The sequence below is a fragment of the Mobula hypostoma genome, chromosome 14 (genome assembly GCF_963921235.1).
Source record: "Mobula hypostoma chromosome 14, sMobHyp1.1, whole genome shotgun sequence".
Taxonomy (NCBI): Eukaryota; Metazoa; Chordata; class Chondrichthyes; order Myliobatiformes; family Myliobatidae; genus Mobula; species Mobula hypostoma.
The window spans coordinates 55,878,855-55,950,943 of NC_086110.1; the positions used below are offsets into that span (position 1 = coordinate 55,878,855).

The following is a 72,089-nucleotide window of genomic DNA, read 5'->3' on the forward strand; positions in this document are numbered from 1 at the left end:
TATTCATTCATCCATGTGAAGATATGGAGAATGTATGAAGATAATCTTTCTATGTGAAGATACCTTTATCTATATTAACTTGCACAAAACATTCCTCACTCAATGCTGGGCCATTGGCGGAAAACATAAAATGGAAATAGACACGAGAGCAACATTTACGAGGATTTTAGACAGACACATAAACTTGTGGGGAATGGAGGGATGCGGATTTTCTACAGGCAGACGGGGTTACTTTAAACTGGTATTGTGGTCAGCGCAACATGGGGGCTGAAGGGCTTGTTCCTGCGCTTTATTGTTCCGTGCTCTTCAAGTTTAGTTTGTGTAAGAATGGTAATTCTAGTATCTGCAGTCTCTTGTGTGTTCAGGAGGACGGTAAGTATGCTTTCAAGATACGTAGTGAAATCATTCATACTTTGCTGTTCAATAATCGGAGTGACATTAAGTCCTGACGAAGGGCCTCGGCCTGAAACGTCCACTGCGCCTCTTCCTACAGATGCTGCCTGGCCTGCTGCATTCACCAGCAACTTTGATGTATGTTGTTTTCTTGCAGTAATAGTTAGATCGAAAACAGAGTTGTAGGCAACCATCGTTTGTTACATCACAAAATTTGCCTGAATAACCATTTCCCTCGAAACCCAGGAGTCCCAAATCGACTGGGATGCGAGTTTTTGTCTCGGCACCGAAGTCGACCCGGGGACGGTGGGCTACAGACGCAGTTTGCTTTCCCTGTCCGGCGACGACACGTTTCCAAACAAAATAGCGACTGCGAGGAAAGTTTTACAGGGTCTCGTGGTCTGGATGGGACAGTTCACGGTCGGGATGTTTCCAAATTTGTTGCTGCATCAGTAAAAATCGGGTGTAAGTGCGTTGAGGGGGGAAATTCCCTCCACCCACTAAAATGATCAAATAAACTCTGGTTTGGGCTCTCGCCCTGCCTCGGGGTCGCAGCGGCCGAAACTCTGATTCTTATGGCGTCATCACGGGGTCCGGCGCCAACAAAATCACTTCGCAGGATATGACCAGCCTATCTGATCCCAGATATAAATTCCGCCGCCGACTGCCGCAGAGACGCAGAGAGCACCGTCAACCTGAGCTCCGCCAGTCAGCTGCTGAAGCGGCGTTAAGGGAGTCCGTTTGAAAGCGAGTGCGTGCGCTCCTCCAGCTCCACATCACTCCCGCTCTGCACTGAAGCCCTTCCAGCGAAGAAGTTGAGCTCTCCTTATCCTTTTGCTGCCGCTGCAAGGTGAGTGAGAAGAAACACTGGATTTTCTGCACAAGATGCATCCTCCCCCCCCCCGCCCCCCAGCAATAACAGTTTTATTTAAAGCGGGCGAACTCCTGCAGCAAGCGGATTGTAAACTGGAAGTGCGAGCTGCTAGGTTTGAGCAGAAGACTATCACAGCAGAGGTTCCAAACGAAGGTAGAAGCCCCACACACGCGTTAACCCGCCGCTGATTTGCAGCTAACCTCAAGTGGTCCCCAGGCGAGCAGACTTCTTGTCCCGCTCTTTCAGGCTGTTTCGGAGGGAGGGATTAGAGAGACATTCAGACAGATACTGAAGTAAAACGTAGAGGAATGCAGTCGTAATGCTGGCATTCGGGTTAAAGGGGAGATGCAGAGGAGCTATTGTGTGAGAGATGACACTGGTGTAAGATTAAGCGGCAAAATAAAAGTGCGCTCGAAGGAGTTCAGAGTGGCACACACTCAACGTTTTAGAAACAACTTCTTCCCCTCCGCCGTCAGATTCCTGACTACCTCTCTATGTTGCTCCTTCCTGCACTAATTATTTTATATATTTCTTATCTTTTTTTTTAATGCCTTACTGCCGCAAAACAACAACTTTCACAACGTATGTCAAGTGATAAGAAAACTGATTCTGAATCGGTGGTAATGAACCTAATTGGCTGTACTGTATTTGGAGTAGAGAGGAGATTATGTGTTATGGGCCAAGCATCTGCCCCCAATGGACACCCTTCCTATAGACGCAAGTCCAACCTACAGAGCAGATCCCATCCTGGCTTCTCCGTCTGAATGTCCAGTCAACCTTTCCACCTTAGTGCCACCAGTCATCATTATCATTATGTGCCTTGTGGCATCACATAGGTGATCCATGGTCTTTGACCGTGATTGTTCTTGGTAAATTTTTCTACAGAAGTGCTTTGCTGCTGCCTTCTTCTGGCCAGTGTCTTTACAGGATGGGCAACCCCAGTCATTTAATACTCATCTGAGTTTGTCTGCCTGGTGTCAGTACTCATATTAGCAGGCTATGTGATATGCACCACCTGCTTAAATTACAACCCCCACCTGCTCCATGGCTTTACCTGACCCTGAATGGGGGGGGGGTGTTTTCTAAGCAGGTGCTACACCTTGCTCAAGGGTGGCCTGAAGTATAGCAGAGGGAAGGAGTGCCTTACACCTCCTTTGGTAGAGAGGCATCTCCACCCCGCCACCCATTCAGTAGTGGGGCTGTAAGTCATGCAGTTGTAAGTAACCTCATTGCACATTGACATGGCTGGTCTGTCTTCCTGAGAGTGCACGGTGGCGTTATTCTAGCCCCAGGTGAGTCTGATCACTTGTTATCTCTGTTCTAGGTTGTTCACTTAAGGTTTTCACAGACCGTTTTAGTGGGTTATTGTAGGCCACATCATCTCCCAGCCATGAGCCCCGTTTACACCTGGATCTCTGTCGCTATTTTAATTGGCCTGGCTCAGGAATCGAATTGCGGGATTTTACGTAATGCCTCATACGTCGAAAGTATGTTTGGGCACGTCCCTTTGAGGAGCAAGCGAGCCATCTCCCAGATTGACAAAGAGGAGATTTTGCAGCTTCACAATCACCTGCGTGGACAAGTCTATCCGTCATCCTCCAATATGGAATACATGGTGAGTACCTGCCCAGGTTTGTATGACGTCAGGCTTTGCCTTCAGAGTGCTTGGGATTCCCATTGTACTGCATCGGACCTTGAGGTGCTTGGGAACATTCAGAGATCTGAAGAGACCAATAAAAGCTTGTGTACGCTTGTCCTGAAGAACTAAAAAGCAATCAGTTCAATGCAACTCTGCCATATCCTCCTTTTATCATTTCAGGTCCTATCATTTCATTTTTAATTAAGAATTCTTTGTGTGTTTTATGGGATGAGAGGGTAGACTTGGGACTGTAGATGCACTATATCCGAAATCAAAGCATGACAGTTGCTGGAAATTCAAGATAAGATCCAACAGGTCAGTGGAATCCATGAAGATAGAATCTAAGTTAGTATTTCTTCACTCTTATAACTCTGTATAATGTCCTCACCTCAACACTGAACTGACTCTACAACCCATAGACTCACATTCAAGGACTCTACAGCTCACGTTCTCAGTGTTATTTATTTACTTATTTGTTTTTAATATTTATTATTAGCACAATTTGTCTTCCTTTTTAGTTGGTTTGTCAGTCTTTGTTCTTGTGTACATTTTCATAAATTCTATTTTGCTTCTTTATGTTCCTGCAAATGCTTGCTTAATAAAAAGAATTGCAAGGTAGTATATGGTGACATATATATACTTAGATAATAAAGTTACTTTATTTTAGATAGATGACAATTCTTCAGATCTCCTTGTGTTTTGTATGAAGTGTCTGGCTTCCCGTTTTATCTTGGGGTGGCCCTTGCATTTCTGTATCAGAACCTGATGTACATTGCTCGGACAAATTAAAAGTTGGAAAGGTTTAGACCGGGGGTTCCCAACCTGGGGTCTATGGATCTGTCGGTTAATGGTAAGGCTGCATGGCAGAAAAATGGTTGGTAGAAAGATATGGACTAAGCTCAGGTAGCTCAGATAGGCAATTTGGTCAGCATGAACTTGTTGGCGGAAGGGCCTGTTTCTGTGCTGTATACTTTGAGTTGGTCACTTGGCCCCATAGCTAGCTTTGCCACTAAATACATCATGGCCAATTTGATTGAGACCTCCAATTCCACATTTTCGTCTGCACACTGCAACCTTTCATCCCCTTGTTAATCAAATATTTACCTGCTGTGCTTCAAAAATATTCAAAGACTTTGAGGAAGAGGGCCCGGTTCTTGAAGCTCTGCTAAGGGTGGTGTCGCCTTCTCTTCTCCCAAAAACATGTTAATGACTTCCACTCTTTTGTCAAGGTGATCAGGTCCTGGCAGATTAAGTAGAATAAACATGACAAAATGTGAAGAAACCACAGTTTTATTGCCTTCCATTATGTGCCTTTGTTTGGCACGCCTTTCCAATGTTTGCTTGTGATTCTTGTTCGGAGAACGTTCCTGTTCTCTCTGTTCTAAGTAGACAGGGGACATCTCAATAGAGATTATAACACAAAGAAATTGGGTTTTAGTGATAAACCACAGAAATGGGGAAAAAAGCTTAGGCATTTGTGTAAACAACTTTTTTACCATGTTTCAGTATAGTCATTAAAAAAACAAAACCCAGATAGTCATAATTGATGCATCTCTCTCAGTTGTCCTTTCATCCTTGAGTTAAATGTCTACAAAGGGAATTTTAGATAGATTGCATAATTAAAAGAAACAAGTTGTAGGGAACATGCAGACAGGGTGATAGACATACTGTAGACACAATCATTTCTACATGGATCGAGTGCATTTCTCGTGTAATTCACAGTATAAAATCCTTTATGGCATGAATAAGCAGTACATGGAAACATGCATAATTAAACAGATTGACAGATAAATCTGCATGATTGGGCAATTTTAAGGAATGTTGTAATTACAATAAAAACAATAAATGCTGGAAACACTCGTCTGGTCAGGCCACATCTTTGGAAAAAAAGAGCAAAACAAGATAACAAGATCATTTCAAGTTAAAGATAGAGTGGGGGAGAGACAGATATTTCAACCAGATAAGTGTGTGTGTTAGAGACAGGGAACTGGTTGAAGTTTTCTTCAAAGGAAAAGTGAGTCAGTGTGGTTTAGTTGTTAGCACAGTCTAGTGGGGATGTAAAATGTTTGTAAAAGGATTATCAGTCTATAGTGAAGATGAGCTTATTGGGAGCAGGAAATTGGAAATGTTAAAAGTGGGGGAGGGCAATAGAGGTATCTTTGACCTGAAACATTAATTCTGTTACTCTTTCCACTTTTTCCAGCATTTCCTGTTATTATTTTATATTTCCAGATTTGAGCTACAATTCCTGCTTTACTTTCACAGTGGGTTATTTTTTTATTTTATGTGTGGCACATTTTTTTTTTGTAGGAGTGGGATGATGAATTGGAACGGTCTGCTGAAAGCTGGGCCCAACAGTGTGTCTGGGATCATGGCCCTTCTCACCTAATCAAGTCAATAGGTCAGAACCTGGCAGTGCACTGGGGCAGGTGAGCTGATCACAGAATGTTTCTTTTAATGTAGAGGAAACCAAGGCTTCTGGGGATTGGACAAGACAGCAGCTATAGTCATTTTAGCCATGGTGAGCAGGTAGCATGGCCAAGTCCTGCTCCTACTTCCAAACATCTTGTGTTTATGCAAGCAATGATGGGTGGAAAAGACCCTTTATTCCACCCAACTTCTCCCACAATAAAGGACTACTTTGTTCATGCTAATATGTACTCTTTTCACCCTATCTAATATTATTATTTCCTGCTAGAGCTGATAAGCCAGATAAAGCCCGGAGCAATTTTGAGGAAAAAAATCTAGTAAATTCCTTCCTGATCTCCTTAGGCAATCAGTCTGGAAATATCCAGTAGATGATCTAAATTATTTTATAAGTCTGATGTCCATACATCCTTCCTGTCAGATTAACATATAGATACTAGTATTTATAATTTAATAACTACAACAGACATTTGTAAGTCTGCATTTGCAGCTATTCACCAGTAGGGGCAGTAGTAGCATCCGCTATATTTCTCTCCTGATCTGTGGTTGGTAGTGTTTGCCCAGTGCTCCGTTCTGCATCCCCATAAAATGTATGTATAATATTTAACTGTATTAAAACTTCTGTAGAAGTTTATTTTATGGGTATCTTTAGAAGAGGTTTTAAACAGGAGGGACTTGGACACTGGTGTGATATTTACTCCACTGTATTCATCGAGTAAAGTTAAGCATTGCAGAATTTGACTTTCATTTTCCAGACCACTACAAGTTAAATCTGCATTTATATGTGTATTCATATTTTACAAAACTTCGGTTGAAAACTGAAATAGTGACTAACTGGTGTTTCTGTGGTTTCAGATATCGTTCTCCAGCTTCACATGTGCAGGCATGGTACGATGAAGTCAAAGATTACACCTACCCATATCCACATGAGTGTAATCCGTGGTGTCCTGAACGATGTTCTGGTACAATGTGCACCCATTACACCCAAGTAAGTAAAAGATACTCTACCTTGGCTGAATGTATGCTTTGAAAAGCAAAATCTATCTATTGTGGATTTTGCCTGGGTGCAAGAATCAATCCAAGCACTTCTGACAAACATGGTCAAACTTCTGAAGGTGAGGAACTTGGCTGAGTAACGCTTTGTCTATAGCAAAAATCAAACTAAAGTTGCAGTGTTAGACTACTTCAAGTAGTTAGCTTTTGTATATTCCATCAATTCTGAAATAGTTTAAAGATTCTTAGAGAATAACATTATTAATGTAGATGCATAACCCATTATCTGATCTTCCTTTCCTTGATGATAGTTTACTCTGCTTACAAATACTACTGAATGTATGTGCTACAGTAATAGCTGTTAACTACCTTTAATAACAGTTCCTGATCTGAACATAGGACATAGAACAGTACAGCACAGTACAGGTCCTTCGGCCCACAATATTGTGCCGACCCTTAAACCGTGCCTCCCATATAACCCCCCACCTTAAATTCCTCTGTATACCTGTCTAGTAGTCTCTTAAATTTCACTAGTGTATCTGCCTCCACCACTGACTCAGGCAGTGCATTCCACGCACCAACCACTCTCTGAGTAAAAAACCTTCCTCTAATATCCCCCTTGAACTTCCCACCCCTTACCTTAAAGCCATGTCCTCTTGTATTGAGCAGTGATGCCCTGGGGAAGAGGTGCTGGCTATCCGCTCTATCTATTCCTCTTTTCTGAGATAGTTATCTTAAATAAGGTCATTTGGAAACTGCAGCAGAAAATGGAATAGAAACACAACAGACACTAAGAAGGAGGTTCTAAAGTTCAGTCCATCTGGTAACAGCTGTTCTCCCAGGAAAAATACAAGCCCATATGTTGCTACGTCCAGACTGCATTCTAGCAAGATTTCTTTCTAGGCAGTCATTTTATTGCTGGTATTCCCAACAATCTTTAGAATGTGATTAATATCTAGCTGCCATTACATCTCACTGTAAGAGGAAGCTTGGCTTGAGCTTTTTGAAGCAAACATTGCTTTGAAGCGTGTGGGTTATGAAATCGCAAGATATTTCTGATGAAGCTTACTACTTATTATCTATTAGAATTAGAGTTCCTTGGATATTCAGGAGTCTGAGAGAGAGGTGAAAGCTTGTTTTAGAGAAATTTAGAAACTAAACTTAGGCAGACCATTGAGCTACTAAAGAGTTTCTTTACACAAAGTTTGGTACAATTCTCTATGTACTTTGCAGTATTTATTTATTTAGTGATACAATGCGGAGTAGGCCCTTCTGGTTCCGTGAGCCACCGCCCCAGTAACCCCCAACAAACCTGATTAACCCCAACCTAATCATGGGACAATTTACAATGACCAATTAACTTACCCAGTTTGTCTTTGGACTGTGGGAGGAAACCGGAGGACCTGGAGAAAACCCACGCATTCCACAGGGATACTCCTTATGGGACAGTGCCGGAATTGAACTCTGAACTCTGAATGCTCTGAGTTGTAATAACCACAATACTGCTGTGGTGGCCAACGTTAGTTAGCTATCCCATAACTTACACATCAGGAAACACACCTTAAAATACATTTAAGATATATTCCAACAATCCTTTATCCTAAATATTTGAAAATATGTTTAATAATTAACTCAAATACGAGGAAATCTGCAGATGCTGGAATTCTAAGCAACACACACAAAAAATGCTGGTGGATGCAGCAGGCCAGGCAGCATATATAGGAAGAGGTACAGTCGACGTTTCGGGCCGAGACCCTTCCTACCTTTATTTTCAATTTTATGCTGCAGATTATTTTGCCATATATTAAACCAGATTTGGGCTTGAATTTGAAAAGCTAATAGTTAATTGAATTATACTTTTAAAACAAAATTAGATTACCTGTGTTGGTTAGCAGCAAGTTGTTTAAGAGCAAAGGACAAACTTGCTGATCCTTTGTTTAACAGCTTTCTCTTTGTCATTTCTTCACAGTTGGTGTGGGCAACAACGAACAGAGTTGGCTGTGCCGTCAATGTTTGCGCAAGAATGAATGTGTGGGGAGAAATCTGGGAGAACGCTGTCTATTTAGTGTGCAACTATTCACCAAAGTATGCTATTTATCCTCACCATTGCTTTTATGTATGTTTGGGTAGGGGAGAGGGTAGTTGTTGCTGGTTAATTGACAAGTGGAGCTCAGAGTGTTTGGCTCTTACTTAACTACTGTCTTTTATTTATAATGTAAAAATTGTTGATTGAAGCAAATGTAATTGCCATTGAGAGTGTTTAAAGTTGCTAAATGCTTCATTTACCTGGTCAAAGAAAAGCCGAGAGAGGGCAAGTCTGCAACTTTATTTCACTCCACATGCTGATTTACATCCACAGTGACCCTCGATCATCTTGTGCCCTTGGAACTTTGTCAGTGCTGAACTAACATATTCAGAATCTGGTTTAATATCACCAGCAAACTGTATGCTGTGATATTTGTTGACTTTGCAGCAGCAGTAGGATACAATACATAATATTAAAAAAACAACTGTGAATTACAGTAAATATATATGTATTACATAGTTAATTTGAATAAGTGGTGCAAAATAGAGATAAAAAAGGAGTGAGGTAGTGTTCATGGGTTCTGTGTCCATTCAGAAATTGAATTGCTGCGGGGAAGAAGCTGTTCCTGAATCGCTGGAGTGTGTCTGCAGGCTTTTGCACCTTCTTCCTGATGGTAGCACTTGGATGTAACTCCAATTATTGCTGAAAGATGTGTATATTCCACTTCTTTATCTTGTATGGTAGGATGCCTACCTAGCCACTACCCATTTTGACATGACTCATGATTATTTAGCTGGTATCAGAGCTATTTACTGTGGTTCAGAATCAATTGCCATCAGATAGAAGCAATTAAACTTTTGCTAAAGCATGGGTAAACATTTGTTTGGATTATTCAACCAACTTTTTGATAATGACTGGTTTGCTGCTCTCACTTTCCCACTTAAATGTGCCAGGATTCAGAGAAATGGCAGGTTCCCTTCCATTTGTTACTGATTTGTTGGCTGCTGCATTGTACTTCATGCTGGTACCAGTACTGGCCAGACTTTGGAGCTTTTGTACTCTGTCCTTCATTTTAGAGATAAAGGCTAATAGAATCAAAGCTCAAAATGAGATTAGTTCCTGTACACTGACTTTACTTTGATATTCTTTGCTGTTTAATCAACCAGGGGGAACTGGATTGGAGAAGCTCCATATAAATATGGCCGTCCATGTTCAGAGTGCCCACCCAGCTATGGTGGAGGCTGCAAGAACAACCTCTGCTACAAAGGTATGGAGGACACACAGTGCACGTCCTTATTTATAGAAAACAAAACTTAAACATTTACACCCCATCCCCCCCAAACTTCCAAAAGTAACCTACAGCTGTGCTTAATAAGCCGTAGGGGTTATTTGGGGTATTTACTTATCTTGAGACACAGCATGGTAACAGGCCCTTCTGGCCCAAGGAGGCTGTGCCACCTAATTACACCCACATGACCAATTAACCTACCCATCCATACATCTTTGGAATGTGGGCGGCATGTTGAGCACCCGGATGAAACCCGGATGCAGTCACAGGGAGAACATACAACCTCCTTTCAAACAGCTGCAGGAGTTGAACCTGGGTTGCTGGTGCTGAAATAGCGGTGGGTTAACTACCGGCCCTCATTTATTTCAGTGTTGTGCTGTTTGCTTAGTATTTTGTGTCAGTGGCACAAGGTGGTGCTCATTGAGTTACTGTTGAGTCAGCAAAGTAACTGCGGACGTGAATCTTGTTCGATGTAAGGTGTTGGGCAGAGGAGCTGCTTTGGATGAGAGGGTGGGCTGCTGTGATAATGCGTTGTTCCAGAGAAAAGAAGTTGGGGTTCACCGAAAACAGAGACTGAACTTGGAATTCAGGAGGTAGATAACATGACTAAACAGATGAGCTGGTAATTGATATAAAGCCTTAGTAAGAATGTGAAAATAAGAATTGAAATTTTGGAACAAGGGAAGGCCAATGGCTTATTAAACCTGCTCAGAGTTGGAGAAGATGAAGTGAAAGCTATCCCTCCCACTCCAATTCAGAGTGTTTCAAAGTAATGGAATTAAACAAAACAACAGTTATAATGAGGAACCAGGACTAGCATTGCTTTAACAAACCAGATAAGAAACATATAAAATATGACTTTTGATGGCACATTTAATACTGGTTATATAAAAAAAATGAGGCAAACAAAAAGCTCGGGCAAATATACTGTAATTCGGTGTAATGTTTACAATTAATTATCTGATTACTGGTGATTGCATTTTAATTAATTTAAGTATTTTAACAATTACTTTAACACTTTATGCAGGTCCGTCTTTTATAACATTGATACAACACAACATTTTAACATTGGTTGTATGATATTTGATTTATTGAGAGAGTTTGAAAGCAGACATAAATATGGCATTAGGGGAAAAATAGTGTGTGGTTTCCAGTATATTTTTTCTGTTTACATTTGGGAAATGATTTTAATGTTTGCTTCTTTTTCCTCAGACTAAATTAATGTAATTTTCAGTTGACCAATTTGAAAATGTTAATCCAGTTGATTTTGGCTAGCAAAAAATCTCCACTGTAATGAATAGCTGCCTGTTCCTAAACAGAGCATTCCAGTTTAAGATGCCAGTTACACTGTTAACTGTTGATATTAAATGACGTTTATGAACAGTATTGCACAGATTTATTCTAATGAATGATAATTAGCTGTCATCCAAATATAGTAGGGCAGAAGCAAACACAAATATGAGGAAAATTACCCTTAATGTCTCAGACCAGAGAAAAGGAACTGTATTGACTGAAACATTGCCTAATACCAATTTGTTTTGTTGATTTTCCTCATATACCCTAATTTATCCATTTGGACCGCAACAATGGCTTTATAAAGGGGGAAGGAAGCAGAGCAGGTTTCTTGCTCTGTCGCTATGCAATGAATGTTTTTGGAAGTGTATGGGTGTGTTGATAACAGTGCTTGGACACAGCACCGTTTAGTTAACCCGCTACCATTCAGGATGCAGTCTGAACATTGTGGACCCTAATAGAAGATGGGATATTCAATCGGCTGTAAATGCCTATTTAGCACTAGCAATTAGAGATAAATTTCTATCTTTCAATTACTTGGACTGCTCCATCGTGCTCATTCACATTTACACTCGGTAGCCATTTTATTAGGCACACCTGTACTCCTGCTCACTAATGCACATATCAAATCAGCCAATCATATGGCAGAAATTCAATGTATAAAAGCATCCAGACATTGTCAAGAGGTTCAGTTGCGGTTCAGACCAAATATCAGAATGGGGAAGAAATATGATCTAGGTGACTAAGTGGAATGACTGTTGCTGCCAGATGGGGTGGTTTGAGTATCTCAGCAACGAGTTTTAACAGTGCCACCACAGGGAGAAGTGAGGAAAGGTAGAGTTGGTAGAAGTTATTATTCAAAGAGTCTTCGTTGTCAAGGTGTTGGATATTGTCAGCATTGGAATGCAAGGTTAAAAACAAGTTTGCCATCAGCACGGCAGTAAGTATGAGAGGGGAAACAAGAAAGCAGAAAAAATAGGCAGGAAAATAACTTGAATTTCCCCTCTGAAATGGAATTCTTAACCCAGCTGCATGAAAGATTGTTTAGTTATGTTTCACTATCTTCTTACAGACAATACCATGAAAAGACCACAGCATGAACATACAAATGAAGTTGAGCCTCCACAGATCAATACAGATGTGTTGAGTCCTTGGAATGTACCAGAGATCCAACCAAAACCAAAGCCAGGACCAAATGGGGAACATAGCGGCTATGATTACATGAGTAAGGAAGCATTTAAGTTGTATATGCTGTTTACTTAAATGCTACTTAATATTTTCAAGATGTTTATGTGCTGCTGAATTAAAACAAAATGTTCGGCGCTTAGTCTCAGGAGCTCAGATGGAAAGTATGGTTCAAAATAAGATGAGAGTGTGCTAGCTAGTATTACTTCAGCAACATAGCATTAGAAAGGCTGGTCATTTGCCTTGCAAAGTGAATTCCTGAACTCTGAGAGAAGGCTGTAATTGTGCACGTGGAAATGATGATCCGCTAGGAACCTGTGTGCAAGTTGCTGGGATTGGAATCCTCTTGCTTCCAAAGCTCCCTATGTTTTAATAATTACTATGGAAATGGAATTTCACCAATGCCCAGGAAAGGGTGTTCTTAATCTTTACTTCTACCAACGTTATCCAGCTCTGGAGGCAGATTTCTCCTCTCAATTGTTGTTGATTTTTTTTTCTTTTATCCATCATTTTATTCCCTTCCTCATGTTTTAACTCTTCTCCTCTTTCCTAATTTTTAGCTTTTTTTCACCTTCATTGTAGTAGATGGTGTCTATTATTTCCCAGTTAGCCATAATTCCCTGTTATGCTCTCAAATATTACGTGCACTGTTATTGAGAACGCTGTGGAAAATATTTACATTAACAATATTTGACATTAAATCTTGAGGCATAGAGTTAAACAAATTAGAAAGTCATGCAAAACTTCTATAAATCACTGGTTAGACCCAAGCTGTTGTGTTGTATCTAATTCTGGTTATTAGATTTTAAGGATGATTTTCAAGCCTTGGAAAGGGTTCAGTAGAGATTAACCAGAACAGTCCTTGAGAATTCCTTCCCTTCAAGAGAAACCGGGATTATTATGAGAGAAGGATAACAAAACATTTAATCATGAAGGGTTCTCAGTTTTTCAGCACTAGTAGCCATGGCATGACTACTATTTCTTTTGGTCTTCATTCATCTCATCTCAACTCATCCAGGGACTTCTTACCTCAACAACCAGGTGGTTAAAATTATTATCTCCTTGTGGTGAACATTGTAGACATGATTCTGAGCCAAAGATGCTAATCCCACTTGTACAACACCACACTTTCGTACCCCCTCCCCCACCTATCCATTTCCAACTACAGGATTCATGAATCACTGTGTGCCAGCATTCACTAATGTTTCTGCAAAGTTCTGTTTCTCTCCTGAATAGATTTAAATGACTGTGAGAACAGTTCCTGTCCAAATCTACTGTAGCTCCCGCCCTGAGGATGGGCCTGACTGAATTATTTTGTTGCCTGTGCAAGTATCAATATTCAACCCCAGGTTGGAAAATTTTAAGCAAACGCTTACGACCACTGAATAACTCATTCAAATGGTGTCATCCTTGTCCTGCTCTATGCTTGAAATTGCACAGAACAGGTAGGGGACGGTGGTGAATATGCTTTATCCACATCAATGCCACAAAGTGGCAATGCAAATCATCCTATCTGAACTGTCACTGCCTGGTCTTTCCTGTGTGTCCACTGCCTTCCTACCAACATTATTGCATGCTTCCTGTATCGATCTAGAATGCTGAAGATGAAGGAACCCATAGGTTTACTGATCTCCGTCAGCATATGATAGCTACTGCTTTCAGAACTATTCTCAGGACCTCCCTGATCAAGCTACAGACTTTCTGATATTAAAGAAACTTTTCCAAGACACCATTCCATATTGAATGTTGACATGATATACTGTATCATTATAAAATTTGGAATCTAATGCTCTGTAGTTTAAAATATTTTTTAGATCTGATTTAAGTGTAATCTTCCATAAAAGCTGATTTATAGTTTTTGATATTATTTTGTAAATCAAGGTTACAGTTAACATTAATTTCACTTACTCCAAATATTCTCCAACTCGCCTTTCCTACTATTAATGAACGCCTTGCGCTCCAAGTTCCTGTTAATTATTCTCTTGTCATTTAACACGACTGCCTGGTTCCTGTTCATGTTCTTAACTATTCTCAATACCCTGTTTTTCTTTTGTAACAGCAAACACCGTGCCAATTAAGTTTAGTGCTAATAAGTGTGGGGGGGGGGGCATAACTTTAAGGTGTTTGGAGTAAAGTATGGGTTGAAGTCAGAGGTAAGTTTTTCACCACCCTGCCAGAGGTGGTGATAGAGGCAATTAGGGACATTTAAGAGACCCTTAAATAGGTACATGGCTGCTAGAAAAATGGAGGTCTAGGTAGGAGGGAAGGATTAGATTGATCTTAGTGTATATCAAAAGGTCAGCACAACTTTTGTGGGCCGAAGGACCTCGAATGCGATCTATATATTCTATGTTCTAGTTTTGTCTCTAATTATGTTGCTCATGTTTTATAGTACATGAAAAAAATGGAACAAGGTTTGAGCTTTAGTGGTCACAATGACTTTAAGTCTGTATTTTTGGCCACTTTGTATCATCCATTCATTGCCGTTCACTATCTGGTATGCTTACTGCTGATGTTCACCCAGTAGGGGATCATGTTGCGCATCTTTAACCCTTCCACTCACTCTGCAATACTTCTTCTTATGGCTTTTTTTTGTGTTATCAGTTCAATGGTTTTGAGCCACACCTGTAATCATTGCCGGATCTCCTTCTCGCACCAACATCTTTTCCGGCAAAAGAAGTACTCTTGCAGCTCCTTTGCCAATGTCACCATCGCGGTCCTGGGAACTATGATCACCTGTAATAAAGACCAGCATCTATCATGCTTCTTCTGGAGAGCTCTGGAATGTTTAATGTTGCATGGCATGCACTGTCTGGATGTTCATTTTTTTTTCTCTGATCTCTTTCCATGACTTTGTAAATGTCTGTGTTAAATCGACATGCTAGATTAACCTGAAACTTGACACTTGGTAAAGCATGATCTGTTTATGCTCAACATTGCAACTTAGTAAAGGTCGTTGCCCAGTGAATTTTCAAGTGGGGCTGAAATTATACAAAGCATTTTAAAAGGTCCCTATGGTCAGTAAATGAACTTCTGAGCTTACTTTATCATAGCATCTCAAGCAATGCACATGTCAAGTAAACTATAAAGATTCATAACTGAATTGGAAAAACATAATTCACAGATCTGAGTCATGAAAATAAGTGTACTGATCCTGTTTCAAATACCATTTGCCTGAACAGCGACAGGCAGAGAGAGAAGGAGTTGGGGGTGGAGTGGGAGAGAAGTTACCAGGAGTTGGAGAAATCAATGTTCATATCATCAGACGGAATACGAGGTGTTGTTCCTCCTACCCAAGTTTGGCCTCATTGTGGACTGACATGTCAGAATGGGAATGGGAAGACAAATTGAAATGGGTAACCAGTGGGACATCCTGCATTTTGCAACGGACAGAGCGAAGCTGCTCGACAAAGCGGTTCCTATAGTCTGCTTTGGGTCTCACTGATGTAGAGGAGGCCACACCAGGAGCACTGAGAGCATTGATTTCTCCAGTATCTGGTAATTTCTCGCCCTCTCTCCTTTTCTTTTTTTCCCATTTTCTATTCTGGTTTCCCTCTTGCCCCTTCTTTTCTCCTTACCTGCCTAACGCCTCTCTTTGGTCCCCCTCCTCCATTCCTCTCTTTCATGTTCCACTATCCTCTCCTATTAGAGTTCTTCCTTTGGCTCTTTACCTCTTTCCCTTATCCACTCCCAGCTTCTTACTTCATCTTCCCTCGCCAACCCATCCATTTTACCCCTTAACGTGTCCTACCTATCACCTGCTGGCTTGTACTCCTTCCTCTCCCCACACCTTCTTATTATTACTTCTGCCCCCTTTTCAGTTCTGATGAAGGATCACGGCCCGGAATGTTGGGACTGTTTATTCCCCTCAATAGGTGGTGCCTGACTGCTGAGCATCTCGAGCATTTTGTGTGTGTTGCTCTAGATTTCCTGGATCAGCGGACTCTCTTGTGTTTATTATGAAACAGGCAACAGTTATTTATTGACATATAATGCAGAGTTGGCTCTTCTGGCACTCCGAGCTATGCCGCCCAGCAATCCCCTAATTTAATCCTAGCTTAGTCACAGGACAATTTACAGTGGCCAATGACCAACTGGTATGTCTTTGGAAAGCGGGAAGAAACTGGAAACCGGAGCACCCAGAGGAAACCCATGTGGTTACAGGGAGAATGTACAGACTCCTTACAGGCAGTGGTGGGAATTGAACCGGGGTCTCTGATAGTCGTAGTCATAGTCATAGTCATACTTTATTGATCTCAAGGGTTTTTGTTACAGTTGCACCATAAATAATTAAATAGTAATAAAACCATAAATAATTAAATAGTAATATGTAAATTATGCCAGGAAATGTCCAGGACCAGCCTATTGGCTCAGGGTGTCTGAGGAGGGTGTCTAAGGGAGGAGTTGTAAAGTTTGATGGCCACAGGCAGGAATGACTTCCTATGACGCTCAGTGTTGCATCTCGGTGGAATGAGTCTCTGGCTGAATGTACTCCTGTGCCCAACCAGTCCATTATGTAGTGTATGGGAGACATTGTCCAAGATGGCATACTGGAGAGCGTTGTGTTAACCATTACGCTACTGTGCCTTCGCATATGGTGTTTCCAATATCAGCACTACACTTTTGTTGAATAGCTAAAAACAAGGGTTTTAAAAGCAAGGGACACCTAAAACACAGAAAACCCAAGGAAGTAGAAGCCATAGGTTGTTTAATTGCACCTTCACCTTCACTGTTTAACACCATTCTGAGCTATTTACAGAATTAGAATATTCATCACATTTATAGTGAAGCATGGTACTTCTTCCCTCCATTCTATGCACATAGAGGCCAATCAAAATCTCCCAGAAATCTGGGGCACTACATTAAATTGATTTAAGAAATGAATGGCCCTTAGAGAGTTATTCCAAGCTAGACCCCTTGCTCAGTGTTTAGTAGCCCTTGTTACCTTAAAGATGCTGAAAGGCTGCATATTTTCTGCCATAGCCCTTTATTTAATTCATGTTTATGTGTGACAGCATTAGAAACTGTTCAGTAATTTAATTACACTATTTTCCACAGAGCCCTGACTTATATTTTAATAACTTGATCAGGTACAGTCAGAGCAGCCAGGTCAATTATACAGGGTTATTTCCGACTCAGTGTACGGGCTGGTGGTCTAGTGGCATTAGCGCCGGACTTCGGAACGAAGGATCCTGAGTTCGAATCCAGCCGGCTCCCTTGCACGCTTTTCATCCGTGCTGGGTTGAGCGTCGAGCTAGCAACTTGGCCCCGTAAAAATAAGAAAGCCTGCTAAAAAAAAAAACGCTGTCACGATGGCGTCCCGATGACTCCACTCAGAGTTAAGGGCTTTCTTCTTTCTTCTATTTCTGACTCAAGTATGCAGGCGGTCTCAGATTGGCACAAGCCTGTAAATTGAGAAGAGTAGACTATCAAATTTAAAAGGTTGTCTTATGGGGTAAACAGAGATTGAAATAATAGGAAAAGCCTTACTGTACCTAAAGTAGGGGCTATGCATGGGTTAACACTGCAGACAGGAAAAGATGTGGAGCATGCCACACACATCTGTAGAAGTGCTGTAAGAGTAACAATTGCAAAAACTGATCGGTCTCAGACGGTATTATAGAGACAATTCCGTGAAAACCGCACAAATCTTATAACCTACTCTTTTAATTTTATCTCTTGTAGTATTATTATTGTTTGATTTTGGTTGTTTGTTGCACGTGTTGAGAGTAGCTGAGGTCACTTTGAATAGTCTTTGTCATTTGTGAAAGAGCTACAGTTAATCCCAATTGCTTGCCAACATTTTTTTCTTTCCTCCACATGGAGTAAAGAGGCAGGGAGCCATAGAATAAGGGTGGGTGGAAGGAGGCCTGGGCGATGTGAGTTCTGTCAAAGTCCGTCTTGTTCTCATTCACTTTATGAAAATGACACAACTACTCTTTATCCAGTAATACCTAGACCTATTTCTGAGCACCCCCGTTTCTCTTGCTAAGCTTAACTCCTTTTTTTAGTTATCACTTCCTCAAATCTCCATTTGTTCTTCTCTTTCAGTTTTGAATTCATGTCTTTATAACTCCTCAACGTATTTTTCCTGAGTTGCAAAACTGAACTTCTACCTAGAAAGTTCATAATCTTTGATCATTCTCTCTCTCTGTCTCTCTGTCTCTCTGTCTCTCTCTCTCTTCTCCCCTCCCCCCCCCCATCTATTTATTGAGATGCATCATGGAATATGCCCTTCTGGCCCTTCGAGTTGCACTGCCCAGCAACCCCAATTTAACTGTAGTCTAATCACGGGAGAATTTACAATAACCTATTTACCTACCTATGGGAGGAAGCCCATGCCGTCATGGGAAGAACATACAAATTCCTTTCAGAAAGCAGTGGTAATTGAACCTAGATTGCTGGTACGTAAAGCATTGTGCTAATCACGACGCTACTGTGCCGACCCTAAAAGCCCACACTTTCTATGGGAGGATATGCAGATTTCTCACAGATGACGTTGAAATTGAACTCTGAACTCCGATGCCCTGAGGTGTAGTAGCATTGCACTAACTACTATGCTACCCTGGAAAACATCTCTGCATGTCTCTCTTTGTCTCTCTCTCTTGCTGTCTCTCTGCCTATCTACCTTTCTCTGACTCTCTGCTGCCTCTTTGCTATTTATATGCTCTTTTCCTAGACATTAGCTGAGCAGTTGTGGATCTTGAGACTGTAAGCTCCAGTATCTGTCACCTCCTGTGGAGAGGATCTTTACTGATTCTTGTTGGGGCAAATGCATGCATGATTGATGCTGCAGAGCAGAGATGTGCATGCACCAAGACCGCATGTTTATTTACTTTCATTTAATGTAATTATATGTGGGGATGTGCTCCTGATTTTACCCCTCCAATTGCACATACACCTCTGACTGGTGATTATGTTGTTCAGAAGGGGATTCTATATCCTCAAACAATTGCTGCAGCACTGGCCTCTTTGCCTGGCTCTTCCTTGTCTTCCAGGCACTTTCCGGAGTCTGGGAATGTTACTACAGTGGGTTTCTCTTTTTGCTCAGGCACCCTTATTCAATGAACCATTGCTAGATATGGATGCAATTACCTGCTGACATAATTTTCTATATTCATTATAAAATATTCCACAAAATTACTGATAAATCTAAATATGCTGGGATCGCAGTTTATAGACAGTCCTTACTGTGGTCATAACTATTTTATGGATAACTTGTTTTTTGCTCGCAGCTTTCTCCTTGCATCTCATTGTAATTTAAGACTTGTGTGAGAAATTGTATGAATTCTCCATTCAGCTATAATGAGAAAGGTAGCTGTCCAGATTGATTCTTGCAGATGAAGTCTTGCTATTGGCGGTAACTCTGAGCAGCCTGTGGTTCTGTAGGCTTATTGTTCTTGAGTTATACGGTTCTTAAAACATAAGACATTAGGGCAGAGTTAGGCCATTTGGCCCATCAAGTCTGCTTGAACTGCAATGGTCTTGTGTAGTTTCAGTAAAGGACTAGATCACCTTAGCTGAGATCCACTGTTGTCCAAGTACAGAAGACTACATGAACCCAGAAAGAAAATGCCAAATCATATAACTTGTACAGTGTGGAACAGAGCAAAACCTGAAAGCAATTTATGGTGGTGTGGGGTAGAACTTAGTATTATTTTCCTATTATTAAAATAATATTGCTTCTTTAAGATATTGTTTAATTATAAGCATTTTTTAAAATTATAGGCATTTAAAACTGTTTTAAAATGTGCTTCAGTCTAAATATATTTATTTAACATGTACAACATGGGATTATGTGGAGTTTTTGTCTTTATTATAATATATATGACAACAAAAGCAAATATGAAAATCAGACTGGGTTTGTTTGCAGGATAAATGTGGTTTCATGAAAATTAATGGTGTGAAATAATCACATTTCTAAGGTTAAGTTAGTTGTACAAAATAAAGTATGAAAAGATCACTGCAGATGCTGGAAATCTGAAACAAAATCAGAAAATGCTAGAAAAAATGAGCAAGTCAGGCAGACAGAAGAGTTTGCAGATGTCGGAATCTGGAGCAAGATCAGGTGATGCAGGTACTCAATCCAAAATGTGGACAGTTCCTTTCCTCACACAGATACTAATTACCCTGTTGAGTTTTGCTGTAATTTTATTTGTTGCTAGCAGGGCAGCCAGCAACTGTGTAAACAAAGACAAGTTATCATTTCAGTTCAAAGACTTCTAATTGGAATTCAGGTTAACTTTTTCTCTTTTTCGAATGCTCCCTGACGTGCAAACTTTTTTTTCTAACATTTCCTGTGTATTGGTGAAATAAGCAATTTGATCACTATAAGGCAATGTTCTCTTCACCCACCATGTATGGAAATGATCTGTCCGTCCAGAAATGGACCAGAAACATACATTACAGCCTGATCTACAAATTAATGCATGTGGCCCCATTTTTAGTGTCTTGGAAACAACTGGAGGACATTCTGTGATTATTATCTCTTCGTGTGAGTAGAGCAGTAATGAAAACAATTACCTTTGGTCTTTCAGCTCTTTATAAATGCTGCCACATTCACATTAGTTTCCGCTAGTTTCCTGCAAAGGCAGAAAAATCACGTTATCAATTATTTCACATTTGCTGAAGTTTTCAGTTTTTTAAAAGTTCACTTTTTGAAGATCTGGATGTCAATTACAAGACAGATATTTGTTGTCCACCTCAACAGATGAGGTGGTGTCAGCAGCCTGCTTGAATTGCTGCAGTCCTTCTCGTAAAGGGCCTTTTTTAGGAATGTTGTGCAGGCAATTTCAGAATTTACACCACCAAACCAGTATTCTGGTTCCTGAATCCTCTAAATCTACTCAGGTAATTAGATAGCTCTCAATGAAGTGCATACTAGCAGGTCTCCTTTGCAACTGATTCTGTTCCAAGCTATGCGTCAGATTAAAATGAGCAACAGGCACAAAATGCTGGCAGAACTCAGCAAGTCGGGCAGCATCTTTGTAAAGGAGTAAAGAGTCGACGTTTGGGCTGAGACATTTCATGATGTATGGATGTTCCTTGAGCGTCTTGTGTGGATTTCCAGTATCTGCTGAACCTCTTGTGTCAGATTAAAATACCCTGAAATGATCAGCATGATCAATCTTCACTTTTTATCCTCTCGTGTTCAGTATCTTTGTGCTAGCTATATTCCCTTCTTGTGTTTTTCACCTATTAGCTTAATACTGTATTAGTAAATCGCCACTAGTCAAGTCTATAACTATGTAGCAGTGAAAAAATATTTATCTTTCTCTATCCTAGATCTTTTATTTCAACTTGCGTCTATATCGCTTTAATCTAAACTTTATGGTAACAGTTTTCTTCAAACTGCCCAGTCCTATCCATTCATCCCTTCAAATGCTTGTATCAAATCACTCTTTTGTTCAAATTAAAATATTGTTTTTAGTCCTCCTTTGTGTTTGTATGTTCTCATTCTAGGCAGCTTCCCAGTACTTAGACATTGAATTCTGAGTTCTTTCTGGAGCCCCAAAGCCACAACTGTTCACTGTACAATACCTATTGATTCACCTAGAATGTTATGGATTCTCCACTGCATCCTAAATGCTATTTGGTTGCCATTTCTTTTTCACTTTGGACTTGAATTGTCTTGCTTTCAGATCATTATATAAACTCTGATTGCCTTCCAGCTCAAGTCATCAAATGTGAAACGAAAATGAGAGACAAATGCAAAGGGACAACATGCAACAGGTATCATTACTTTCTCTGTCTGTATTATTTGTGTATTATTCCTTCATTTTCATTGTTTATAAAGTTGTACATTGACAGAAATAATAGGCATAATTATCACAGCTAGCACAAATTCAGTTGTCTGAGGCAGTTTTAGTTTATTTACAGAGGAAGTATTTTCAAAAATTGCAACAGTAGAACACTCAATATTGAAATTGACTATTACACCAAGTGTCCTCCAAAGGAGATGATGGCTTCCATCTGACCCACTTATATTTATTATTTAATTTACAGCACACACAAAACGCCAGAGGAACTCAGCAGGTCAGGTAGCATCCATGGAAATGAACAAATTGTTGATGTTTCGGGCAGTTTGTTTCTTTGTGACCTCTTGATTACTGAAGAAGGGTCTCGGTTGGAAAACGTCAACTGTTTGTTCATTTTCGTGGATGCTGCCTGATCTGCTGAGTTCCTCCAGCATTTTGTGTGTGTTGCTTTGGAGTTCCAGCAACTACAGAATTTCTTGTGTTTATTCTTTAATTTGCAGTACTAATTATACAGAAAATTTTATGCGGGAGTAGCAAGCAGAAGGCCTACGCTATCAATTAGGCAATGGGGAACACACTGTAATGACGTGCAGTATTTTAGCACTTAAAACAATTAAATGTATCTTCAAAGTGTGACCTGCGGATTTCTCACATGTTCTGCACTTTCTAAAAATGTTGTCTAATTGGGTACCTTTTTGATTAGGTACAAGTGCCCAGCCAATTGCAAATCCTCAAAGGCTAAAGTAATTGGGACACTCTACTATGAAACGGTAAGGACATTCTCTCAGTTCACTTAATGCCTCAACGTCTTTTCCCAATGCGAGCTTATGCCTATGAACCTTAGCAGGATGTATGGTGTTGTAGTTGGAGCTGGAAGAAGGAAGTCTTTGGTGGATAGAGAGATCAAGAATGTGTCTGGGATAAACTTCAACCTTCATTACTCTTTCCCTCTGCAGGAATAGGCCAAGGTGATCAGCTTTACCCACCCTAGCCCTCATAGCCATGAGGAAACAAATGCATCTTGGGCCAACTTCTTCCTTTGAAAGGAACAACAGTTAATTATTAAAAAAAATAAATTGCCCTGCCCAGTTCTAAGATCCAGAACTTAGCCCATCTCTGGAACCCCTCTGTAGGTAGCAGAGATTTGCCGACTAATACTGATGCTCAATACCAATTAAGTAAGCCCTGGGGCAGAAAATCTGCCACCTCTCTATTTAAGGCAAAGGTGGAGGCTTTTATCAAGCCCATCCTTGCATGTCTTAATTAGGTTGGAACATCTGGTTTATGGTAGGCTTACTTCAGCCTTGCAGTCACAGGTTTCTAGAACCAAAATGGAGTTTTTAAGGGATTTATCAAGCAGTGAAGGAGATTTTCAACCAATTTATTTTGCTTATTTTTTAGCAATCCAGTATTTGTCGGGCTGCAATACACCGAGGGATTATTAAGAACGAATATGGTGGTCTTGTGGATATCACTCGGAAAAAAAAAATCCCATTCTTTGTCAAGTCTACCAAAAATCATATTCAGTCCATAAGGTAAGTGCATCCTGACTTACTTAAAGTGTTGGATAATTTTCCCTGTATTTGACTTAACTGCAACAAATTCCTAATGGCTATCCATATGAATTTTCAGTTTTCCCCATACACCACCACATAATAATTTAAATTGACACCATAAAGATAAAAAGGTTAGGATTATTGGTCATCTGGAGAGAAAACATCAAAGACTGTGTAATGTTGCTGTTGGGCGTGATGAATTAATTTACTGGATATCAAAGTAGGCAGCCTAGTAAGAAAGTAAAAATTAGCATTCACGCTCCCTGATCTGATTTCCATTAGTATGAGACATGAGCTCAAAATATGGTATTGTGTGGAATATCACACACTTGGAGGGTTACGTACAGTACAAGGCCTAAAGGATGTGTCCAGTGTGGGAATTGTCCTATCTGTCTGCTGAATAAACTCTTGAAGAAGTGAAGCTGTGCCATTATTTGTAACCTCTTAAGGAGGCAGGAAATGGAAGATAAATATATGGATCAGAGCAGCTCCATCTTCCTCCCTTGTGCACTTGTGAATGTGTGCACACACTTAATAATACCCATCCAATTTGAGAGGTTTAGGATGAGGTTACCGTGCAAAATCAATCTTTTTTATTGGCTGCTTGTGGTTTTCTTGCCAATAACAGTTTCACCCAGAGACAGAATAAGAGAGTTTATGCAGGTCTATTGAGATTCAGATTTAGTTGTGTTTCCATAAGACATACGACCATACGATATAGGATAGAATTAGGCCATTCAGCACATTTAATCGGCTTCTTTTTGATTCTATTGCAGTAATATGCATAATATCATGAATTGATAAGCAGATATTGTGTATTTAATATTTAAATAATATTTGAATAATCTTGTATATATTAGTTGATTAAGCATTTTTAAATAATTCATTACAGATTATGTGTTTAAATACTGAACTGTATATGTCATCATGCTACCAGGTGATAATGTCCACCTCACTTAAAGTAAAATATAAAGTTAGATTCACATTTTGGCTTCCTTTTAATTAGTTTAATGTTTTGAAGTTACAAAACGTAACAGATATAACAACAATTTTTAAAATCGTTGTCTTCATAAACCAATGCTAACCTTCAGTTTAATCTGTGTGATATTTATTTACAGCAAGTTCAAGCAAGCCAACGGATTTACTGTTTCTAAAGTGACCAGTAAGAGAACATCTTCAAATTTTAATAAATTTCAAAAGGCATTTTTTTTACTCTGAATATTTCCAATGTACTGAATGTAATTTTATAAATTTGCTTTACCAGCCCGGTCGGTTGACTGTTACGCCACAGTGGCTCAGCTCTGTCCTTACAGAAAGCCATTTTCACATTGTCCAAGGTAAGATAGTAGAAACATTACTTATTAGTATTGACTTATTAGTCCCCGCAAAATTCATAACAACTTTATGGTTGGTTAGGAAGAACTTTACTAGTAAATTATGTATTGAACAGTTAATAAGAAGTAGGTTTTGCATGGATGAAGATGTAGTTTCAAACCCTTCTTCCACGATAAATGTGCGTCATAAACTTGTTAAACAGATCTTGTTAAACTGATTAAAGGAAGAGTGAAAATATCCTGTAAATTCAATTCACTGATGGTATAGTGAAACTTGGATTAAGATGATAAGGTAATTTATTGGGGGGGGAAAAGGAAAAAAACTATCCTTTTATAGAAAGTATTCCAGATCTCAGGACTTTTCAGATGTTTTGTGGTTAGTGATGTTGTTTTAAAATGCAGTTAACTGTAATACAGGATTCGACATGTTAGTTCCTCGTAATACACACACAAGATGCTGGAGGAACTCAGCAGGCCAGGTGGCATATATGGAATTAAGTACAGTCGACGTTACTTTACATCAACTGTACTTTTTTCAATAGATGCTGCCTGGCCTGCTGAGTTTCTCCAGCATTTTGTGTGTGTTGCTTGGATTTCCTGCATCTGCGGATTTTCTCTTGTTTAGCTCCTCATAATTATTGTTTTGGAAACGCTTTGTGTTAATATAATACTACAGTTTGGAATATTCAGTGTATTTGCCTCCTATCCAATGAAAACATCCTTCTTTTGCTCTTGCACACAGATGTTCCTATTCTTAAATAATAACACTGGATTAAGTCTGGCCAAAGCTGATGATTACTACTCCATGGTTATTGACATACAGAATTAATCCTATCCAAGGACGTTGCTTGGAATATTTTACTTGTTCCTATTTTATGCAGTATTTATTATTTTACTGTTCTTAATAGTATTTTTACTCAAGTTTGAGCGTAGAACTTTTCTCTTTTGCATCTTCTAACTACGTGGTTCCAAACAAGGTCAGTGCATCAGAACAATGACTTGTTCCATGGCTCCACCTTCATCACTTTGCTAGTCTTCTATGCATACATCCTTGGCCATTCCTCAGTTACCATTTATTTGCAGCTAGTGGCGCAGTCCCTACAACCCCTCTCATCAACATAGTATCCTTCCCAACAATAGGCTGCATGCTGCAAGTTGCCCCTTCTTCCAACTAAAGATCAGAATCATCGTCATCATTATGTGATTGTGGTATTCATCATGATTGCTCTTGGCAAATATTTCTACAGAAGTAGTTTGCCATTGCCTTCTTCTGGACAGTGTCTTTACAGGATGGGTGACCCTAGCCTTTATCAATACTCTTCGGAGATTTATAACCAGGACTTGTGATATGCACCAGCTGCTTTTTACAACCATCCACTATCTGCTTCCATGGCTTCACATGACCCTGACCCTAAGCAGGTGCTACACCTTGCCCGAAGGTGACCTGCAGGCTAGTGGAGGGAAGAAGCACCTTGCACTTCACACCGCCTCCCTGAAGCACAGAATACTCGTCCTATATTTTCCATTTACACTGGCATCAGGTGCTCCTGTTTATTTTTGGTTTCAAATCCCTTAGCTAATCTATCAGTAACACCTCTGTCTCCAGCTATTCTCCAGTCTTAATGTTGCTAAAGTCATTTGTAATGCTATGATCATTTTGCATTTGCCCTTCTTGCTGTCCATCGCTTTCATCTGTGTGAGCGACAGACATTATATTTTTCATGCTTAAATTATTTACCTACTGTATATTAGCTCTTTGTTCCCACATATATTTTAATTAAAACCCGTATCTTAATTTCATGTTGTTTTGCATATCTCCTCAGCCTCTTCCTGCAATATTAATCCCATCCTCAAGCAATCTGCAATCCTCTGATTCTTTTGTGTGTACTATCTCCCTTTGTTTCATAAGAATTAATGGTTCTCAACATCTTGGTCCTAATCTCTGGACCTCTCTTTCTGCTTTTCTCTCTCAGCTAAGGATTTCTCTACACCCATCTCCCCTATCATCCCACCAACCTTTTCCTTAAAGACTAGGTATCTGTTTTCTCAGTATATTTCCATTTATTGAACACCTTGGGACACTAAGATCAATAATGAAGCTACATCCTTGCCCATTATGTGGGTATCAATCACTGCGTCAGTCTTGGCTTTGTCATGCACTCTCTATCTAAACCACTTGATGTAAAGTGTAATTCAAAAGTCAAACCGCTCTCGCCATTTTGTGAGACCACAGAGTAATATACATTGCTTGTCTCTACGTGCCTCTTTCTGTTACTACTGTTACAGTTGATTGAGTTAATTGATCGCTTTTAAAACTTTTATGTAAGATTGTCCGTGTATTTAAGGTGAAGATTTTATTATATCAACCAGTAGATTTGCGAACTTGATCTCATTCGTGCAATTAAGTTCTATAATGGATATTTTATTGTGCAATTGTCAATTCAGAGAGTTCTTTCTTTGATTTGTAGGATTAATTGTCCATCAAACTGTTTAGAGGAGTTTCCCTTCTGGGCACGGGTCATTGGCAATAAGATTTATTCTGATGTAAGTACACTGTACTTTTCTTACATTGATTGAGATCCTGTCAGTAAGTGTAGATGTTTGCCTCAGCATCATAGGGAACTACCTCATGTTGTACAATATTGCAGTAGGAAAACTGAGATGTCACAATTTGCCCTCTTGCTTCCCCTTTTGCGGTATGGATGTCCCATGTTTACTTTCTCAATTTTTGATTTTAATCCAATGCAATATCCTATTGGGAAAGAAAATTTGCCTATCTGCATAAAACATTAATCATTATGCATCATTCTTTTATTAATATTAAAAACACATTTCTGATTGCTGGATAATTGTAATGAGGAAAATAAAAGCCAGAGCTGAAACTGCTGGGGTTACTATAGACTCATTACAGAAAATTTGAACCTCCAGGGAGATTAATCTCTTTCTGAATTTTGTTTTTATATTTGAGGGACAATTACGGTTTCAGTACTAGCTCATTCTAGATCATTCTGCTGTTCTGTGCCCCTCTCGTTTACTTATTTTGCTGCCTGTACATTTCATAAGAAAAAAGAAAAATCCAGAAGAAATTGATGTATTTCTTCAGTGACAGATGCAGCAACAGTTGACATATTATCTGGCTGATGCATTAGGCTTGATTGTACTCCCTTCCCTAGGCCTCAAGTTCTACTTAAACTGTTGCAGGATGTTGTATAATAATTGAGTGGGTTCTGCTGAGTGAGAAGCCAGCAAAACCTCTATAAGCTCACACTGTGCTCTCCTCCTCTGTCTCTGCCACTGCTCTACCGCCTCTTAGAATTTACTTTTCTTACGTTCAAACACCTCCTCAATACAAATGAGTATAAAATCCAAACCCACTTTTTTTTTAAAGAGAAGGATCTCATGATGTTACTGGGTCTGATAGTGAACCCTGATCACAATTACTTTGTCTCCATTTTATTCCATTCAAAATGATTCAAGGATCAGTGACTAGGGTAATAGAGAGGGGTGTGGACCTAACTAGAATGGCTAATGAGTTTAACTCCCTGGAAGAAGAAACTTTTAAGATGGCCTGAAGTTTTTGCTTTAATAGCCCTGTAGGGCTTTCCTTAAGGGAGATTTTGGAAAAGGCTGGGTTGGTAGCGTCTGCAATTACATTTCCTGACCACTTCCCTGTGCTGCCACATACAAGTCCTGCAGTGATGATAGACTGCAGCCACTCACCTTTTCAGCTGAGCTGATAGTTCGTATATTGTATATACTTTTGTATACTGTGAGTTACCTAGGGTTATCCATGTACCTGTCCAGGAGTCTCTTAAAAGACCCTACCGTCATTCAGTCCATTTTGTCATACAACATTTTTGCATTTCAAAGACAACGTAAATTAATTTTCTAAGTGTGTATATGTTACCGTATACTACTTTGGGGTTCATTTTCTCGCAGGCATTTACAGAAAAATAAAGAAATACAATAGAATTTATGAAAAACTGTACATAAACAATTCTTGGGAAAAGAGTCTGGAAGTTATAAATCCTCATGACTCTTCAACAAACCAAGTTCTGTTAACGTGTGGAGACACCGTGTGATTGCGATTAAAGTAAACGCATTCCTGCACATCTCCAGCGTACACTCCTATTCCCAGTGGCAGTAAATCGTGGCTGACAGGTGGAGCTTTGCCAGCAATTGAGTACGGCTTCTTCACCAGTGACCAAAATAGAAAAAAGAACAATGAGACATTACTGTCTAGCTAGAATGTAATAACATTTCTTAAGCATCTAAAACTTTGACAAACTTCTATAGATATGTGGTGGAGAGTATATTGACTGGTTGCACCACAGCCTAGTATGGAAACACCAATGCCTTTGAACAGAAAATCCTACACTAAATAGTGGATACAGTCCAGTCCATCTCAGGTAAAGCCGCCCCCATCATTGAGCACACCTACATGAAACATTATTACAGGAAAGCAGCATCCATCATCAGGGACCCCCATCTCCCAGGACGTGCTCTCTTCTCACTGCCAACATCAGAAAGAAGGTACAAGAGCCTCAGGATTCACATCACCAGGTTCAGGAATAGTCATTACCCTTAACCATTGGGATGTCCAACCAAAGAGGATAACTTCACTCAACTTCACTTTATCATTGAAAGGTTCCCTCAACCTATGGACTCACTTTCAAGGACTCCTCATCTCATGTTCTCAATATTTATTGCTTATTTATTTACTGTTATTACTTTTGTATTTACATAGTTTGTGCCTTTTGAACACTGGTTGAACACTCAAGATGGCGTGGTCTTTCAATGATTCTGTTATGGTTATTATTCTATTGTGGATTTATTGAGTATGCCTGCAAGAAAATGAATCTAAGGGTTGTATGTGGTGACATATATGTACTAAATTTACTTTGAACTTTAAGGATGCAACAGTTATTTTTTTTGCAGTACACTCAGACCTGTGTCATTCTGACCAAAAATTATGGTTGCTTTATTGTTTAACAGTTAGGGAACTTGACTATTCTGTATTTAACTAAATTTATGAACATGAGTATTTTCCCTAGGCTGAATTATTATTTTAATAATTAACAAATTTTTCTTGTTTGTGAACTGCTAGGTGTTAATGATAAAAGAAAGCCTGATTTTCTGTTTACATTGGGACAGTAGACGTGCATGTGAATACTTGAATGTAGATACGGGGTTTCAATACACCTGTGTCTTCATCAAATGTGTCCAAATTTTCTTGGCGGTTTAATGATGTATGCTGGCTCTTTAGTTTTCCTCACTGATACTGCTGCCCTTGGATGACATTGTCTCAATGTCTTGTTCAGACCTCATTTGGATCTTGTGGGTCCTTGCAGCAATCATCACCCAGCCAACGGGGGACTACAGGACTGCCTGTAGAGTATCAAATTATTGATAGATAACAACACAGCAGGACTGTTCTGCTTCCGTTAGGATATTGGCTTCCCTTCAGCTTTTTCACAGAAGGCGGCACTGTGGTGTGCACATCCTATTCGTACTGTTTGGCGCTAAGCTCAAGTCCAAAACCCACATCCCAGCTATCACCAAGATGGCTTCATTCCACTGGTCCAGTATTGCATGTCTCCACTCCCTATCTCACCCACATAGTTATTGGGTCTCTTATCCACACCTCTAGGCCCTTCTCTCACCATTGTAAATCCTCACTCAGAGTTCTTCTACTCATATGCTATCCCTAATATCTGAATTTTCTTTCACACTCATCTTTGTCTTCCGATTCCAATTCACTGAATTTTATGTTCTTACCTTTCCTAAATTCTGCAATTTTCTCCTACAACAGAACAGCCAAATTTTGCACTCAAAGCACCTTTAATGTAGTTATACATCCCAAAATGTGGTATCAAGAATGCTCTTCTAATTTCAGTCACTGTTGTATTGCCTCCATTCCTTTTCTCATATGTTTTTCCAGGCCTTCTATCTGTTTTGTCTCTGGATGAATCATTAACAATCTCTTCAAGCATCTCTACTTTGTGTCTGCTCAACTTTCCTTCAAAAGCTTCTTCAAAACTATCATCTTAGGCAGGTTTTCAGTTCCTCTCTCCAACTCGATGGTTACCATCAGGGCTCTTGTTGTGGTTGCTTTTGCCTGAAAGGTTGCTCATGGATGGAGGTTGTTTATCAAAGTCAATCTGTGGATCTCTGAGTGTTTTATTTACCTTGTGTAAGGAAGGCCCAGACACAGCTTCTTGTTTGTGAGGATTCAAGGGGAAGACCTGGGAATTGATTGCTTTTTGAGGTATAAAATATTGATGAGGTAAAAGTACCTGAGTCTTATTGACCTAATGGAAAGTTACAAAATGTCTCATCTCTGCAAGTCTAACTGTGATTGCTCAGTACAAGTGGGATTGAAGTGGGTGGGGGGTAGTTTAAGCAATTCTGATTTGACATTATAGAATGAAGATTTTATTAGACCAGTCAACAGTGAGCTAATTAATTGAGGTGAAGTTTGCATCCAAGTCTTATTGGCATTGTGGTGAAGATATTTTTGTACTTTAAAGTTTTTTTGGGGTCTTGGCCAAGAAGGGTCTGTGTTCCTGACCTATTTCGGAAGCAATTTGTACTAGGATTAATGTCTGGGTTTAGATTCTGTAGAAAACTAAATGTTAAACAAACCAGTTATTAAAATCTGAAAGGTTATCCCCCCCCCCCACCCCGCCTTCAGACTTTGGTGAACTCTATCGAGGATACTTTCTCATAATTTCACTGTAAATGGTCACATTGCTGGTATTGTGTAACACCATGAATTACAGTGCCTATTAATAGCAGCTTTAGTCATCCTTGGCCAGCCTCTTACTGTTTACCAACAGAGAAGCTGCATTAAAAGCTATATTAATGCACACAAGGTGAAACCTAAACAAATTAACTATGTCAGCAAGCATAACTTAGCATAAAAGCTATGGATTTTTTAGCTCTTGATATTGTATGGTGCACATATGATCCTTTCTGTCAACTGGAATGTACCGCAGACCTTCAGGAGGGAGAACCTGTACACTTCACGGAGTTTGTTTAAACTGCACCAAGTGCCACATTTTGAACAGAATATGAAGCTCAGTTTAATTTGATCTCTTTACTACAAGATCCATCAATGCCCAGTGAAAGTATTAGTCTATTCAAGTCAGTGACATGATGGAGCCTGAGTAGATTTCCTGTATTTTTGCTGCAGAACAGTAAAAGAAAAATAACCCTCTTCAATTCGGAATGAGGAAACATGATTAATTTCTGTCCCCTCACCTTACTTGCCACATTTAGGAAGGATGGTGATGCTTTTGACTTTCTGCTGCTAATCTGAGATGAAGGGATGAACAGGAGAGTAGTATTTTTTAAGACAGGGACCAGGCACTGCAAATAAAACAAGACTGAATAAAAATCAATAGCACTTACATCAAGACTGTAAGGACAGTTTCTTACTTGGTTAAGATTGCAATAAGTGTATTGGAGGAGAAAAGGCACTCACTCTTGAGAGCAAGTAGTAACATAAAGGCTCATTTTATCTTTGCCATTTAGAGATAGCGTTTTTAACTGTGGATATCTGGAAATAGCTGCGCTATATGGAACGGTGAAGGGTTCAACTCACTCTTTCTGCTCATCTTTTAGAGATCCAGTATCTGTCGAACAGCGGTGCATGCTGGTGTAATTAAGAACCACGTTGGTGGACTTGTCGATGTGATGCCAGTGGAGAAGAAGAACCGATATAAAGGAACCTCCAAAAATGGAATTCAGTCAGAGAGGTAAGCACCGGAAAAACAGATGAAAAACACATTGCACAATATGAGAAGTTCAATTCTTTTATAGTGCTGCATAGAGCAGAATTAGAATCGGAATCAGGTTTATAATCAGCCACATATGTCATGAATTTTGTTGTTTGCGGGTATATAAAAATGCCATAAATTACACTGAGATACAGCACTGTGCGAAACTCCTAGGCACATATATACAGTATAGCTAGGGTGGCTAAGTCTGTAGTAATTTTATGTATTGCACTGTACTGTTGCCTCAAAAAAGAAGCAAATCTCATGACGTGTGGGTGATGATAAACCTGATTCTGATTTGGGTCTCTATTGTGGACTGTGAGTGGGAAGGGGGCAGGGAGAGGGGAATCATAGTTGGGGAAAGGGAGAGGGGCGGGAGCAGGAAGAACTGTAATCCACTGTAGTACGCTACCTTAAAGGACTTTAGCCATGCATACAGACCCATATGCTAGAGGCATGGGTATAGATGGTGCATTAAGAAATCCATAATTCAGGTTCCTGTTGGGATTTGGGCTAGTTGGCAGAAGCTTCCATCTGAAGCAAAGCAAGTTCCCATTAAATTTCAATATGGGATGGAGCTGTGCTACTTGAATGTCCTTTTATGTTGATGGAACGTGATGAAGCATGAACGCTTCTAAGCAAAGGTGAAAAATAACTTAAGGTCATATTTTTACTGTGGGCATTGTTGCAAAATGGGGAAAGCAAATCTTTGGAGACATAAGAGACTCTTTCTATCACCCCCCAGCCCACCCACCTACCTTCCCCCTCTGATCTGGACTCTTATCTGCCAGCTTGTGCTCCTTCTCTTCCCCCTACGTTTTTTAACCTGGCTTCTGCCCTGGTTCTGATGAAGTGTCTTTGCCCGGCATGCCAAGTATTCATTGTCCTCCATAGATGGTGCCTGATTTGCTGAGTTCCTAACCGTTTTATGTGTATTGTTGGATAGCTAATCTTCAAGATGTTCATATTTTAAAAACTCAGCAGTAAACACAAATCCCCCTAAACTTGTTGTCTCATGCACCTCCACAACAATTCTCAAATTGTGTCAGATAGGCTTCCATGAAGAAGCAAAGCTCCATTTGAATTGTAAGGATGCTGTGAAAACACAGGGAAGCAAATCTGGTATACTTTTAACGGATTTTCTCTCAGGAGTAATGAGACAATGACTTTCTTCTCTTCCAGTATAAAAAATCCTCCTGATGGAAAAGCCTTCAGAGTATTTGCAGTGGCATGAGCGAGAAGGTAATTGTGACAGAACTACTCTGGAAGCATCAGCGAACGAAACATTTACACAAACCGTGTGCACTTAACGGTAGTGATCAACCTCATCAATGAAGAATCGAACACCATCCTCAGATTATAAATCTTACATCTCATTGGCTACAAAGAAAAGTGGACTCTGGTTCGAACATTCCTCTCATTAGTGTACATAGTAAATTTGATATTTTGTTTAAATGCAGAAATATAGTTATTTACAGCAGTGCTGCTAAGTTATATTGCTCAGTATAACATAGTTAAGTATTTACTCCTAATTTGATCTCTGCCTCAGTGCAATCTATTGGAAATGATGGGTGCATGTCTCATTTACAATTGTTTGCATCAGTGCGAATGGACGAAGTACCGTGTGTGCACATTGCCGGAGACGAACCCTGGAGAACAGTTAATGGCGGAGCCTTCAGGGCTTCGTGACTCTTTCAGAGTTTCGTCAGCTTTCTCTTCACCCAGAGGTGTACCTGATAAGTCTGGTGATCATGCAGGCTCATCTACCAGAATGTGTGTTGCTCTGGATTTCCAGCATCTGCAGAATCTCGTGTGTGTGTGAAATGTTTTTTTAAAAAAAAAAGCTGCTTTCAGTTGCACAACAACAAAAAATGCCTGTGTTCCTTGAGTTTATTTGGAACCTCAGGAGCTAATAATGTAAGAATTTGCTTGAAGTTCCAAGAATTCATTTTGTGCAAACATTTTTTTTGTCTTATGGGTCTGTTGCATTCTAATGAATGCAAACTCATTTCTTGAATCAGTGCATAAGCAGATACCTTGTGAATAATGCTCTCCGCCTCTGCCTCCCCATCAGTTGTCCTTCAGCACTAGCACCTGACAGGAGTAAGGTAAAAGATGAAATGAGTCATGCATGACCCGAGACAAAAGGAAGGAATTTGTATGTTTTGGCAAGCAAGGAATGAGATGCACACAGGTGTATGTGGTGCCTTGTTGACTGAGGATTATAAGTGTCTTGTGGCTGAGCCACTCGTGTAAATACTAGCTCAAGTTAATAGAGGACCACACACAGCCCTGCACTTCACCCTCGTCCATCTAATGTTCTGTAAATAAACTAACCCTTGGTGAAATCATTCCTTTCACATTGATACCACCCTCATTCCCTCTATTCAATTACCCTCAGTCTTTGACAAATGTTTCTTATTTATTTGCTCAGAGCATGCTTTGCTCTGTCGTGGAGACCACATGACCCTATTATTACTGTTTTTTATGAATTATAGGTAATTGATGACCTTATGAACTTAACAGTTCAAGTGCATTAGCACAGTAGATAGTTAAAACAGAGGGGAAAGTAAGAAGAATTTTCTATTAAGAGTCCTTGATTACCCAGTAATCAATGTAATCAATGGATAATGTGGTAGCAATGAAGAAACAGAAGCAATATTTTCATAAATGAATCAGATCAGAGGTTCTGAAACTCTTTTTTTTAATTGCATGCCCACTTTAAAATTTATCAACTGTTTATTTGTAAGTTACCATCATGTTTAATATTATAAGCCTATAAATAACTTTTTAACAATTTAACTTTAAATGATATTAAAAGTGTCCAACATTTTTTCTATTCCATTCGTTACTTAAGAATACAGCACTATATCAAATTTTATCAATGACTAACCTGTCTAGTCTAAAGTAAACAAAAAATATGGGCATGCTAGCACAGTTTGGGAACCCCTGGATTAATGCATTGGATTCACCACTGTGGTTTAGGATTTTTTCTAGCTCTTTAATTGTGAACAAAAATCTTTTATTTCTCTTTATTGGATACCTGCAAACTGTCGGAACGAAGACTTGCATGTGCAAATTTTGACAATATTATATATAATTTATTGCGTCGGGCAACAGGGATGAAGATGGCCGCTCAACCACTTTGATTTTTGTTACTGCATCACATTGTATATTTTTTCATATCTATGTTTAAGACTAAATAGACTTACAGGCCGCTAACTATTTTTAATACTTTATAAAACTGAGTGCATTATTTCACAATAAAATGTTATTTTTCTCTCAGATTACCCAGTGTATTGCTTTAGAGCTGCACATTTATAAACTTCTGCTGTGAATTGACATCGGAAATATTTGTTGCCTGTAAAATAATTAGAAGGGGTAACCAAGACAGAAACTGTGTATATGATATGATAAAAGACTAGGAGGAGGGAGTTCAAGACTTTTGGTAATGTGAACTATTTTGCAGTTTTAGTATTATTAAATTGTGCACAACCATTTAGTGCACTCCCAAGGAAAATTGTTCTCTGTTAGCTTTCATCGCCCATTAACACTTGACAGGGTGTAAACTTTTTTCACAGTAAATCTCTCCATAAGAACAAAACTCCCCTTATCCTTAATCTCTGGGACATGTGCGAAAAGCAGGCAAAGAAATAGAAAGAAAGTCCTATAAAGTTGCCAGTTTAATTCAGAAGTAGCAACAGTGAGGATAAATTTATGCTAATGGATAGGATCAAGGATCAACTTTATTCACCATATACATGTACATGTATTAGGAAGTTCCTGTGGGGTGTTGGTCAGGGCACGACATTCACAGAGTAAACCATCTTATGTGAATTTCATTATTTTGTAACAGGTATGGGATAGCATTAGATAGAAGCCTCTTATTTTACCATTTGATATATTATTTCTCATAGTATTATACAAAATGTATATGAAATCCTGAACTACTTACTACATTTAACATTTCCTCATTTATTGAATATATTACAGTTTGGATCTCAAAACAGATAGTACACCCAACAAAGCATTTTATACCAGATGCCTCGAGTCATAGGAAAGTACAGCACAGAAGCAGATGCTTCGGTCCACCTAGTTGATGCTGAACCATTTAAACTGTCTAGTCCCATCAATCTGCACCCAGACCATAGCCCTCCATACAGCTGCCATTCATGTGCCTATCCAAACTTCTCTTAAACATTGAAATTGAGTTTGCATGCACCACTCGTGCTGGTAGTGCGTTCCACACTCTCACGACCCTCTGAGTGAGGACGTTTCCTCTCATGTTCTTCTTAACCTTTTCACCTTTCACCCTTAACCAATGGCTGCTTGTTGAAGTCCCACCCAACCTCTGTGGAAAAAGCCTGCTTGCATTTATCCTATCTATACCATAGAACCATAGAACATTACAGCACAGAAACAGGCCTTTTGGCCCTTCTTGGCTCTGCTGAACCATTTTCCTGCCTAGTCCCACTGACCTGCACACGGACCATATCCCTCCATACACCTTTCATCCATGTACCTGTCCAAGTTTTTCTCAAAATGTTAAAAGTGGGCCCACATTTACCACTTCATCTGGCAGCTCATTCCACACTCCCACCACTCTCTGTGTGAAGAAGCCCCCCCCACTAATGTCCCTTTAAACTTTTCCCCCTTCACCCTTAACCCATGTCCTTTTTTCTCCCCCTGCCTCAGTAGAAAAAGCCTGCTTGCATTCACTCTATTTATACCCATCATAATTTTATATACCTCTATCAAATCTCCCTTCATTCTTCTACGGTCCAGGGAATAATGTCCTAACCTATTCAACCTTTCTCTGTAACTGAGTTTCTCAAGTCCCGGCAACATCCTTGTAAACCTTCTCTGCACTCTTTCAACCTTATTAATCTCCTTTCTGTAATTTGGTGACCAAAACTGTACACAATACTCCAAATTCGGTCTCACCAATGCCTATAGAACCTCACCATATCATTCCAACTCTTATACTCAATACTTTGATTTATAAAGGCCAATGTACCAAAAGATCTCTTTACATCTACCTGTGACGCTACTTTTAGGGAAGTTTGTATCTGTATTCCCAGATCCCTCTGTTCTACTGCACTCCTCAGTGCCTTACCATTTACCTTGTATGTTCTACCTTGATTTGTCCTTCCAAAGTGCAATACCTCACACTTGTCTGTATTAAACTCCATCTGCCATTTTTCAGCCCATTTTTGCAGCTGGTCCAAATCCCTCTGCAAGCTTTATACCTCTCATAATTTAGTATAACACTATCAAATTCCCCCTCAAACTTCTAAGCTCCAAGGAATAAAGTGTTAACCTATTTAATCTTTCCTTATAACACAAAATGCTCCAGTCCCAGCAACATCCTTGTAAATTTTCTCTGTACTCTTTCAAACTCGTTTACATATTGCCTGTGGGGAGGTAACAAAATGTATACAATACTCCAAGTTAGGCTTCACCAACGTCTTATACAACTTCAACATAACATCCTGTCTACCGTTCTCAGTACTTTGATTTATGAAGGCCAATATGTCAAAAATTTTTTATGACCATATCTAACTACCTGTGATGCTACTTTCAATGAATTATGGATCTGTGTTCCCAGATTGTTTTGTTGTACTGCACCCCTCAGTGCCCTACTGTTCACTGTGTAAGACCTACCCTCGTAGGTTCTACTGAAGTGCAACACCTCACACTTGTCTGCATTAAATTCCATCTGCCATTTTTCAACCCATTTTTGCAGCAGATCCGAGTCCCACTCTGAGCTCAGATAGTCGTCCTCACTGTCCACTACACCCCCAATCTTGGTGTCATCCACAAATTTGCCGATCCAGTTAACCACAGTACCATCCAGATCATTGATATAGGTGTCAAACACAATGCACCCAGCACTGATCCACACGGCACTCCATTAGTCACTAGTCAGAGGGGCAACCATCTACTACCATTCTCTGGCTTCTCCCACAAAGCCAGTATCTAATCCAATTTACTAGCTCATTTTGAATGCAAGCCACTGAACCTTCTTGATTAACCTTCCATGCGAGATCTTGTCAAAGGCTGGCAGGTGGTAAGAGTGGACTCCCTCACCTCTGCCCCTTTAACCCTCAACACAGGTGCCCCTCAGGGCTATGTACTAAGCCCCCTCCTTTACTCTCTGTATACCTATGACTGTGTCGCCACCCACAGCTCCAATCTGCTAATTAAATTTACTGATGACACTACACTGATTGGCCTAATCTCAAATAATAATGAGGCAGCCTACAGAGAAGAAGTCATCACCCTGACACAGTGGTGTCAAGAAAACAACCTCCTTCAATGTTGCAAAAACAAAGGAGCTGGTTGTGAACTACAGGAGGAATGGAGACAGGGTAACCCCCCATCAACATCAATGCATCAGGGGTGGAGAGGGTGAACAGCTTTAAATTCCTCAGCATACACTGAGGATCTCACGTAGTCTGTACATACCAGCTATGTGGTGAAATAAAGCACAACAGAGCCTATTTCAATTCAGATGGTTGAAGAAGTTTGATGTGGGCCCCCAAATACTAAGAACTTTCTACAGGGGCACAATTGAGGATATTCTGACTGGCTGCACTACTGCCAGGTATGGGAACTGTACTTCCCTCAATCACAGGACTCTGCAGAGAGTGGTGCGGACAGCCCAGCGCGTCTGTAGATGTGAACCCCCCACTATTCAGGACATTTACAAAGACAGGTGTGTGAAAAGGGCCCTAAGGATCATTGGAGACCTGAGTCACCACAACCACAAACTGTACCAGTTGCTACCATCCAGGAAACAGTATCGCAGCATAAAAGTCAGGACCAACAGGATCCGCGACAGCTTCTTCCAACAGGCAATCAGACTGATTAATCCATGTTGATACAATTCTTTTTCTATGTGATATGGACTATCCTGTTGTACATAATATTTATTATAAATTGCACATTGCACATTTAGATGGAAACGTAAAGATTTTTACTCCTTATGTATATAAAAGATGTAAGTAATGAAGTCAATTCAGTTCAATAAAGTCTATGCAGACAACATCCACTGCCTTGCCTTCATCAACTTTCCTGGTAGCATCCTAGAAAAGCTCTATGATTGGTTAGAGATGATCTACCATGCAGAAAGCCATGCTGACTATGCCTAATCAGTCCATGTCGATCCAAATACAGTACTCATATATCCAGTCCCTCAGAAAACTTTAGATAAACTTTCCCACTACTAATGTCAGGCTCACTGCTCTAAAATTTGCAGGTTCATTTTTAGAGCCTTTCTTAAACACCAGAACAACATTAGCTATAGTCCAATCCTGCAGTACCTTTCCTGTGGATTTAAATATCTCTGCTAGGGCCCCTGCAATTTCTACACTTGCGTCCCACAGAGTCCAAGGGAACACCTAGTCAAACCCTAATTTGCCTCAATTCAGCAAATACTTCCATCTCTGTAATCTGTACAGGGTCCATGAAGTCAATACTGTTTTGCCTCACTTCTATAGACTCTGTGTCCATCTCCAGAGTAAATATAGATGCAAAAAATCCATTAAAGATCTCCCCTATCACTTTTGCTCCACTCATTGATTTCAGTCCCTTTGCTTTTAATATATCTGTAGAATCTCTCAGGATTCCCCTTCACCTTTTCTGCTGGGACAGCCTCATACCTCCTTTTATCCCTCCTGATTTCTTATATTCCATAAGTACCTCATTTGTTCCTACTTGCCTATAACTGCTATGCTCCTTTTTTTAATTAACCAGAGCCTAAATATTTCACGAAAACCAAAGTTGTCTAAACCTTTTATCTTCATCTTTATTCTGACAGGCACGTACACGCTCTGTACTCTCAAAAATTTCACTTCTGAAGGCTTCCCACTTACCAACTAGACCTTTGCCAGAGAACAGCCCAACCCAATCCACACATGTCGATTCCTTTCTGATACCATCAAAATTGGACTTTCTCCAACTTAGCATTTCAACCTGCGGAACAAACTTATTTTTTTTCCATATTTTCTATGAAACTAATGGCATTATAATCACTCGATGCAAAGTGTTCCCCTACACAAACTTTGTCATGTCTCATTATCCAATAGCAGATCAAGTATTGACTTCTAGGCACTGATTAAGGAAACTTTCCTGAACACACTTGACAAACTCTATCTCATCTAGTCCTTTCATAGTATGCCTTTCTTACAATACTTCTTACTTTGATATATTTGCAGCTCCTAAAAATATTTTGTTGAAATCTTATATAATAAACACCCATGTAGTAGCTAAAAGCATGTTTCATAAAGTCGTGCAAATTGCTTAACCATGTGGCAAAATAAAATTAAAAATGCACGGACTGTGTATCAACCTGTTTGCAAATGCTAAGTAGAAGATCTTGCCTAGAAGTTGCTGCCAAAAAAAAGTTTTAATAATCACTTAATGCCTTTGCTGGATAGTTGAATTTAAATTTGCAGAGGATGTGTTCAGAAATTGGTTTTCCATCTGACATATGGTAGAGTGAATTGTGGGCATGGTATGTTGCCATTGGAAGTGTTGCGACACTTGCCAACTCCCCCGCGTATCCTCGCTGATTTGATTTGACACAAACAATATTTCCCTGTATGTTTCAATGTACATGTGACAACTCAAGCTAACCAACCAAAGATCTTTCAGTGCACAGAACATATGCTGAATATGGTGTTAATGTACTCTTAGATGTCCTGAAAATATTCTGGAAAACTGAGCACAAACCTCTTAAAGGTAACACTGAGGTTTCGTGCACAAAGCATTTTTCTTAGGAGTTCATAGTTGATGTATTGACCATTGTGCATCAGAGGAAAGAACTCTCCACATGGCAACAGGCATGGACAACTTGCACAGCAACAGGAAAGCCTGCCATTAAAACGAGGTGATGGGGTGGGAGTGACATAGTGTTCCCCACTGTTTCTTGGCATTCACAAATGATCATCAAGCTCACTTGACTCCTTTGCTGTGTGTGCCCTCAATCCACTGCAGGGTGTAGGCTGACTAAGACGTAAACTGATAGATCCGAGAGAGAAAGAGAGAAAAGACTGGATACTGGAATCTGCTGTGAGAAATATACTGCTGGAGGAGCTCAGCAGATCAGGTGGCATTTAAGGCGGGAAATTAACACCCAATGCTTTAGATGGAGGGTTTTAAACCTGTCCATTCACCCCCATGGATGAAGTCTGACATACTGAGTTCCTCTGGCAGTTCATTTTAGCAAGTTATAGCTCAGGATTGACAGGAACAAAAAAGTTGCAATTATCGAAGGAGTCTCCAGTGTAGCATATGAGGGGTGATTGATAAGTTCGTGCCCTAAGGTAGAATGAGTCAATTTTAGAAAACCTAGCACATTTATTTTTCAACATAGTCCCCTCCTACATTTACACACTTAGTCCAGCGGTCGTGGAGCATACGGATCTTGGACCTCCAGAAAGTGTCCACAGCAGGGGTGATTGATAAGCTTGTGGCCTAAGGTAGAAGGAGATGAGTTATACAGGCTGAAAGAATATTTTATTAATTGTGTGTAAATACTATTTTGCCTCTCAAGGATGAACTGGATTGGAGAGTCTGTAATGCTGATCCCTTAAAAGTAGTCATATTAAAGGATCAGTCTTATATCAAATGGCTATTTTCTTCATAATTGCTCATGGGTTCATTTTAGCTGTTCATCGGCAGACTTACTTTGTTATTTTCTCCAATCTTGAGCATTTTAAGTTTTTGCAGCTGTTGTCACGTCAGTGTTTTAAGTCGACTGTTCCTTTTAGTTGTAAAAGAACAAACCACAGACAATACAGTTTCTACAGTAAATAAATTTACTTCAACACATTATAAGTACCACAGTTTGATTCACAAGACTTAGCATAGAATTGCACAGCTCAGAAACAAGCTCTTTGGCCCACTGAGTGTGCCGGCCATCAGTACATTAATCCCTTTCCAGTTCTCAGCCTTTTAAGCCATTTCCAGTGGCCACTTAAAAGCTTCTTAAGTCTTGTGAGTTTACCCCCCTTCACACCATAAGTCTGTGCATTCCAGATTTCAATCATCCCCTAACGGGAATAATGTTTCCATTTCTACCCTAAATCACCAACCCTATATATTTAAACTTTACTTCTGGCTTTAGACACCACTAAGGAAAAGGTTTCTCACTACTTGACCCATCTATGCACTCAATTAAGTACTGCCTGAATTGAATATTTTGAGTAACTTAAACCAAAACCACAAGCATGTTGTAGGAAGTAAACCCTTCAGCTTTAATCTTCCAAAATACCAGGACTGAAAATGCAATCTTTTCAATAAATTGATAGAAGACAGTTTTGTGTGTGACTTTTTGTATTCAAATTTGCCTGGTGCATTCTGGTTAAAGATGCTGCTCCTCTGCATTGGTGAGACACATCATAAGTTGGGGGGCTGATTCATCGAGCACCACTGCTCTATCTGCCAAAAACAAAACTTCCCGGCGGTCAAATATATTAATTCCGATTCCTATTCCTGTTCTGACATGTTGGTCCATGGCCTCCTCTTATGCCACAGAGAGGCCCACACTCAGGGCAGAGGAGCAATATCTTATATGCTCTCTGGGTTCAATAGGTACATTTATGTCAGAGAAATGTATACAATATACATCCTGAAATTCTTCTTCTTCGCAAACATCCACGAAAACAGAGGGGTGTCCCAAGGAATGAATGATAGTTAAATGTTAGAACCCCAAAGCGCCCCCAGCTCCCCCTCCCACACATAAGCAGCAGCAAATTGACGAGCCCGCCCACCAGCAAAAAAATCATCTGCACCCTCCACTGAGCACTCAAGCGTGCAGCAAAGCATCAATAAAGACACAGACTTGCACTATCCCAAAGACTATTCGTTCACCTGATAATTCGACATATCACAGGCTCTCTCTCTCCCTAATAAGGGAAAAAGGGCTGTCCCCATTTCACAGCGAGAGGGGAGACATAGCAAAATAACAGGGTAGCCTCCAACCTGTCGTGGTGTATGTAGGCACTAACGATATAGGAAGAAAGCGGGATGAGGTCCTACAAACTGAATTTAGGGAGCTAGGAGAAGGACCTCAAAGGTAATAATCTCAGGATTATTACCAGTGCCACACGCTAAACAGAGTTGGAATAGCAGGATAGCTAGAATGAATATGTGGCTTGAGCAGTGGTGCAGGAGGGAGGGTTTCAGATTCTCGGGGCATTGGAATCGCTTCTGGGGGAGGTGGGACCAGTACCATCCGGACAGTCTACATCTGGGCAGGGCTGGGATCAATGTCCTAGGGAGATCATTTGCTAGTGCTGTTGGGGTGGCTTTAAACTAATATGGCAGGAGGATGGGAAGCCACACAGAAAAGAAAAGGGTAGTGATGCAGAGACCAAAGTTAGAGTTAGTGAAGAAAAATGTAAGAGTAGAGTGCATAAAAGTAAAAAGCAAAAATCGCATAGGTCACTAGATTCTAAAAGGGCAATGAGTATAAAGGCACTTTATCTAAATGCCCGTAGTATTAGAAAAGAGGTTAGTGAACTTGTGGTACAGATCAGTACCAAGGCATATGATTTAGTAGAAAACGGGTTGCAGGGTGGAAATATCTGGGAATTAAATATCCAAGGGTATCAGGTAATATAAAAAGATAGACAGGAAGACAGAGGAGGTGGGTGGCGCTCTTGATTAGGGATGAGATCAGGGTGATTGTGAGAGATGATATAAGATCTACGGAGCAGAATATTGAGTCCATCTGGGTAGAGATTAAGAATAGTAAAAGGAAAAAATCACTGGTGGGTCTTGTCTGTAGGCAACCTAAAAAAAATGTTGCAGTGGCAGAAGTGATTAACCAAGAAATAACTGAGGCTTGTAAGAACAGAACGACAGTTGTCATGGGGGATTTTAACTTCCACATAGATTGGGTGAATCAGGTTGGTCAAGGAAGTCTTGAGGACTTCATAGAATGCATCCGTGATGGCTTTCTTGAGCAGCTTGTTAGTGAACATACAAGGGAAAATATTATCTTAGATCTAGTCCTGTGCAATGAGACAAGTAAGATTAACGAACTTGTAGTCAGGGATCCTCTTGGAAAGAGAGATCATAATATGATTAAATTTCACATACAGATGGAGGATGAAATAGTTAGATCTAAAACTAGTGTATTATGCTTGAACAAGGGAGACTACAATGGGATGAGGGAGGAGTTGGCTGATGTGGATAGGGAGCACAGGCTATTTGGTAGGACAGTTGAGGAACAGTGGAATACTTTCAAAGAGATTTTTCACAGTGCTCAACAAAAGTATATTCCAGTCAAAAGTAAGGATAGTAAGTGTGGGGAGAGCCAGCCTTGGATAACTAAGGAAATAAAAGATAGTATCAAATTAAAAGCTCATGTGTACAAAGTCACAGAGTAGTGGGAGACTGGAGGATTGGGAAAACTTTAGAAAGCAACAAAGAACAACTAAACAAGAAATAAGGAAAGGGAAGATAGATTATGAAAGTAAATTAGCACAAAATATAAACACAGATAGCAAAAGTTTTCATAAATATATAAAGCGTAAGAAGGTGGCTAAAGTCAAATAGTCATAGTCATAGTCACACTTTATTGATCCTGGGGGAAATTGGTTTTCGTTACAATTGCACCATAAATAATAAATAGTAATAGAAATAGTAATAGTAATAGTCATGGAAATAATAAATAGTAATAGAATAGTAATAGAAAAATAGTAATAAGTAGTTAAATAGTAATATGTAAATTATGCCAGTAAATTATGAAGTAAGTCCAGGACCAGCCTATTGGCTCAGGGTGTCTGACCCTCCAAGGGAGGAGTTGTAAAGTTTGATGGCCACAGGCAGGAATGACTTCCTATGACGCTCAGTGTTGCACCTCAGTGGAATGAGTCTCTGGCTGAATGTACTCCTGTGCCCATCCAGTACATTATGTAGTGGATGGGAGACATTGACCAAGATGGCATGCAACTTAGACAACATCCTCTTTTCAGACACCACCGTGAGAGAGTCCAGTTCCATCCCCATAACATCACTGGCCTTACAAATGAGTCTGTTGATTCTGTTGGTGTCTGCTACCCTCAGCCTGCTGCCCCAGCACACAACAGCAAACATGATAGCACTGGCCACCACAGACTCGTAGAACATCCTCAGCATCGTCCGGCAGATGTTAAAGGACCTCAGTCTCCTCAGGAAGTAGAAACGGCTCTGACCCTTCTTGTAGACAGCCTCAGTGTTCTTAGACCAGTCCAGCTTATTGTCAATTTGTATCCCCAGGTATTTGTAATCCTCCACCATGTCCACACTGTCAATGTAGGTCCCTTGGGAAACGAGAAGGGGAAATTGATATTGGGTGATAAGGAAATGGCTGAGGCATTGAACAACTATTTTGTGTTGGTCTTAACAGTGGAGGACACATCTAATATGCTAAAGAAGGAAGTTATGAACGAAATGGGAGGTGAGGACCTCGATAAAATCACAGTCACTAAAGAGATAGTGATGAGCAAACTAGAGGGCCTTAAGGTAGATAAGTCACCTGATCCTGATGGGATGCATCCCAGGTTGATGAGGGAATTGGCAGAGGTTATAGCAGACATATTGGTAATCATGTATGAAAACTCTCTAGACTCTGGGCAGGTCCCGGCAGATTGGAAGATAGCAAATGTCATGCCACTTTTTAAAAAAGGATGTAGGCAAAAGCCGGGCAACTATAGGCCAGTTAGCTTAACATCTGTAGTCAGGAAAATGCTTGAAGCTACCATTAAGGAAGAAATAGTGAAACATTTAGAATGGAGTGGATCCATTAAACAGACACAGTATGGATTAAGAAAGGGAAGGTCCTGTTTGACAAACTTACCGGAGTTCTTTGAGGACGTAATGAGTGCAGTGGATAGAGGGGAACAGGTGGATGTCATATTCTTGGATTTCCAGAAGGCGTTCGATAAGGTGCAGCAGAAGAGACATAAATAAGGTACGGATGCATGGAGTCGGAGGAAGTGTATTGGCATGGATAGTGGATTGATTCACCAATAGAAGGCAGACAGTTGGTAAAAATGGGTGTTTCTCCAGTTGGCAGTCAGTGGTAAGTGGGATGCCACAGGGGTCGGTGCTGGGCCCGCGACTGTTTACCATTTACATTAATGATTTGGAAGATGGGACTGAGTGTAGCGTAGCAAAATTTGCTGATGACACTAAACTGAGTGTGAAGGCAAATTGTACAGAAGATGTGGAGAGTCTGCAGAGGGATATAGATAGGTTAATTGAGTGGGCCAAGGTCTGGCAAATGGAATAAAACGTTGGTAAATGCGAGATCATCCAATTTGGAAGGAGTAATAGAAGAGCAGATTATTATTTAAATGGTGAAAGGTTGCAGCATGCTGTTGTGCAGAGGGACTAGGGAGTGCTTGATCATGAATCGCAAAAGGTTGTCTTGCAGGTACAACAGGTTATTAGGAAGGTAAACGGAATGTTGGCCTTCATTGCCAGAGGGATTGAATTCAAGAGCAGGGAGGTCATGCTGCAACTATACAGGGTACTGGTGAGGCCCCACCTGGAGTACTGTGCGCAGTTCTGGTCTCCATACTTAAAGAAGGATATACCGGCTTTGGAGGCAGGGCAGAGGAGGTTCACCAAATTGATTCCAGGGATGAAGGGGTTAACCTATGAGGAGGGATTGAGTTACCTGGGACTATACTCTCTGGAATTCAGAAGAATGAGAGGGGATCTTATAGAAACATACAAATTTTTGAAAGGGATAGATAAGATAGAAGTAGGAAAGTTGTTTCCATTGGTAGGTGAGACTAGAACTGGGGGACATTGCCTCAAGATTCAGGGGAGAAGATTTAGGATGGAGATGAGGAGGAACTGTTTATCCCAGAGAGTGGTGAATCTGTGGAATTCTCTGCCCAGGGAAGCAGTTGAGGCTTCTTCACTAAATATATTTAAGATACAGTTAGATAGGTTTTTACATAGTAAGGGAATTAAGGGTTATGGGGAAAAGGCGGGTAGATGGAGCTGAGTTTACGAACAGATCAGCCATGATCTTATTGAATGGTGGGGCAGGTTCGATGGGCCGGATGGCCTACTCCTGCTCCTATTTCTTATGTTCTTATGTAAACTGAAGGCATGAATATTGATTTCTCCTTCCAGTAAAAAAAATTCCCTACACCTCCCCTCTTCTAATCCCCACTCTGGCCTCTTGCCTCTTCTCATCTGCCTTTCATCTCCCCCTGGTTCCCCTCCTCCTTCCTTTTCTCCTATTTTCCACTCTCCTCTCCTATCAGATTCCTTCCTCTCCAGCTTTTTATGTTTCTTACCCACCTGGCTTCACCTATCACCTTCCAGCTATCCTCTTTCCCCTCCCTCCACCTTTTTATTTTGTCGTCTTCTCCCTTCCTTTCCAGTACTGAAGTAGGGCTTCGGCCCGAAATGTCGACTGTTTATTCATTTCCACAGGTGCTGCCTGACCTGGTGTTCCTCCAGCAGTTTGTGCGTGTTGCTCTGGGTTAAGTTGGCTTCCCTCATTACTTGTGACTTTGCAATGGAATGGGTTGGAGCCCTTACACTTATCTGTGTAGCAAATGATCAATTCATATGCATACATTTTCTGCATGTTCTTTACTTAATAACTATTATTTGAAACCAATTGCTAAATCTAGATGCCGGAAATAAATTAACCATTTATATTCCTCCGAGTGCTCTGGTTTCCTCCCACATTCCAAAATACGGGTTGGGGTTAGTAAATTGTGGTCATGCTATGTAGGTGGCTCCAACACATCGTCAAGATGCGGGTCTCGGCCTGAAACGTCGACTGCGCCTCTTCCTATAGATGCTGCTTGGCCTGCTGCGTTCACCAGCAACTTTGATGTATGTTGCTTGAATTTCCAGCATCTGCAGAATTCCTGTTGTTTACGTTTAAAGACTTTGTTGTTTATTTTCAATCAATGAGAAAGTTTGTAGGCTTACTGTAGTTGTATAAAACCTTTGGATTATTGCAATATCCCATCAGTTTCATTAATCTACGTTCAGTAACAAACCCCAGTCTCTACCTCCTCACCCGGCCTGACCTTCTTGCGAATTCAATTCCACAGCAGTATAGTTAACACTTGGCTGCTCTTAGGAGAAGTCTAGTGCTCAGCTGTGTCAAATTGCACAAAGACAGTCCTTCACCACCTTTCAAGGTGATGAGACTGTCTCAATAGCAACAAACTCACCTGACGCGGGGCACGGGTGCCTGCTTCACACTTAATGATATTTATTACATAAGCACCTTTGTCATTAATTTCTGTTTGCACATAATATATTGAACAGAGAGGCGAATCCTGCAAAATCCAGCTACGAAACAAAGACTACTCCAACAGAAGCCCAGAGCCAGACTTTGTGAGATTCATTGGGGATCAGCTGTGAATGAGCTGGTTTTCACATCTCAGCAGTTCCACGTTGGTAGTTTTGGGCCTCATTCAAGACCTTCAGAGCAACTTCAGCTTCAAATGGGCAATTCAGCATTTTTAAAATGCTTTATTTTTTCACGGTAGCTTTTGTTGTTCTATAAAATATATAACAAGATGATTGACAGTGGTGGAGGAGGCTTGTGTCAGGTGGTAAGAAGCTGGTGTAGAGCTCGGTCTAATTCATCATCATCATTATGTGCCATGTCATAGTCTAACTGGATATAGCATAATTTAATTTATTTCCACATTCTAATTCTGGGACTGTAATTGTGACAGAGTGCTCCGGTTTTTATGAAAATTCTCTGGAGCTTATGGTGGTATGATAGATCAACCTTTTGGCAGCAAAGGCACAGTTTAGTCCAATCCATTAAACCTGAACTTATGATGACCTGATCAGTTTCAGTTTCCTTTGCCAACTCCAGTGGTTTCAGGCTTATTTCAGAAGGGCTTGAACCCAATGTCACTTAATCTGCATGATGTCTAGCAGGTGGAACGTTGATGGAGATGTGCCATGGAGTGGTCAGACACAGAGTTACACCTCAGTAATTTCCTGATCACTGCTTTGGCATCAGAGAAATGAAAAGAATCTCTCACAGGCAAGCAGATGGAAAAGAAGGGAAGGAGGATATTTTGAAGTGAGATGATCCTCTAAATTTTTCATTAACTGATTTGAGTCTCAGCATTGTTGTACGCAGAGGGTTGGAAAACAGAACATCTTCCTGTCCCTTTATCATCTGAACAGAAAGCTGTGGTTTGCATGTTAAGTGTGTCATAGAATATATTTTAGGAAAGAACGTCTGCAGGCAACTGAACCAAAACAATAGACAAAGAAATAAAATAACTGATTGTTCACGTGTTTGGGGGTGGGGTGGGTGCATGGCAGCATAGTGGTCATCATAACGCTATTGCAGCACTTGCAAATCGGGTTCAATTCCCACAACTATCTGTGAGGAGGTTTGTACGTTCTCCCCGTACCGTGAGGGTTTCCCTGGAGTGCTCCAGTCTCCTCTCTCATTCCAAAGACCTACAGGTTAGCAGGTTAATTGGTCACCTGTCTGTATTCGGGTGTTGCAGGCTTGTTGGGCTGCAAGAGCCTGTTATCTCGAAATAAATATGATAAATACAAGAGAAAGTCTATTCCTGATATCCAGTGGTATTACAATTCCCAAAGCTCCCCACTATCATCAAAAGCCCTGGTCAGGAGATCATTTGGGACTAGCTACATAAATACCATGACGACAAAAACAGGCTGTGCTCTTTGGTGTCCCTGGCTTCTTTAAATGTAACCTACTCCAACTGTTTCCCAGCACAGTCAAAAAGTTTGATCACTGCAAAATACACATTCTTTAAAATTAACACTATTTTAAATAAAATAACTCACAATCGGAAAGCTTACATCACATCTCTCAGTGCAAGTGCATTAAACAAAAATGCTATTACATTTTATCATGATATGTACAAACATAACAGGAGCCTTGTTCACTAGAGGTTTTTCATTTCCAATCTGATCAAGGATCAGTCCTCTGTTTCCACTGTTGTTCAAAAAAGGAAGTTTGTGTACTGAGGCAAATGCTCCTTTTCTTTAATTTTTAGCATGTAGCTAAACCATCAGATTAGACACCCGGGGCTTCGCTCTGCCTCATTTGAATTACAGGTTCCTCAACACATTGAAGTGTCAGCCTACATTATGTACTAGAGTGAGGATCAAACCCGCAACCTTTTGAACTTAAAGCACAACAGCTGAAGTTGAAAACTAAAATCTTTGTGATTAAACGTTACTCGCACTGTCAACTCGGGTCAGTTTCTTTATTGTTTGTGTTGCTCATTTCCAGTACGTGCACAGTCTCTTGAACCTACAAACTGGCAACCTCTCCTGTTCCCATTCAGTCCAGATGCAGGAACTCGACCCAGGAACTGCTTCGCAGTGAAGACAAAGGAGATTGCAGTGCTGGAATCTCAAATAAAATCAGAGTGCTGTATGAATTCAGGGGTCAAGCAGCATCTGTGGAGGGAAAAGATGGGAGTCAACTTTCTGGGTCAAGTTCCTGCATTTGGACTGAATGGGAACAGGAAAGGTCGCCAGTTTGTAGGTTCAAGAGATTCTGCAGATACTGGAAATGCGCAATACAAACAAAAAGCCGGAGAAACTCATCAAGTCAGGCAGAAACAATGGAGGGAAATAAAAAGTTAACGCTTTGGGCTGAGACCCTTCATGAGGACTGGAAAAAAAGAGGTGAGAAGAAGGTGGGTGAGGGGGTGGTGAAACCAGATGAGGGGGAAGGTGGGTGTAGCGTGGTGAGGGGTGATGGTAGGGTTGAGGCTGGTAGTTGATAAATGGAACCAGCTGCTCTGCAATGGATTGAAAAAGTGGTAAACCCGGCTATCCTCCAAATCAAAGAAGAAAGAAATTCTATGTGTCTTCTGGCTGAGTTGACATCCTTCCCAGATGGAGAAAGTAAATGAAGGCCTGGGGTTGGAATAGTAAATGATAGAATGTAGAAATAGCTGGGATTATGAAAATAAATGCCAGCAGCAGGAGACAACACCAAGATGCAGCTCCAGCCTGTGGGCAGGGTTTAAACATACAAACTCTGTCTGTCCCCACTGGACAGTGACTCATATTTTCAAAGTGAAATATAAATACAGATTTGAACCAATTGAGTGGGCTGCTGTTCAATAGCAAACAAATATTCTAACTGTCCCACTGTTTCAGTCATAAGGATGAGAAGTTGCCGCATTCTCACCTACTGACTTGATAGACATGGCATGAGTCCTTTCAAGATTCACCACTGAGTAAACTGTGTGATGAGACATTTTGCATGTGGTTGGTTTCTGAGGCATCTTTGGCTTGAACATTGCCCTCTGCCATCAACTCTAAGGCATTCATAGTGGGCTTGTCTGGTCTGTGGCTTTTACATCTACTGTACTGGTAAATAAAGAGTAACCACCCACATTTACCAGCCAGGCAATAAATCACAATTTAACGCTTTATTTGCAAGCACATAAATCATTTAACGTTGATCTGTCTCTCTGTTGGGTTCAAGCATCGTTGTCAGGGGAGACCTGAGTTAGGGTGGGGATGGGGATGGAAACAGGATCATATCAAATTTTAAAAAAAGAGCGGCCATTTTATTAGGTGCACCTGTACATCTTTTCAGTAATGTTATATCTAATCAGCCAATCATGTGGCAGCAACTCAATGCATAACCATATGTAGACGTGGTCAAGAGGTGCATCCGTTGTTCAGACCAAACATCAGAATGGGGAAGTAATGTGGTCTAAGTGACTTTGACTGCGGAATGATTGTTGGTGCCAGATGGGGTGGTTTGAGCGTCTCAGAAACTGCTGATCTCTTGGTATTCTCACGCCGAGCAATCTTTGGAGTTTACAGGAAATGGTGTGAGAAACAAAAAAACATCCGCTAAGCGGCAGTTCTGTGGGAGAAAATGCCTTGTTAATGAGAGAGGTCATAGGAGAACAGCCAGACTGGTTCAAGCTAACAGGAAGGAAACCGCAACAAGATAACCATGTGTTACAACAGTGGTGGGCAGAAGAAAATCTCTGAATGCACAACACATTGAGTCTTGATGTGGATAGGCTATAGCAGCAGAAGACCATGAACATGGTCTCAGTGGCCACCTTATTAGGTACAAGGCGTATCCAGTAAAGTGGCCACTGAGTGTTTATGAGGCTACAGGGAAAAATCAGATAAATGGCTGGTTTGGGCTTACTGAACAATAAGTCAGCACAGACTTGATGGACCAAATGGGCTACTTCTGCATTGTAATGTTCCCATCATTCTATGGGTAGGATATATATTGCACCAGTTTTGGAAAGCACATAAATTTTGCTGTCACTTTAAAAAGAAGAAAAAACATCCCACTTTTTAAAATATCTGAATGGCCTCAGAGACAGTCTCAAAGCAATTAAGAATTGATTAGTATCAGGAAATATAACAATTGGACTTTCTGCCTTTGAAGAATTTTATCTGCAATTTGGTTGAGGAGCATTGGATAAGGTAATAATCACACTTAAACAAAATATACTTCATCCCTATGTACAATGCAAGTAGTATTGAGAGATCTACACATTAAATCATTTCAATAAAATAGTCTCAGAAAGGACATGGTTCAACCTGCGCTGAATTAGTCTGACTCTGTGTGAAGCAGAGGCTGCCACAATTGGCCTCTACAATCTCATCCTTGCCCTTTTTTAAAATCTCTGGACAGTCTTTCCCAAGCTATGCTTCTAACTTTTCACTTTCACTTTCTAACCTACGTGAACGTGCTTGTCTAAAACTTCCTGTGAGTGAAGGCTAGCTTTGCATTAAAAGAAGAGGCATTTAACTTGGCAAGAAAAATGCAAAGTTTGCTGACTGGGAGGAATTTGGGAGCCAGCAACAGATAACCATAATTTTTGTAAAGTGGAAGAAAACAGAATGCCAAAGTAAGAGGGTTGTATAATGATCACCATTAGTCCATTCACCAACACTGCAGCCACTTCATTTGCAAGCGATCATCAAGTCCAGAGAAACTGACTGTTTAGCTTCTTCAGTGCCTTTCCCTCAATGATATTTATTATTTTCTTACAATGAATGAAGTCTTTCCTTACTTTTATTATGGCATTTTTTAATAGTAGTGATACTTATTGTCAGCTCCATCATGGGTACTAGCCTCTGTAGTGTCCAAAACATCTTCAAGGAGCAGTGCCTCAGAAAGGCGGCATCCATCATTAAGGATCCAAGCCACCCAGGACATGCCCTCTTCTCATTGCTACCATCAGGAAGCAGGTACAGAAGCCTAAAGGCACACACTCAGTGATCAGGAACAGCTTCTTCCCCTCAACCATCTGATTTCTAAATGGACGTTGAACCTTTGAACACTACCTCACTTTTCTATTATTTTTATTTTTGCACTATTTTCAATTTAACTTTTTAATATATACATATATATTTGCTTTAATTGATTGATTGATTTATTTTTTATTCTATATTATCATGTATTACATGGTACTGCTGCCCCTAAGTTAACAAAATTCATGATGTATGCTGGTGATGTTAAACCTGATTCTGATTCTAGCTGTGGAAATAGAGAATGTTTTAATATTGGAAATATTCCTTCATTCTGGAACAGTCAGAGCACATTGGAAGTGAGCAATGTTACACCAATGTTACACCACTGTTCACAAAAACAAGGAGTGAGAGAATAGCAAACCTTCTGGAAAGGAAATATTTGATATGATATGATTGAACTAGAGAGGAGCAGTGAAGTTTCATAGGAATATTGCATGGACAGAACTTGAGTTATAAGGAGAGGAAGTTTTTCCTGAAGTGAAGGAGACTGAGAGGTGACCTGTTAGAGGTTTATAAAGTTATGAGGTGCATAGATAGGGAAGTTGGTCACAATCTTTTACGCAGGATAGGGAAATCTAAAATTAGAGGGTGTAGGTTTAAGCTAACAGGGGAAAAATTTAAAGGGAATATGAGGGACACATTTTTCATACAGAGGGTTGTGGGTATGTATTTCACACAGAGGGCTGAGGGTACGTATATGGAACAAACTGTCAAGAAGAGGTGGCAAAGATGGGTAGACAACCTTTGAAATAGTGGCTAAAGAAATTCTCCTTGTTTTCTGTGGCCATGGTGTCTAGTTCTAGACTTTCTCACTAACCCACTAACATAAACATCCTCTCCATGTCCTATCTAGGCCTTTCAATAGTCAGTAGGTTTCAAAAATATCCACCCTCCACCTTTCTTCCAAACTTCAGCGAGTGTGGACTCAGCGAATATATCAAAGCAGTGGGGACTGGGTCGGAGTGCAAGGAATGATCTGCTGTTTGGCAGATTTAAGCGTTGGGCCGGATTGAAAAGGTCAGGGTGTCTGGGCTGGAGGGGAGGGATGGGGAGGGAAGGGCCAGTGTTCGGCTCATTGCTCCTCAAGGTTAACCCATCTCTGTGCTGAACTGAAGCTGTGGCTTGCAACTAGCAAGCTCCTGGATTGGTTGTGGACTCACATTTTGTGCACGTCGGTTCTGAATGATACTTGTTTGTTTTTATTGTTTGCATGATTTGTTTTTTTTTCGGCACATTAGGTGTCTGGTGGTCTTTTTTTAATGGGTTCTATTGGGTTTCTTTGTTTTGAGGCTGCCCTGTGAGGAGACAAACCTCAAGGTTGTATAATGTATACGTACTTTGATAATAAATGTACTTTGAACTCTCATAATATTAACCCTTTCATTCCCAAATCATTCTTATTAACCTCCTCTGAAGCCAGCATATTTTTTCTTTAGTATGTGGCCCAAAACTGTTCACAACTCTGCAAATGTTGGGGAGGGCTTTCCCTGTGACGGACTGGGCTGTATCCACCTCTCTCTGTTGTTGTGCTTATGCACTTTAATCCACTGAGGTCCTTACCTCATAATTAAACAGAAAGCTTTCTTCTTATATAATTCATTTTGACTTCATAATGTGACATTATAAAGTCTGAAGATCTCACCATAGAAAAATCCCTCAAATAGCTGTGAGATGAGTTATTTTGTGATGTTACTTAAGGGATACACCTTTATCATAATATCAGGGTTGGGTATAAGGAATTGAATAACCTTCTCCTATTCCAATAACTCTGGAAATTACAGCTTGTCAGTTTCAATACGGAGCAACTGGCCAGGTGATATTGGTGTGATAAATTTTAGATAAAGATAAATTTTACTTCTCTTGCCTTAAAACAAGTGTTTTGTTTAAAAAAAAAGATTTTCCTCTTCTCTAAATTAATGAATTTAATAATAGATTATTTATAATTTTTTTTGAAATTTGCTGAAAGCAAATTCCAGAATAAAATATTCAAGGAGCACCGTTCCAATGGTCAAGCAAGATTCATAATAATTAGTATAATTGAGCATTAATTTTGTGTTGTTAGTGGTTAGACTTTGTGACTATGCTGCAGAATGGAAAGTTGAAGTGATTATGTTGGTGAAAGCAGAGCTATTGCCAAAATGGACACTGCAGTGTGTTAACTGAATGCTACTAAAAATGCAGGAGGGCCTGTTCTCCCCTCCACCCTCCCACACAGTTCATTGAAATTTATATTTCATTCAATTATTGGTAGTTTAAAACGTGATCTGACTCAGCAAGTTGCTCTCAATCAGCTTGGTTTATTGACTGCCTTATGGAATAAAATAGTAAACCTACATTAACTGGTGATTTTAACACTGAAGGCATTTGAATATAAATAACAGATGGCTACAACAACCAAGACCTTAATAAAGGTAATTCACATCTGAGAATATCATTCATTATTTATATGCACTTTTTAGAAATCCTTGTCTGTACAGATATTAGTGTAACTAAACCCTTCTTCCTAGACTATAATTTGACTTCACATTAACAGATGTGTTCTGTTTTCAGGCTGGCTGTCCTCCAGAACAGAGAGAAGAGGGACATTGTACGTTCTTGTGTAAACTTACTTTCCTGACCCAGTTGTGAGAAATATTGGCAAAGTGATGTTACTGCTGCACTGAAACAGCTGTCTTCCAATTAGTTCATATATTTTGAATTTTTATTTGACATGTTACTTGATTGCACATGTTACTTGATTCTGAACTGTGATAGAGCCTTCAGGTAACACTGTAGCTGCGAGTTCGGCCTCATTGCTTGGCTTAACTGCCTTGCTGTCGCTAAAATTGATTCTTCATTTTCAGTCATATAACAGCATCTTCGCCTATTACTGAGCACAAAATTGTGCATTCCTGCTGCTGAATTGAAATGTATTTCCGATTCTTCCTTGCTGCTACCTGGAAACATGGTTCCTGTACTGCCAACATAGAGCAAGTTACTTAGAGATAAAAAGACTGGTGATGGTTCTGGGCCTGCACCTGCTGGAGTTTTAGAAGAATGAGGAGGGATCCCATTGAATATTGAAAGGCCTAGATAGACTGGACATACAGAGTAAGTTTCTAATAGTGGGGCAATCTAGGACCAGAGGATATAGCCTCAGAATAGAGGGACATTACTTTAGAACTGAGAAGAGGAGGAATTTCTTTAGCTGGAGGGTGGTGAATCTGTGGAATTCATTGCCACAGACAGCTGCGGAGGCCAAATCATTGGGTATATTTAAAGCAGAGATTAGCAGGTTCTTGATTATTCGCGGTGTCAAAGGTTATGGAGAAAAGTCAAAAGAATGCAGTTTACTGGGGTAATAAATCAGGCATGATGAAATGGCAGGCAAGACTTGATGGGCTGAATAACTTATTTCTGCTCTTATGCTTTATGGCCTTCTGGTGAAGTGTAAACACAAAGAATGGTTTCTTTGCCTTGGTTGTGAATTGCTTTTTGGTCTATCAGTGGTGCACCAGCAGTCACTGGCCTCCATTTTGAAAAAAAAACCCCAATCACCACCCTCTGCTTCCAACCTCTGAGACAATTTTAAATCCCTGAATTCCATTGGATCTAGATCTCCACTTCAGCGTACCACGTTGGAAATTGTTGAAGGCCTTGCTAAAATCTGAACAGACAACATCCACTGGCCTACCTTCATCTATCTTTCTTTTTGGTTATTTCAAAAAAAATCCTAAAAAGTTTTTCAGGCTTGTTTCATCTTGATGCAAGGAAAATATTTCCTCCTCCTTACTTTGATGAAGAAAAATTTGTTCCTCCTACTCCTGACTACAACCAGGAGATAGTCAAAGAGTCATCATTAAGCCTAAGTGTTACCTGCTCACTGAAGAGCATTGCTGCATAACTTGGAGGAGCAAAACTGGGAACAAGTAAAACAATTCTGTTGTCTTTTATAGGACATGATTAAACAAGATAGGGCTCTAAAATAACAAAATAATTTCATAGAATGTTTCTGGATTCTTATGCTAATTATGCCAGGATGTGTTTAATCACATCAAAGAGCATGGGTGTAAAATTTTAAATGTGTCAAAGATTATGGGATATAGACTTTATACAAGAATACTTGTCTAAGCTCAGGGATTTATGAAAATAAATTATTTTGTGTGTTGTACTTTTTAATGTCAATGCTTAAATAAAATGTCTCTCCCTAAAAGAAATTAGAATGAAATATCTGCATTTCTTAAAATAGCCTTAGTTGCTTCTTCAGCCTGATCTCAGACTGATGGTACAGACAGATGAATTGCTTCAATCATCATCGATTCTGTTCACTCACCAGTGAGTTGCCAGGAATCATACCGGTGTCCATTACTTCCTGAGGGAAGTGCTGAGTGAAGATCAGGCTTGGAGATCAGTCCAGGAATGTGTGATGACGGAAGTTTGAAAATGGATTGCATTTCAATTACTTACCAAAAAAATATAAAATACAAGTGCACTTCATGTAAAGAGGTGGGTGAAATGCAAGATACATAACTTTTTCAATTTTTTACAGCTTTACTATTATTAAGATATTTATTTTATTCTGTTTCAGACAGAAATTCTAGGCATTAATACTTCTCTTGACATTAACCAGAAAGCAAATATTGTAATTATGAAGGGAATTTTGAAGCAGTCAGCTAGGAGTTTTATTAAATTAGCCTTATATTTGCAAATATCCTATCCTTTGTGCGTCATTTTCACAGCAAGGCAGTATATCAGACAAGTCAAATAGTATTAAGCGAGGATGGTAAGAGAATGTTTGAGTTGTCACTTTAATGATCTGGTAAGAACTTTGGTTATTTCAGGTGCCAAGCACATTTTTGGTAACTTCAAACATGTAGAACTCCTCATCAAACTCACTAGGCAACAGCCTGAGACGTGGATCTGTCTTATTATGCCTTCCATCTACCCATCTGGATAGTGTCCACATGAAGTCTCTACATTGGTGCATAACTAACAAATCACATTGATTAAAATACTGAATTTCTCCTGCGACTGAGCTGGTTCTATCCCTGCCCAGCAATGCTCAGAAGACTGATTGATCAGGGCCTTTAATTCCAGGAGGCATCTAACAAATCCTGAAAGTGTGTAGGCTTCATGTTAAATAATGTTATGGTCCTGGGCTGGAATAAACTGGCAGGAGACAGAGTTTTGGGGTGGAGCTGTCAAAATCTCAGAATTTTTTAAAATGATCTGATATTCATTAAAAGTGCTGTAAGCACTCAAAATTAAAAAAAATGATATCTTAAAGTACTCAGAAGTCAATTAAGAACAATAAACTAAAGTAAAATAACTTTAAAATGAAACAATTATCTTTCTCATTCTCTAGTATGAATTGTACACCAGCTCTAACCCAGTATGGAATCAGAGAGATGGATTACTCAGCATGTACCAAATTCAGCAGATCTGGCTAAGTTTGAGATTTGCTTGCATGGAGGAGGCCGAACGCCAGTCATTCACTTTAGAAACCTTAATGCTGTAATGTACAATCTCATATGGCCATCTCTCCCATACCATAAGATCAGGCTGGATCTGAATCAACTCAAATACTGTGAAAAAAAAGGTAGTAGGGATAGTCTGGGTAATGTTGGAAAAGATTCTTAGAGATAGGATCTATGGGCATTTAGAGAAATATGGTCCAATCAGGGACAGTCAGCATGGCTTTGTGAAGGGCAGATCATGTCTAACAAGCCTGATAGAGTTCTTTGAGGAGGTGACCAGGCATATAGATGAGGGTAGTGCAGTGGATGTGAGCTACATGGATTTTAGTAAGGCATTTGACAAGGTTCCACATGGTAGGCTTATTCAGAAAGTCGGAAGGCATGGGATCCAGGGGAGTTTGGCCAGGTGGATTCAGAATTGGCTTGCCTGCAGAAAGCGGAGGGTCATGGTGGAGGGAGTACATTCGGATTGGAGGGTTGTGACCAGTGGTGTCCCACAAGGATCTGTTCTGGGACCTCTAGTTTTCATGATTTTTATTAACGACTTGGATGTGGGGGTAGAAGCGTGGGTTGAAAGTTTGCAGATGACACATAGGTTGGTGGTGTTGTGGATAGAGTAGATGGTTGTCGAAGATTGCAGAGAGACATTGATAGGATGCAGAAGTGGGCTGAGAAGTGGCAGATAGAGTTCAACCTGGAGAAGTGTGAGGTGGTACACTTTGGAAGGACAAACTCCAAGGCAGAGTACAAAGTAAATGGCAGGATACTTGGTAGTGTGGAGGAGCAGAGGGATCTGGGGGTAGATGTCCACAGATCCCTGAAAGTTGCCTCACAGGTAGATAGGGTAGTTAAGAAAGCTTATGGGGTGTTAGCTTTCATAAGTCGAGGGATAGAGTCGCGAGGTAATGATGCAACTCTATAAAACTCTGGTTAGGCCACACTTAGAGTATTATGTCGAGTTCTAGTTGCCTCACTACAGGAAGGATGTGGAAGCATTGGAAAGGGTACAGAGGAGATTTACCAGGATGCTGCCTGGTTTAGAGAGTATGCATTATGATCAGAGATTAAGGGAGCTAGGGCTTTACTCTTTGGAGAGAAGGAGGATAAGAGGAGACATGATAGAGGTATACAAAATATTAAGAGGAATAGATAGAGAGGATAACCAGCGCCTCTTCCCCAGGGCACCACTGCTCAATACAAGAGGACATGGCTTTAAGGTAAGGGGTGGGAAGTTCAAGGGGGATATTAGAGGAAGGTTTTTTACTCAGAGAGTGGCTGGTGTGTGGAATGCACTGCCTGAGTCAGTGGTGGAGGCAGATACACTAGTGAAGCTTAAGAGACTACTAGACAGGTATATGGAGGAATTTAAGGTGGGGTGTTATATGGGAGGCAGGGTTTAAAGGTTGGCACAACATTGTGGGCCGAAGGGCCTGTACTGTGCTGTGCTGTACTATTCTGTGTTCTGCTGTGAATGTTGCAAATCCAAAATAATAACACAATCCTGGAAAAGCTCATCAGATGAGGCAGAGAGGAAATGTGCCAATGTTTATAGTTGATGCCAGTTCAACACTGGGAATTATGCTAACCACAGACCAGAAAGTTTATAGTGTTTTATTTTTATGAATCTGTTTTGTCCTTACCTAGTACACAATAGAATTTCACTGATATGCCTATCAGGAAAACAATGGTCTGGTTTGGGAGAAAGCAATATTCTTCACCAAGGACGTCCACCATCCTGGCCTCTTTTCTTGCTGGTGTTGTCGGAAAGAAAGTGCCTTTGCTCCCACAGCACAGGACTTGAGAGCAGTTATTACTCCTCAACCACCAGACTCCTGAACCAGCGTAGATAACTTCACTCACCTCAACAGTCAACTGGTTCCACAACCTGTGGACTCGCTTTCAAGGACTCTACAGCTCATGTTTTTAGAATGTATGCATGTATGTATGTATGTATTTATTTATTTATTTGGTATTTGCATAGTTTTCCCTCTTTTGCATGTGGGCTGTTAGTCAGTCTTTCTGTGTAGTTATTCATAGATTCTATTCCATTTCTTGAATGCAAGAAAATGAAGCTCAGGTTAGTATACATGTAACTTGAATATATTTATTCATCAGTCTCTGGAATAGACACTTGCAGTATTTTTAATGACTCACAATACTCTTAAAGTTTTCTTAAATCCAATTCTAAACTGTAGATGCATTGACAAAATAAGGACTTCTCGGTCTTAACTCTACATTCAGGGGAAACGATGACTCTTTGGCATTGCAGTAATGGGCTGCAGGACCAGCACTCTCTGCTGTTTGGGATCTGGGTGTTGCTGTAATAAACTAGAACGAACGGCAAATTGTTTACTCGATCTCTTACACTGCTTCATTCCATGATTTGTTTGTACATAATGGGACTTTACATCGGCCTTGCATGGGGGACAATACAGCCACATCCGCCCGGCGTTCAATCTTCAAACCTACTAGGAACTGAAAGGGGAAACAGTGGAGGTTAACAAATCATTTTTGAGATTATAGATGGCACAACATACACATATAAGCATCTGTCTTAAAGACCTTTGTAACCCAAATACTATAATTAAGCAGCTGCAATGTTGCCCAACAAAGGTGCAGTTGATGGCCAGCTGTATTACTAATTATATGCAAGAGCAGCCCGCTCTGTTCTTGGGTAGAATCATGGCTGACCTGATAATAACATCAAAATATTCCATCTACCTGCAATAACATCTTTCAAGTTCAAAGTAAGGTTTATTATCAGAGTACATATATGTCACTACATTCAACCCTAAGATTCTTTTACTGTAGGCATACTTAGCAAATCTAGAGAACAGTAACTATAAACAGGGTCAATGGACAACAAGCTGTGCAAATGAAGATATGAATAAATAGCAATAAATAATGAGCATGAGATAGCAAGATAATGTTTCCTTAAAGTGAGACCGTTGGTTGTGGGAACACCAGAAGTGGAATGAGTGTAGTTATCCATTTTGTTCAAAGGCCTGATGATAGAGGGGTAGTAATTGTTCTTGAACCTGGTGGTGCAAGTCCTGAGGCATGTGTACCTTCCACCTGATGGCAGCAGCGAGAAAAGAGCTTGGCCTGGATGGTGAGGATCTTTGACGATCGATGCTGCTTTTCTACAGCACTGTTTAATGTAATGGTTGGGAGGGTTTTATCCGTGATTTACTGGGCTGAATCCACTACTTTTTGTAGGATTTTCCTCTCAAAGATATTGGTGTTCCCATACCAGGTCATAATGCAGTGAGTCAGCGCACATTCCACCACGTCTATAGACATTTACCAATGTTTTTGATGGCATGCTTGATCTCCGCAGGCTCCTGAGAAAGTAGAAGAACTGTCATACTTTCTTTGCAATTATATTTATATTATTGGTCCAGGACTGGTCCTCTAAGATAATGAGAACCAGGAATTTAAAGATACTACCCTCTCTACCTCTGATCCTCCAATGAGTACTGGCTCTGATTTCCCTTTCCTGAAGTCTACAATCAGTTCCTTCATCTTATTGACATTGAGTGAGAGGTTGTTGTTATTGCACCACTCAGCAAAGTTTTCAATCTCCGTCCTGTATGCTGATTCCTCAACGCCTTTGATATGACCCAGTACAGTAGTGTTATCCAAAACTTGTATATGTTGTTGAAGCTATACTTAGCCACACAGTCATAGCAGTAAAGTGAGTAGAGCAGGGGGCTCAGTACACATAACTGTTGTGGCCTGTGCTGAAGGAGATAGTGGAGGAGATGTTATTGCCAATCTGAACTGACAGGGTCTACAGTGTGGCAATCCAGGATCCAATTGCACACGGGGTATTGGAGTTTACAGATTAGTTTTGAGGGGGTAATGGTATTAAATGCTAGCTGTAATCAATAAAGAGCATCCTGATGTATACATCCTTGCTGTCTAGATGTTCCAGCATTGTGTGAAGAGCCAATGAGATGACATCCGCTGTAGAGCTGTTGCTTCACAAGACAATAAGACATAGGAGCAGAACTAGGCCATTCAGCCCATCTAGTCTGCTCCACCATTCCATTATGGCTGACCCTGGATCCTACTCAACCCCATACACCTGTCTTCTCGCCATATCCTTTGATGCCCCGACTGATCAGGAAACAATCAATGTCCAGCTTAAATATACCCACAGACTTGGCCTCCAGCACAGTCTGCGGCAGAGCATTCCACCAAATTACTACTCTCTGGCTAAAAAAAATTCCTCCTTACCTCTGTTCTAAAGGTCGCCCCTCAATTTTGAGGCTGTGCCCTCCAGTTCTGGATACCCCCACCACAGGAAACAATCTCTCCAGATTGTAGTCCTTTCAACATTCAGTAGGTTTCAATGAGATCCCCTTGCATTCTTCTAAATCCCAATGAGTAGAGTCCCAAAGCTGCCAAACGCTCCTCATGTGTTAACCCCTTAATTCCCAGAATAATCCTTGTGAACCTCCAAGTCGCCACTCAGACAGGAGCTGGTAAGTTTCATCTCCAGCCTCTCAAAACACTTCATCACTGTGCCAGTGGGTGATAGTCTTTGATGCAGCTTATCATGCTCTTCTTGGGCACTGTTATGATTGACGCCTGCTTGAAGCAAGAGTTTGAAAAAATCCGTGAACACACCTGCCAGAGGGTCAGCACAGGTCTCCAGTACTCGGCCAGGTATTCTGTCCAGACCAGATACTTTCCTTCGATTTGCTCTCTTGAGGGCAGCCCTCATGACATCTTCAGATACTGAGTCCATACGATCAACTGAAGACATGGGATTGTGCAGTGATTTCTCCATGTTCTGGTGGTCAAAGTGAGCATAGAAGACATTGAGCTCATCTGGGAGCAAAGCTCAGCTGTCCCCTTTGTCACAAGATTTAACTTTTAGGAGGTTATGGCATTCAAACCCTGCCACGGCCGTTGAGCATCCCTCGTTAATTCCAGTCTAGTCCGGAATATCCACTTTGTCAGTGAGATGGCTTTCTGGAGATCATACCTACACCTTGTAGCATTTTTGATTTCCAGACTTGAATGGCTCTGATCTTTTACTATGTTGCTTATCCATAATCATTATGTCACGGCTTTAAAAAATATTGTCTGCCCCCTTTGAGCAGGAAATTTTGAATGCTCACGGCCCTTAAAAGTCATTTATGTCTTAAGCAAAAAAAACCCTTATCTGATAATGACTCCTGGTTTGAGATCCTCCTCCAGGAGGAAACATCCATGGCCTCCTTGTGCTTCAATTAATTTTCCTTCTGCTCTTTTAAACTCCGGCCATTACTAGCCAAGCTTCTCCAGCCATTTCTCAAATTAAAGAGTAGCTTTATTTGTCACATGTACAGTACATCCGGGCATACAATGAAATGCATCATTTGCATCAAATCAAATCAGAGTTGATTGTGGTGGGCAAATGTCGCCAGGCTTCTGGCACCAACATAGCATACTCTCAACTCACTATCCCTAACCGCACGTCTTTGGAATGTAGGAGGAAACTAGAGCACCTGGAGGAAACACAGTGGTCATGGGGGGGCCATACAAACTCCTTACAGGCAGTCATTTGGGTAAATTTTCCCTGAATTGCTTTCAATGCACAAATATCTTTATGCACTAATAATATCTATTAAAGAGGGCACCACTAACGTACAGAGGACACTAGATGATTATTCACAGCGCTCAATCTAACAGAAGCATGATCTCATTACTTTTTCATTCAATTCCCCTACAATAAAAGTAACATTTTAATTACTTTCCTAGTCACTTGTTATAACAGTTCACTAGTCATCCATGAATCACACATTATCACAGTCAGATCTCTCTGCATCTCAGAATTCTGAAAGTTCTCCTGCTGATTTGATTTGATTTCTTTTGCCAAAAATGCAAAAACTCACATTTTCCCACATTATGCTCTACTTGCCAAACCTTTTCCCCTTCACTCAAATTATCCGTATGAACTATAGCCTCCTTATGTGGTGTTCACAGTTTACTTGCCCACCCTGCTGTATGTCAGCAGGAATTTTAGCAATGCTTACATCCAAGTTCTTCACGGTACTGAGCAAAAGTCTTAAGCGCATACAATATATATAGCTACTGTGCCTAAGACTTTTGCATAGTATTCTATTTGTTGATGTGGAGTGGAGGGCAAGTTTGTAAATCTGGCGGGAGTAAAGGATGTTGGGAATGATGAGGGTGGAATGCCATGGGAGGAGTGTGGGACAGGAGGCAGAGACAGTGTGCCAGGTGCGGGTGCAAACTACACCCAGCCTGAGACATCAGTAAGGTTATTTGATTTCAAACAATTGGTTTATTGATAATTACAGAATATCTCTCTGGTGTTTCCCACTCCCTCCCTTCACCCTTCCCCTTTTCCCTGTTCCCTTCGCAATCTCAACCCAAATAGAGTCCAATATAAGAATCATTTTTATCATCACTAATATACGTCTTGAAATTAGGTTCCTTTTGTGGTGCAGCAGGAGAGTGCAATACATAAAATTTCTACGGTCCTATGCAAAGATCTTTGGCACCCTAGCTATATACAGTATTTGTATCTAAAACCTTTGTATACAATGTAAAAAAGTTGAGATCCCAACACTGATTTTTTTGGCACATCACTCATTACTTTTCATCAACCAGAGGAAAAAAAAATCTATTTATGCTTACTCTGGGTCTCTTAATTGCCAGCCAATCTTCATAATTGCATTCAGGACCCAAATCTTGTTAAGAATGCCCTGCTTTCAAGCTTTTAACTTCTGTTGGCAAAATCTCTCATTATAGCTGTGATATATCTTCTGACTTCTGGAGGTCATAAAAATAGTGTTAAATACACCAAATTTCTTTCCTTAACTGCATATTAGCCCATTTAATACCTTTCTGAAAATAGCATCTTTGCTGAAGCAGTTTACTGAGAAATTTCACATGAACACACCAATATAATATTTAACTCAAAATTGTACGGGATGATTTCAGTCTCAGAAAATAAGGATGCAATCAAGGTATCATTGTTCAGATGCTGTCTTGTAATATGCTTTACTTGGGAGACTTACTTTTTTCAAATGTGTTTTAAACTAAACTCTTCTGCTTTCTGTAATATATCTCTTTTCTCTTGGGGAGAGCAAGTTTAAGGCTCACCACAAGATTACACCAATAATCCTTAAGTAACCTTATAAGTAAAAAGCCCCTTATCTTATTTTGGTGGATTCTGCCCTCCAATATCTCTCTGCTCAGGGCATTGCTACTTAACAAGATTCCAGTCTTGACTTATGGTCTTAATGAAGAGCCTTGGCCCGAAATGTTGACTTTTTATTCCCCTCCACGGATGCTGTCCGAACTGCTGAGTTCCTCCACTATTTTGTGTGTGTGTCGATCAAGATTTCCAGCAACTGTAGAATCTATTGTGAGTACACGATCATGTCCCTGGCCATTAATCATTAGCATTCCAACATCCAGGATCCTCAAGCAAAAATTAATGCAAATAATCAGCTGGTCAAGCGGCATCTGCGGTGAAAGAAACAATTTATTTTGCAGTTTGACAGCCTTACATCAGTCATTTCAGCGACTTACGGCAGATTTGTTATTAAATGCATTGTGAAGGATGGTTTCCACTGTTTAAGTATTGTGGATAGTAAAGGACTTATAACCTTGTTCCTCCTTCAGTAAACCAACCGAGGGTCAACATATAAGTCTGGAAATTTGACAGTTGCTGAAAATTTTGGAATCAAAATATTGGAATGAGCAAGATGCCTGGTGCAGTTTCCATCTTAATTTATGCAACACTCATTAACAAGATTACAGGGTCTATCCAAAGTCAACTGTGCCCTTTGGTTTGCTCGTGGATGGGGTACAGTTGCGAAGTTACAGTCACTGTTTGAAACCAACCTGCAGCTCAGATACTGACACTGTGATGTAAGTGAAGAGTAGTACACAGGGAGGCCTCACATGGAATGACTCAAGTGGTGTCTAGCCAGGAATTGATGTAAGGTAAGGATGTGCTGGCATTGGAGAACGTCCAGAGGGGGTTTATGAGAATGATCCCAGGAATGGAAGGGTTAATATTTGAGTTGTATTTGATGGCTCTGGGTCTATACTCATTGGAGTTTAGAAGAATTGGGGGGGGGGTAAATTTCATTGAAACAGATTGAATATTGAAAGGCTTAGAGAGAGGGGGCATACAGAGGATGTTTCCAGTCACGGGAGAGTTTTGGACCAGAGAGCACAGCCTCATAGTAAAAAGATGTCCCTTTAGAACAGACGTGAGGAAGAATTTCTTTAGCCAGAGAGTCATGAATCAGTGGAATTCATTGCCACAGATGGCTCTGGGTATGTTTAAAGCAGAGATTGATAGGTTCTTGCTTAAAAGGGTTCAAAGGTTATGGGGAGAAGGCAGGAGAATGGGATTGAGAGGGAAAATAAATTAAACATGATTGAATGGTGAAAGAGATTCCATAAGACCATAAGACCATAAGACAAAGGAGCAGAAGTAGGCCATTCGGCCCATCGAGTCTGCTCCGCCATTTTATCATGAGCTGATCCATTTTATCCTATTTAGTCCCACTCCCCCACCTTCTCAGCATAACCTTTGATGCCCTGGCTACTCAGATACCTGTCAATCTCTGCCTTAAATACACCCAATGACTTGGCCTCCACTGCTGCCCGTGGCAACAAATTCCATAGATTCACTACCCTCTGGCTAAAAAAATTTCTTCACATCTCTGTTCTGAATGGGCGCCCTTCAATCCTTAAATTATGCCCTCTCGTACTAGACTCCCCCATCATGAGAAACAATTTTACCACACCCACTCTGTCCGTGCCTTTCAACATTCGAAATGTTTCTATGAGGTCCCCCTGATTCTTCTAAACTCCAAGGGATACAGTCCAAGAGTGGACAAACGATCCTCATATGTTAACCCTCTCATCCCCGGAATCATTCTAGTGAATCTTCTCTGTACCCTCTCCAACGTCAGCACATCTTTTCTTAAATAAGGAGACCAAAACTGCCCACAGTACTCCAAGTGAGGTCTCACCAGTGCCTTATAGAGCCTCAACATCACATCCCTGCTCCTATACTCTATTCCTCTAGAAATGAATGCCAACATTGCATTCGCCTTCTTCACTACCGACTCAACCTGGAGGTTAACTTTAAGGGAATCCTGTACGAGGACTCCCAAGTCCCGTTGCATCTCAGAACTTTGAATTCTTTCTCCATTTAAATAATAGTCTGCCCGTTTATTTTTTCTGCCAAAGTGCATAACCATACACTTTCCAACGTTGTACTTCATTTGCCAATTCTCTGCCCATTCTTCCAATCTATCCAAGTCTCTCTGCAGACTCTTCATTTCCTCAGCACTACCGGCCCCTCCACCTATCTTCGTATCATCAGCAAACTTAGCCACAAAGCCATCTATTCCATAATCCAAATCGTTGATGTACAATGTAAAAAGAAGCGGCCCCAACACTGATCCCTGTGGAACACCACTGGTAACCGGCAGCCAACCAGAATAGGATCACTTTATTCCCACTCTCTGTTTCCTGCCAATCAGCCAACACTCTATCCACGTATGTAACTTTCCTGTAATTCCATGGGCTCTTATCTTGTTAAGCAGCCTCATGTGTGGCACCTTGTCAAAGGCCTTCTGAAAATCCAAATATACAACATCCACTGCATCTCCCTTGTCTAGCCTACTGGTAATTTCCTCAAAAAATTGTAATAGGTTTGTCAGGCAGGATTTTCCTTTAAGGAATCCGTGCTGAGTTCTGCCTATCTTGTCATATGCCTCCAGGTACTCTGTAACCTCATCCTTGACAACCGACTCCAACAACTTCCCAACCACCGACGTCAAGCTAACAGGTCTATAATTTCCTTTTTGCTTCCTTGCCCCCTTCTTAAATAGCGAAGTGACATTTGCAATCTTCCAGTCTTCTGGAGCCATATCAGAATCTATCGACTTTTGAAAGATCATCGCTAATGCCTCCGCAATCTCGATGAGCTGTATGGTCTAATTCTGTTTGTATGCCTTACGGTCCTATGGTGCAATATGCCAGTTCCCTGGAGGATACCAACACATATTCAGCTCCAGAGGAATCAGATGAGGAAGTGAACATGACTGAATGCTGATGAACCTGCATTTTGCATTTGCTACAATCAACCTGTAACTGCATGAAAGATTGAAGAGCACCTGGAAGATCACTTCTAGCTTTACAGACAGACCGGAACCCATCCTTTTCTCCCACGCAAACAGAGGATGTTGCCTCCGGTATTCTGGATTGCAGTCTCTGAAGGAAGTTGGAAGATAGCACACTCTTACAGCAATCTGTTCTCCACCAGGTTACATGATTCCCTGCTCCAGAGGAGATGCTGTAATTCCGGAGAACCTCTATCAAGATAGCAACATTGATGATCCCATGTTTCATATGTCCCTTTGTTGTTGCTGTTGTCTGTCAGCCATCAATCACAATGTTGCCACTTCTATCAAATGTCTTCCAACTCCAGCCTGCTTTGGGTTAATCCATCTCTGTAAAGGAGAAAACTCTATGGTTGGCTGCAGTTATTAGGGAAGAATTTCAGAAGCTAAGGATAGGACAATGGTGCTTACTCAGTAGTTCATAAACACAAGAGATGTTGTAGATGTTGGAAAATCGAGCAACAAACACAAAATATTGGAGGACCTCAGCAGGTCAGGCAGCATCTATGGAGGTGAATAAACAGTCAACATTTCAGGCTGAGAGTCTTTATCAGGACTGGAAAGGAAGGGGGAAGGTCAGAATATGAAGGTGGGGGGAGGGAAGGAGAAATGCACGCAGGTGATCAGTGAAGCCAGGTGAGGGGGAAGATAGGTGAGTGGGGGAGGGGTGATGTAAAAATCTGGAGGTGATAGGTAGAAGAGATAAATGACTGAAGAAGAAGGAGTCTTATAAGAGAGTATGGTAGACCATGGGAGGAGGGGCAACAGAGAGAGGAGAAGGGTAGGTGAGGAGAAGAGAAGGAGAAAGATGTGAGTCAGAATAGGGTATGCAAAGAGACAGAAGGGAGAGGGGAGGAATTTATTCACCAGTTGTTTAGTTTTAGTATTAATTGGTGTGATGTGTTCATTTGGCTGTGTCATGTGCGGTGTAATGGACATGAGATGGTGGAGTCAGTTACGTCCACATTATTTAAAATGTATCTGGACTTGAATTGCCAATACTGAGAAGGCCAGAGGCCACGTGGTGGCCAGCGGAATTAGTGTGGAAGGGTAACTGGTGGTTGGCGCAGAGACATGCTGGGCATAAAGTTTGATTCTATGCCACCCAATGCTGTGGCTCTATGACTATGATTACCTGAGACATTAGGAAGGTATTTACTAGGAAGGATTTGGCAGGGCAAATGCCAAATAAAAATTACAGAAGGATTGAAATCATCACTTCCCTTCTTGTTTTTTTTTACTGTTTTTAATGGAGGTCGGGATTGAGGACGTGATTTTAAGTTTTTTAACTCTTGTTTGGTTTCAAGTTAGCCCATTGCTTTGCTTTGCTTTTAGTTAGTTGCACGGTGGGTTTTTTTTTGGGTTTTTTTTTCCTTTTCTCTATTGATATATATATAAAAATTAGTATACTATTATGTTACCTTGGGACGTTATGTTTAAATTACATTGTTTGTATTTTTTTTGTATTAATATCTTCTGTAATTTTATTATATTCTAACAGTGTATTAGTGCCTATATGGCTTACCTTTTTGTATACTTATTCAATAAAAAGATTTAAAAAGAAAGAAAGAGATCATCACTTACCAACTCTACATGCTTTTGATTACATTGAAAGCACAGTACATTTGATAAGTAGTGTGAGATTTGCCAGAATACTGCAATTGCTACTTGAGGACAGAATTTCTGCCAAATTGAATTGTGCGTCACAATCCATTTTTCAAGCCCCAATGTTGCAATCATTTCTGTAATAGTATATTTATTAAATATGCTTTGAAAAAATGATCTTATGAGGCTAGCAGGCAAGAAATTCCTTGATGCATTTATATTTATTTTGGTGAATTTCTTCTGGAACGCATGGACGGAACCTCTGAATGCATAAATTTTATTTCACAGATTAATAGTTCAGTATGGCTGAAACAGCGAATGATATTTAACATTTAATTTTAAGTGCTGGGAGCATGCCAAAGTTATGAGAACTTACACGAGGCTGTTAATCTTGCTGACTGATACATAGGAAGGTGGAAAGTGCTATCTGGGAAGACCGAAGTCCGTGAGATTTGCCTTCTGACATCCAGGTTTGACACAACCATTATGGACGCCACTGCCTAACAGAACAATCAATATCCATTAATCAGCTCACAATACAGCAAGACATGGAAAATGTGGAAAGCTTCAGAAAGTAAAAAACCAAAGTCACTTATTCCTTCCAAGCATACTGCAATTAACAGATGTTCTGCCTTCAGCTGAGGTGGAATAACCGCTGCACCATATGACAGCATGAATCATCGTTATGCAACTCCATAATTTTCCTTCTTGACACCATGCCATGGTACATCCTCTTCCAGTCACTGTAGGATGTTATTCTTAATTTTCTGAAGTATTTCCCAGATTGTCTGAAAATTGAGTGTATGTCTTGAAGCTGAAGAATCGGCTTTCCACACATACACTTTGATGAACTTACTTATGTGCTCAACTCACTGCTATGCATTATTCTGCGGTCATTATTGCATTCTGATGGTGGGTGGGAAAAACTGTCATCTACTTGATCAATGAGAACATTCCAGACAAGACCTGTGTTGAATAGTGGCAATGAACAGACATGGAAAGGAAGGGC

General features: G+C 40.3%; 1 protein-coding gene across 1 annotated transcript; it reads left to right on the plus strand.

The window, feature by feature from the left end:
• Window positions 1-639: 639 nt before the first annotated feature.
• LOC134356530 (cysteine-rich secretory protein LCCL domain-containing 2-like) lies at window positions 640-35,909 on the plus strand. Its single transcript, XM_063067493.1, has 15 exons — window positions 640-1,243; window positions 2,592-2,882; window positions 5,217-5,335; window positions 6,189-6,321; window positions 8,296-8,411; window positions 9,519-9,619; window positions 12,006-12,158; window positions 21,790-21,850; window positions 22,580-22,646; window positions 23,278-23,411; window positions 24,551-24,594; window positions 24,697-24,769; window positions 27,235-27,310; window positions 32,393-32,526; window positions 33,730-35,909. Exons 2-15 carry the CDS (start codon window positions 2,658-2,660, stop codon window positions 33,779-33,781), a joined length of 1,488 nt encoding a protein of 495 aa, XP_062923563.1. The 5' UTR covers window positions 640-1,243; window positions 2,592-2,657; the 3' UTR covers window positions 33,782-35,909.
• The last annotated feature ends 36,180 nt before the right edge of the window (window positions 35,910-72,089 follow it).

What these genes read in the sequence shown, in the direction of transcription:
- LOC134356530 (XM_063067493.1), top strand. Translation starts at nt 2,658, where the DNA reads ATGAGCCCCGTTTACACCTGGATCTCTGTCGCTATTTTAATTGGCCTG. An exon ending in CTGGCAGTGCACTGGGGCAG is followed by an intron (nt 5,336 to 6,188) that starts GTGAGCTGATCA and finishes CTGTGGTTTCAG; the next exon opens with ATATCGTTCTCCAGCTTCAC. An exon ending in GAACAACCTCTGCTACAAAG is followed by an intron (nt 9,620 to 12,005) that starts GTATGGAGGACA and finishes ATCTTCTTACAG; the next exon opens with ACAATACCATGAAAAGACCA.